Source organism: Silene latifolia, chromosome 11, assembly GCF_048544455.1.
Source record: "Silene latifolia isolate original U9 population chromosome 11, ASM4854445v1, whole genome shotgun sequence".
Lineage (NCBI taxonomy): Eukaryota > Viridiplantae > Streptophyta > Magnoliopsida > Caryophyllales > Caryophyllaceae > Silene > Silene latifolia.
In genome coordinates, this window is record NC_133536.1 from 39406091 (window position 1) to 39478179 (window position 72089).

The 72089-nt window shown below is 38.0% G+C and overlaps 2 protein-coding genes across 6 annotated transcripts; one reads left to right on the plus strand and one right to left on the minus strand.

Moving 5' to 3' along the window:
- Positions 1–1189: 1189 nt before the first annotated feature.
- Positions 1190–3624, plus strand: LOC141611545 (putative F-box/FBD/LRR-repeat protein At4g00315). 5 transcript variants are annotated; one of them, XM_074430114.1, is made up of 5 exons: positions 1194–1382; positions 1572–1595; positions 1719–2567; positions 2668–2829; positions 3004–3624. In XM_074430114.1, the coding sequence occupies exons 1-5, from the start codon at positions 1377–1379 to the stop codon at positions 3415–3417; spliced, it is 1455 nt and encodes a 484-aa protein (XP_074286215.1). In that variant the 5' UTR covers positions 1194–1376; the 3' UTR covers positions 3418–3624. The 5 variants fall into 5 exon arrangements, with proteins under 5 accessions (XP_074286216.1, XP_074286215.1, XP_074286213.1 ...); XM_074430115.1 differs by lacking the exon at positions 1572–1595 and having other exon boundaries at positions 1190–1394; XM_074430112.1 differs by lacking the exon at positions 1572–1595 and having other exon boundaries at positions 1200–1527.
- Positions 3625–31176: 27552 nt separating this feature from the next.
- Positions 31177–32534, minus strand: LOC141613266 (uncharacterized). The gene is made up of 3 exons (XM_074432003.1): positions 32338–32534; positions 32021–32256; positions 31177–31910 (listed from the first exon to the last, which is right to left on the minus strand). Exons 1-3 carry the CDS (start codon positions 32532–32534, stop codon positions 31177–31179), a joined length of 1167 nt encoding a protein of 388 aa, XP_074288104.1.
- Positions 32535–72089: the final 39555 nt, after the last annotated feature.

Below are 72089 nucleotides of genomic sequence, written 5' to 3' on the forward strand. Positions count from 1 at the left end.
GATATTATCACAATTTTTTTTTGATGATTATCTCCTAATACTAAAAATACCATATATTAAATACGGAGTAGATGCTAAAATATAAAATTTTAGTGTCTACAAAGAATATTTCATAAAAATTTTCATATTTTATTTTTTGTTTAATATAGATGAATGTAAAATTATTATTTAAGTGAAAATCCCCCCTACTACTAAGAGAATAAAAATTCTCTTATTTTTCCCTCCAAAAAGCATCTAGCTAAATAACGTAATAAATAAAATTTTCTTTCATTAAATTATTATCTTTTCAATGAATATATTTTTATAAATAAACTCTCATTTTTTAATTAAATTCATAATTATGATTTTTTAATTAAAATAAAATAAAATTGATGTTAAACTATAAAGTATATGTTGCTAAATTTTTCAGCAATGTAATAATTATTGTTGTAGAGAATAACTTGACACATTCTTACTATTAACTTCGTGACAAAAAAAACATTCACTAAAATAAATTCACAACTTAAATAATTTTTTTTATTAGTTTTCCATTTCAATTTTTTGTTTCATATCAAAATACAATGGAGTGAACTGATAAATATTAATGAGGTGCAAATTTAAAAAATATAAATCCTCATATATGCTAAGAGAATACAACTTCTCTAAAGTTTTTCCTCCAAAGTGCTCAAACTTATATATGAAAATAAATTAGATTTTCATTTATTAAGCTAATTTTCCATTTAAAATAATCTATACATAACAACTGTATTCCTATTATTAATTTTGTGACGAACAAAAGAATTTTTTTTAAAAATAATTGGATGTAGTTAAAATATTTTCATAAAAAACACAATTCATGGAATTATTCAATTCTTTTGATTTATTTTAATATTAGTTATTTTTTATAAAAGTTCGCGAGATATAAATCTAAAATTTATAACTAATGCACTAAAAATTAAACGGCTATATTTACCGCGCATTTACGCGGGATCTACACTAGTTTTATTTTATATAAATAAGTAAAGTTAAAATTAGTAATTTTTATGTGATATTAGTTGTATAATATAAATGTAGCCGGATTTTTGTTGAGATTTACGTGAAAATTAAAAATTAGGGTTGAATTTCACTTCTCTCAGAGTTAAGGATTTGATTGTTATAATTGACACCTAAGGGGACACAATTTTAAACGTTAGATTCTATGGAAAAATAAGATTATTATCAAATTTTTATACTTGCTGTTTATGGTGTGGAACTTTGGATCTGGGGATCTGTTTCCATGTCATTTGGAAACAAAATTATTATCCCTTTTTATTGGTAGATAATTAGATATTATATACATTTACTATTTGGAAAATATTGCACGCTGCTTGGTTCATCAGCTCTGAGCTTTTTAATGAATGAAGGTAGAGTTTATGGTGTTCTACTTTTTTGATTTGTTATTGGTAGATATCATATACATCTGCTATTTGGAAAATTTCTTTTTCCAATTTCTCAGAACTCTCTAGTTTGCAGTGTATGATCAAATCGACAACGATTGATCACATAGAGGTAATGCATTCACCTTATTTTCTCTGTTCTTGTCGTTTATGTAGGTTTTCGATGCTATATTTTTGCCGGTAAGTATTGCATGAGACGGTCTCACAGTTAAGATTGAATTAACGATTGATCACATAGAGAAGACTGTCCATTTCATGTTAGTATGGGTAACTGAACAAAATACTTCTCTTTCATTATTCCAGGACAGGATTAGTGAACTGCCAGATGATATACTGGTTGAATGTTTATCTTTACTGGAGATGAAAAATGCAGCCCAAACTAGCATCCTCTCTAAAAGGTGGAGGTATTTGTCGACTTATTTGACTTGTTTGGACTTTGATGCGGATGTGATGTACCCGGAACAGGCTGCTACTTACTGGAAAAATCATGGGTACGAGATTAGTAGATATTTTGGTTGGGTGAATCAAGTAGTTTGCATGCATCAAAGTCCTTCAATTGATAAGTTCAGAGTATATTCAACTTTTGTTTCGGGTTATGGTACTCAGCTAAACAAATGGGTTAAGTTTGCCTTCTCCAAACAAGTAAAGGAGCTAGTGTTGAACTTGGATGGTATCCAGATGAAACGTACTGACTGCCCAAAAGAAGGGTTCCCTTTAGGATTGGATATTTTAAGTCACCCTCCTTGCCTCAGTGGCATTAGGGCTCTTAGGTCGCTTCATCTTTGTTACGTTAATGTTAGCCAAGAATTTATAGAATTTGTTTTGTCGCATTGCCTCCACTTGGAACGCCTGTATTTGCATTCAGCCCCATTGTTGTCTAACTTAAAAGTCAAGACCTCCAAGTTGAAATACTTTACCATCATAACCAGCTTTTGCGATTTCAATCTACTTGAGATTGACGCAGAAAATCTATTGTACTTTGAATATCAAGATAAACGACGTGAAAGCAGTGGTCCTTGTATGGTGTTCAAGACTTTGCCGATGCTTGTTGAGACATGTTTTCATGGTGGGTTATGCGTATATCCGTTTCCAATCTTTCACACACTTTCTCTTTTCTGCAACCAGCTTTGCAAACTTTCCCTTAGGATAGAGGTTAGTATCAGTAATTTCTTTCTCATTTAGAATCTTAGTACAAATTTTCTTACATGTTGATTTTCTGCAAGATGACCATGTTGATTTTCTTACATCCCAGCATGACTACTGCGAGGAGTTGGTTATTCCTGATGGAGTTGTTCCAATTTTTACCCAATTGAAACACTTCACTTGCACGATTGATTGCCGTGATTATACTTGCATCCTTTCAATGAAACGTTTCATAGAGGCGTGTCCAATGTTGGAGGAATTCAAGTTGCAGGTAAACAAATTTTCATGATGATTTCTTAAATGTTCATGTCTGACTCTACTCTAGTCCTGTTGTCTGTTTGGAAACGTAATGCTGTAAATTATCTCGGGCATCATTTATAGTAGTTGTCGCCCAATGACTCTTGAGTTAGTTTTAATGGTATTATCTTACCAAATTTCCCAATAGGTAGCTTTTATGGGGGGGAGACAAAGAAAATTTGAAGAAGCTAATGAATTGCAAGGAATTGTCCTTGAAGATGAGCACGAGAATGGGGAGGCAACCAACTCAGAGATAAGTCAGTTTCGAGAAGCTAAGGTGGAAAACATGAATGAGGAGAAGCAAACTCATAAGAACCTCAAAACTCTCGAAATTGTTGGATTCTTGGGAGCTAGTTGTGATGTTCAGTTAGCACTAGCCATTGTAAGTTATGCAAGCTCTCTTGAGACAATCATATGTGATCCACAGGCCCTCAGGTATTCAGGCACGCCTTATGGCTTTTTTAACGACTCATGGCGGGAGTACGATGTTGCTAAGAGTAAGAGGCGAGCTCTTAAACTTTCCAAAATAGTTGCACCAATGGTTAAGGTAGTCATAATATGATACCTCAACTTCTTATCTCTAAATATTGAACCCTCTTAATATCTCTTTACTCTCTGGTCTGTGAGTTGAGACTTGAGGGAGGAAAATAATTTATAGGACTTTGTTATTTAAGGGGGTCGGATATCTATCTATTATGTACGGACGAGGACCGGTTTACCCTTGTTGGGCTTGACTGTTTACTTTATCTTCTGGAAACGATTATCACGTACCTTTGTGTTTAAATTTTTATCTCTCAAGTCTAAACCCTAAATGAGTCTCAAGATCTTACTCCCTCCATAGATATTTGTTCCTCCCATTTTATTGTTTTAAAGTAACTTTGACCTTAAATAAGTTAAAATATAAAAAGTATTAAGCCATAAAAATAAAATATTTAGATTTGTCATCAAACAATCTTTCACAAAATATATGTTTTTTAACAAAAAAGAAACAATAAACGCATGTCAAAAAATGCGATCAAAGTAGCACATTGGAAACCGTGAAAACTCAAAATGGGAAGAAAAAATACGAGAGTGAAGGGAGAATAATTTATTTTTAAAACTCATTTCGTATTTTATATTATTCCAATCTATCCTAGGCTGATGCTCAGACTCATGAAAAATGCTTATAACAAAATATAGACTCACTAGTCACTACCCTACTCACATCTACAATTCATAAGTTGAGTTTCGGATCTCTAGGATTCAACTTAAGACTTACAAATAATAATGTTCATTTACCCGAAGACATGGCCTCAGACTTTTATGAGTCTTATCCTTATACCCTATTTAGATTTGGAAGAAAGATAATCTAAGACGATATTGAGTTGAAATCATGTCGTTATCGTAGTTCAATTGAAATGTAGCGTAGTTGTATTTCGATGAACATAATATTTAACGTGGGTTTTATATGGGCGTAAAAGCACAAATACTCTCATGGAAAGTCGAATGAAATAATTGTTACAAATTTCAATTATATAATCACAAAAATATTTTCTCATTTGCATTCTTAATATAACGTATGCCTTTAGTCACAAGAATACTTTTTTAGGAATTAAGAAATATGGGTATTTGATAGAGTCGTTTTGTGTCGTGTCAATTGTGTCAATTTAGGATGTTTAACAAGTTGTAAAGCCGATTTTGTGAGCTAATCTTTGATATATGCCGAGGAATTCAATTTGATTGTAATTTGGATATCTTGAACTCTACCTTGGCTTTGCACATCTTAGAAGGCAACTTCAAGTTTTCTTATCAATGAGTCGAGATGGAGAATTCGTTTTGCATTAGCCGAGGCATGAAGTTAAGAAACATAAGCATGATCAAGTAAAGACAGAAGCATGATCAAGTAAAGACGGGGAAGAAAAGGATCAAAGTGAAAGTCGAAGTTTGAAGGACACCCGAGACGGGCGCAACCTGCGCCTCATTGCGCAGCCTGCGCCCAACTCCAAAGCCTGCGCAATTTTTAAGAAATACGGGCCTAATTTTCCGCAATTGGGCTTTGTGAGATGTTTAACCTGGATTCGTGTGAAGCCCTATAAATACCCCAAACTTTTAAAGAATAATTTATCTTATACTTGGCTTTAATCTTGTAATAATCAACAACTTAATCTTTCAATTTCCATGTTAATTCCTCTTAAATTGTTGGGTTGTAATCAAACATATGGCAGGCTAGATCTTTATTACTTGGTGTAATTCATCCAAAGATTCCACATTTATCTATGTAATGACTCTCTAATCTCATGTATTTACTTATTATTTTCCTCTTGTGTTTAATGATTATGTTGAATGAATTGTTGTGAGAATTGATCATCCTTCCATCTATTTCATTTGACTAGTGCAAATTCTACATAGTTGGTCTAACTCTCGTGGTTTTGTTTGAAGCAACTTATAATCTTGTGATTTTTGGTCTAAAGGTCACATCTTTGTAAGAGAGGAATACATGTATTTCATGACTATTATGGATTAATCTTGTCTGTGAAATATCCTAAATTTACTCACTTGGTTATGCTCTTAACACCCTTGTTTACACATCATGCATTGCTTAATATGTGGTGTTGTCTTATAAGGTAGGTTGTCATATATGGGTTCATTGTGACGACCAATTTCTTGTGGGTGAATTAATGGGTAAGTGATTATAAAGGGAGAATAGAGTCTTACTAGAGAAAGGGTGGTTACCAAGAGTTTGTTACATCAAGTTCCCTTCACATAATGTTGTTTTTGCACTTGAATTGTTTGTTGAATTGCCTCCTTGATTAAAGCTTGCATCTTTAGTCATTTTTCTCCATTTTCTCATGTGAAAACCTCTTTTTATGTCAACCATTATTTCTTCATTGTGGATATCATAGTTTGTGATTAGAAGTAGGTTGTGAGTCTTTTGGTCATTAGTTCTTAAGTTGTTATTAGCATCTTAGTTAGTAGTTGTTTAATAATAATAAAAAAAAATTGTCTTTAGCTGACGCAATTGTCTTGTTTAGAAGTTAGTAGAGCCTAGTTGAGCTTATAAATTCTTAGTTTGATAGTGTAATCCTAGGTAATTACGAAACCTAGTTTTATTTCTATCAAATTTTGGCGCCGTTGCCGGAGAAGGGCAACATAGCTAAAGCTTGAATTGTGTATTTTCATGCTTGGTTGTTCTTTATTCAATATTTTATACGAATGCTGAAGCGATTTAAATAAATGAACGATGATAGTAGTGAGGATCGAGCTCGTGACTCGTGAGACCGAGGGACAAGTTTGAATCCGTAGGGATATTTGCTTGGATTAGACCTATAATCCCAACAATGGTGAAATATAGTCAAGACCTATTGACTATAATTCGGGTTATTTCTTGAGACGCTTCAAACAGTGACAAAAGTTGGATCAAAAACTCGTCGAATTCGGGTTACACAAAGCTGCGTTTTTTCTTATGACTTGACTGAATAAAAATAACATACAATTCCTACTTAAATAGCTTCGTCTTCTTAATCGACAAGACTCCTATATAAAGTATAAATATAAAATAAATAAAATACCAAAACTTAATCATAATTTAATAACCAACTAAATCTAATATTTTGATTAGTTTTATTCCGTCCTAACTACTGCGAATTGCATCAACTACTGCTAATTCGAACCCAACTTTCTTGCTCACCCGTGTTCGATCCATGTCCTTGCACTAAATTAATTAATACGCTATCAGAATCGTATCACTTTTGTTGGTAGAAGTAAGTGGTAGTTTTAATTTGTGTTGTTTAGTGTGAAGATTTTATGTCTTGTTCTCAAGGGGAACTAAGTGATCAAGACCTAGACTCAAGTGCAAGGGAAACATACGATTGATTCTTTACAAATCCATTCTATAAAAGACCTCCAAGAGTGGAGTCAAGTGAAGAAGAAAGAGAACCAAGAGTGGAGTCAAGTGATGAAGAAACGGAAACCATTGAGGTTACACCTTTGAATATTTGCCCACCACAAACAGTGGCGAATGACACAAGAACCATAAAAGATATTAGAGCAAGGAATTAGGATGAATAACCTTTGTGTATTGCATACCCACCTATGGGGGATGCTAGTTTTGAGTTAAAAGGGTTTTTTTATTCATAACCTTCCGACGTTCCATGGTCAAGCGGGGAATGATCCAAACCGGCACCTTTTCGAGTTTCACATGATATGCCAAGGAGCCCTTCCAAATGGGCTAACGGAGGATCAATTCAAACTAAGAGCTTTCCCTTTTTCCTTGCATGACGCGGCGAAAGAATGGCTATTTTGTCTTCCGGCAAACTCCATTTCAACTTGGTCGGACATGAAAAAATACTTCCTTAAGAAGTACTACCCGAATTCAAGGCATAATCATGCCAAGAAGCTAATCACCACGATTAAGCAAGAAAGTGATGACCATATTAGAAAAGGTTCAAAAGACTTGTTGCGCAATGCTCTTACCATGGGTTGAATAGAGATGACCTTCTTGTGCACTTTTGTGACGGCTTGGGCCAAATTGATGGAAGATTTGTGAATGCCGCCACCGGAGGAGGGGTGGACAATTGTAATGTTGCGGAAGTAAATACCATAATCGAAAAGTTGACCGCTAGTACAGGGGAGTATGGGAGGAAGAAAGATCGTAGCTCAAGAAATGTTTCCTCCATTGGTGCATCATCATTATTTATTCAAAAGCTTGAAAGTGAAATGAGCCAAATCAAGAAAATGGTGGCTAGCTTGATGAATTTTGTCAAAGGCCTCACCTTATTAAGACATGTCTCATAATGCAAGAGAAGGGAATTAGAGTGGCAAATGTGAGTGTTATCGGTTATGGGAATTATAACTCTAGGAATCCTAATGGAGGAAGCTATTACAACATGGGTAATAGAGATCTTCTTAATTGGGGTGGTGACAAATCCAAGAGTTTTGAGAATGGACAATTCAATAATCTAAGAAACCAAACCTACAATCAACCAAATCGCACCTAAAATTTCCAAAACCAAAACCGGAATCAAAACTTCAACCAAAACCAAAACTCCAATTTTCAAAACCAAGGCCAGGAGGGTTCTTTTTGTTAGACCATATAGATATATGATTGAGTTTTGATAATGACAAGTTTGTGCTTCGTGTTATATATACTCTTGCTCGTAATCGTTCGTTTAGTCTTTAATAGATTGACTTCAGTTTATAAGTTTAGTAAGTAACGTTATAGCAACTTTGGCTATAACATTGAAGATTTGTGAAGCATCGTTCAAGTAATATTATAGCAGCTTGAGCTATAACATTGAAGATTCTTAAAGCGTCATAGTAGCTGTACCAAGTTTCAAGTATGATGATCATTCAAGCAAAAGGCTCGATCAAGTCTATAAAAAGCTCAAGATGAAGAGCTTATGATCAAGATTAAGAGAAGCTCATATCACTGAAGATCTCTAGGAAGATTAGCTAGTATAGGTCTTCATCTAATAATGATATCTTAAGAAGAGATATTGAAAAGGTAAAGTTATAGCTATTTCACCTATAACTTTCCTTGCCAAACTTAAAGTTATAGCTATTTGTACTATAACTTTGGGTTGCATTTGAAGGCACGATTTTAAAAAAATTTAAAATAATTTTTCAAAAGATAATTTTTTTCAAATATGTTTCGAAATCATCTGTATATATGATAGAGACTTAATTTGGTTTGTTTAGAATGAATAATTTTCATTATCCTATTGGTTAGTAAAACGACTTATGAGTCGTCATGCTACCTAGGGTTTGCTAAATTATCTAAACCTAACCCTAATCTACTCCTTGATGTTTTGACCTAGGGTTTCGGCCAAGGTGGGCTTGAGCCGTGTGGTGGCCGACCTTTCTCCTTATTTGAGTAATTCTTGTTAGGTTAAATCTATTCTATATTGCCATAAGATATTCTTATATCTTATCAAATATATTAGATTTACCTTATTTTACTTAGTCAAAATATTTAGTAGATTAAATTAAGGAAAGATAAGATTTGTTTCTTGTAGAACAACTTATCTTGCCTCATGACACTTCTAGGGTTTCGATCAAAACCTTAGTGTCTCTTCTCTACTATATATACTTGTGATATTCATAAATTCAAATAAGCTTTTCGAAATAAAAAAATTCCTTGCAAACAATTTGAGCTTATTTTTAATCAAGTATTTTATTGTTTTGCATTTGAAAATCTTTTACGAAAAGTCGTGCTCTTAATTTGCATATTATTCTTAAGGTTACGTTATAAGATAATAGTACTTAATATTGTTTCTTACTCGTTCAATTGTGTGAACACTTAGAAGAACAATCAAGTGGTTTCTTAGTAAGTTAAGATAGTCAAAATCGAATATCTAGTGATATTAAAATTGAGTTATAACTAGAGTTAGTTATACGAGTTGGGTTGATAATTTTGTAATCCGGAGAATGGTACTAAAATTATTAATCGAGAATAGTGGACGTAGGCTTCGACGTGTGAAGCTGAGCCACTTCAAATATCGTGTGTCTTTGCAGTTTTCTTTTTTGTTCATTTCATTACGTTCATAATCACTTAGTTAATTAGTTAAAGTTTAATCAATAAACTTTAAGTAATTAATTGCATTGATGTAAAATAAAAAGCGGGTATAAGTTTTTAAATACTCAATTCACCCCCCCACCTCTCGAGTATTTCAACTGTGATAGACTCTTCACTTTTCACTTTGGAAACCAATGGAACAACAAGAACTTTCAACAAGGAGGGGGTTCCTCCTCTCAAGGGGATGATGACATGTCCACCAAAGAGATGTTAAAAATCCTTGTAAAGAGGCAAGCCGATACAACTAGAAGGCTTGAGAAGATGGACTCCAATAAGCTTTCTAGTGATGCAAGGGTCTAAAATCTTGAGGTTCAACTTGGTCAATTCTCTCAAGAAATTGCCAAGAATAATCAAAAGAACTCCACCTCAATTCCTTCAACAACATTCCCTCTAAAAGAAAATGCAAGTGCAATGACCTTGAGAAAGGGGAGAATCCTAGATACCCCTCCAAAGAACAAGAGGAAAGCAAAGTCAAGGGAATGGGAGATAGATCAAGTTGGTGAAGAATAAAAGGAGCTAGTGGTAGAGCAAATAAAGGCTTCCTCAACAAGGGTTGATGATAAAGAACAAAGCACCACCCTAAACAAGGACAAGGATGAAGAGACATGTGCACTTCCAAATGACTACATCAAGGAGGTAGTTAGGGGTCACACCACGGAGGTACCTTTCTCTCACGCCCTCACACATTCTAAGAAAATGTAGCATGATGCCGACCTCTATAAGACATTTAGAAAGTGTGAGGTCAATATTCCTCTACTTACTTTGTTGAAAAGTGTTATGAGGTATGCAATGCATGCCTAGGAAAAACTCAAAGCAAGGAACTCAAAAAGTAAGGGTCAATGAGCACCTCTCCGCCATTTTCAAAAATTCACTTCCTAAGAAGTGTGGCAATCCGGGGATGTTCACTATATGTAATACTACGGTTTTATGAGTCTCTGAGTACTCTATCGAGTAGGCCTTACTCTGTCGAGTAAGGGTGAGTTGCGTTTTTAAAATAGTTTCTGACCTGTTGGGTACTCGATCGAGTAACGTTGATACTCGATCGAGTAAGGGGGCACTCGATCGAGTACCTCAGCTACTCGATCGAGTAGCCGGTTTACGGGGGATGATTTCTCGGGTTTTGTTAATAATGCGATTAAGTATATAATTACTTCCGTCACTTTTCTTTAAACACTTTTACAACCTAATTACTTTCAAAAGAGAAATCAAACTACGTTCTTCGCATCAATCGCATTGTTGGCAAATCCCGGAGCGTGGAAGGTCGGATTTTACCTTTCTTTATACCGTTGTGATCCTTGCGTCGAGGGTAAGATCTACGTACCGTTTTTATAGTATTTAGTCAAAGTTGGTTAAACCCTAATATTGGGATTTGGGGGTTTTGTTGTATTTTGTGATTGGCAGTGATTATATGTTTGTATGTTAGGAGGAGGATTCGTAGAAGAAGCCTTTTGATATCAGCTGTGAGACCGTCTGATTGTGTTGCCTTCCAGGTAGGGTTTCCCTACTCAGTATTAGTCCCATAATGTGTTGGTGATAATTTGTGATTGTTGATTATTGTTATACGAGTATTGTGACGGTTGTTGGTTTGATTGCTGTTTAATGGTTGTGATTGTTTGTCTTTGGTTCTCGAGATGCGTTCTCGGCTAAGTGGAGTCACTTGCGGGAGTGGCTTCACGCCCTAGTTTCGCCCTCCGTGGAACCCGCCACGGGAGGGGATGTGCACATTAATGGGACAGGGTTATCGCTCGGTATGATGAGCGGGGCTTAGGTGGGAACGGGCTGCGGTCCCCCACCGCGCGGGTTGGTCCAGTGGACAATCGGTGACGGAGATTGATTGGAGTGGGTGTGATTGTGTGTGTGACCGTTTGAGCCGCTTGTTTGTTCTTGTGTTGTTGGTTATATAAATTGTGTGATTAGTACTGACCCCGTTTAATGTTTTAAAAACTGTGGTGATCCATTCGGGGGTGGTGAGCAGGTATTGAGCAGGTATGATATGACGCGTATGGGATGAGTCATCACGTGGGAGTTAGAAGTCTTCCGCTGTGTCAGTCGATGTTTTATAACTTTGATAGTTTTAGCAGTAGACCGTCTGAGAGTCTTGTATTTCTTTTTATCAGTTTTGGAGTTGGTATGTAATCACTTTAAACATTATTTACTTTTAAGTATGTTTCGTTATTGTCTTATGATTATCATTGCCTCGGAAAACCGAGATGGTAGCACTTCCATGCCTTAAGTGGTCCTGGTAAGGCACTTGGAGTATGGGGGTGTTTCAAAATGGTATCAGAGCGACGATCCTCAAACCTGTAACCAATGAATCCAATGAATATAGGGAGTCAAATAAAATGAACCCGGGGTAGAAGTTGTAGGAGCTAATGCAAAGACTTGGGAGACGTCCTAAAGTCGCGAACTCGCCCTACAATTTTGAACCGGTCACCATGGGATATGAGTCGGGATCGCTATGTGTTTATTTTGTGAATTGTGTACCAATATAGTGATGTGTGGCATGAATAAGTGTGATTTTGTATGTTGTTGGTTGAAAGCATGCTGGATGATAGTTGGTTTACCATGTTGATTGGAATAGTTGGAAAGGTATGTGAGAATGACGAATAATGTGGTGGAAAAAGGAAGTAGTTCATATGTGATAATATGTGATGAATAATGATGTTGCAGGATGAATGGTTTATAATGTGTATATACTAGTAACTTGTGATTAGGGGATTTGATATGATTTTACATAATTCGGTTTGCGTAAAGTTAGATAATAAGTTCATATAATTGTCTACTGTGGTATCATATGCACTTGTAAATGAAGAATGTGGTTGAAATAGATGAACTGATTGGAAAAGATGGAGTGTTAATTGCATGAGAATATGGATTTTGTGAATATGAATATGTTTAGATGACGAAGTGGAGTTGTAATATTGTTGTGTTAGTAACATGGAAATAGGATTTGTAATTGTATGAGTATGTTTTGTTTTACGAAAAGTCATAAAATTAAAGCATGCGGTTAGTACATGATTAATGAGTTAAATCATATATGTGCATGATGGATGTTGAAGATAGTAACATGTGATTAGCAATACTGGTTTTATGAGTACTGAGTTGTTTTCGTCTACCTTGTTGTTGTTTAAGTCGTTTGGAAGTAAAAATCAAGTAGTTGTGTTTTTCGATTATAAAGAGGTCGTCTTTAAACTGTTATAACTTGAGATGTATAAATGATTTTAATGTGATTATAATTGGAGATGATAGCTTGTTGTTTTACGATTCTAACGATAGGTCACACGCCCAAAACGAACAAGAAATGAGTGAGTTATGACCGTTTTACGAAAACTGGACAATGCTGAGAAATGCGTAGGGTACTCGATCGAGTGGCCCTTACTCGATCGAGTGCATCTTGGTACTCGATCGAGTACCCCTTACTCGATCGAGTAACCCTGGTAAAATTTGTTTTACGTGCTTCTGACCTTCACCTACTCGATCGAGTGGCATGTACTCGATCTAGTGACCCCTATTTTGGGTCATATGCTTATCTTTAGACTTTGTTGCATATCATGTTTAATTCAAAAGTGTTAATTTGCTTCTTTATGCATTGTTTTACATGTATGTTGGTCTTGATGCGTAAGTTACCCAATATTGTGATGTAAGGAGTGGCACCTGTGGTGAGTATGGGTTCGGTGGGTGGACATGAGTTATATGTGGTTGTGATAGATAGTGGAAAAAGAAAAGGAGGATCGTTATGGCTTAATTGAGACATAGAGCATGTTCTCTGAGATGAGATGAGTCATATGATTGTGTGTTGAGTAACGTAAAAGCAAGTGAATATGGGCAAGGGATGATGTGAGTCTAAGGAACGTGAGAATGAAAGGATTGAGAGTAAGAATGTGGATAATGGCAACTTGAGATGTGTAAAGAATTATGGAGGAAGATGGTTAGGAGTCGCGTGGGTTAGGAGTATGCATAGTGAAAGTTCGTTTAAAGAGGTTAAGAAGAGTAATATATAGTGAACTTTGTGGAGACATGTCGCGAGGTGGATTTGTAGACAGTGAGTGAGTTTGGGAGATTTGGTTTATTAAGAGATGAAACTACTGTGTGATTTCCTTGGGTAATTAACGGTATGAAATGAGTTTTGATTTCTAGAGAGGTACAAAGGAGATGCAATTGTTTGGACAGTGAACGTTGATTTTATGGATAGATTAGTGGCAAGTGTGAGTGATAGACTAATAAGAGAAGATCCATGGTAATAAAGAGTGAGATGATATCTGTATAAAATAATGGAATTTGAGTTTTGGAGCAACGAAAGGGTAACTAGATTACTAAAGAGTTAGCTAGAAGGAATAAGGAGTTGAACTATTAATTGGTATTGTTGAGTGTAAAGAGAAAAGAAGGATAAAAGTAAGCTGAGAAAAATGTTAACCAGAGTTATGTGATATAGAAGTAAGGAATCGTCGAGATTTATGATATTATCATGAGGATATTAGTTAAGGGTTATATAGGAATTTCAAGACAACATGATTAATCATGAGTTTCGAGGAATTAAGGGAGTATGAAGTTGGTGGGGTATTTGCACGATACGAGATTTTGGTGGAGAGTTAGATGATGATACAATTAAGGATAGTATTGGGAAGAATGTTGAGGTAATTGTGTTGATGGATTCGATGTTCGTTGTTTGGGATGTTAACCAAAGATAGAAAGAAATCGCGATATTTAGAGATGAGTGTAAGAGGTTTGATGTCCGGACAGCGGTAGTGTTATGGTTTGTGACTAGTGGTTAAGGGTGGTGGTATATTAGAAAGGTAGCAATTCTAATGGGGTTGATTTTGTAGAGACCAGATTGATATGTATGGTTGTGAGAAAGTATAAGATGTGGTTATATGAGGCGGTTGTTAGTAGTTGAGTATTAATGGTATGGTTACAATTGGCAGGGGGTGATGGATATGCGAATGGGAGAATATGTTATGAGGGGAATACGAGTTAAGCTCGGGTGAGGGGTAACTTTTATCGGGTGTAACTTACGTGACCAGGATTGACTGGTTGTATGTGATTACGGGTCTGTGATATATATATAAATGTTTGTGTGAGGTTTTGACCTCACAAGACGTGATATGGTGTGGTTATCATAAAGTTGTTATTTGAATGTTCTGTAATGCATGTTGGGTACGCTAATCTAATTGAATGATGATTAAAAAGGAAATAAATTGAGTGATCTGGCATGACTGGTTATACTTGTATGTATTCATGATACATTTCAATCTGTGATATGGTAAGGGGATGATATTCATGAGGTTATTACCTGTTTAATTCATAAAATATGTTGCATTGTGATTTAGTAAAGTGGATTTGAGTAAGTTTTTTTTTCTTGTCTGAAAAGTTATTCTGAGTCAGTGTTTATGGGAATTGTATGCAGTTGTGATGTCTATCGATGTGGTTGTTGTGCATCGGGTGGTGATCCGGGCACGGTACATAGTGTTGTGATGCGGGTATTTTCGCACTGCGGTGTGGCTGTTGGTGGCGGTGTTGCGATGCCATCACCGGTTGTGGTGGAGTAGGCGGGATGATTATGATACGAGTTTTCAAAAGTACATACCAGTCATACATAGATTGTTGTTTTGTTTGATGTTGCTTCCTGTGAGTTTCAGTTTGTACAGATAGATACTTGTTTTGTTATTGATGTTTCTTACCAGTTAAGTTTGGGAATCAGGGTAGAGTATGATATGAAATAGAGTTGTATAAGTTTTCGTTGTTGTCATGGTATAGTGATATTCTGTTGATGAGACACGGTTGTGAGAGGTTGTTACAGTAATTTTGATCTTGTTCTAGATAAGGCTTTAGGGGATATGGTAATGGCAAGTGATTCGTAAAACATGTGTGGTAATGACCTGAAAGATGCAGGTGGTTCATAATCTTTTGTTGAGACAGTGAGTGTAAGGTGTTGGGGGAATTAGTGTCATGTTAAGTTGTGTATGAGTTTTGCGGTAATGAAAGAAAGAACTTGAGGATCTAGTGTGAGTATACGTACCGAGTGTGGATCGTGAGTTATGCTTTTGGGAGATAGGTGCTTTACATAGAGAGGTATGTTGTTTTGCAGTAATAATGGAGAGTTAGTATGGTGATTTTGCTACGAGTTTTATGGTATAGGTTAGGTGGTGTGCCGAATGAGTTGAGGTATGAGAAATGTTTAAGTAAGAGAGCCTTGGATATATGCATGGCGAGTGTTTAGATTATAGGTGGTTATCTTTGACATGCGGTGGTGATGAGGATAATGAGACGATATAGCTCGGATTTAGTATTAGTAAGTTACGAGGACGTAACATTTATCTTAAGAGGAGTAGGATGCGATAAAAGAGATTTTGATGGTTATGCATATGGTGGTATATTCGCAGTAGAGTGTTGGTGTAGCATAAAGAAGGAAGTTGAATATTTTGTGGTTGATGTTGTTAAAAGGCCATGGTCGAGCTTGTAGTAGTGTGATGTTTAGGAGTGTGAGAATATTTCACTAGTGTTGTGATTGGATGATGAGGTTATGAGTGTGAGTAAACTTCGAGGACGAAGTTCCTTTTAAGGGTGGTAGAATGTAACATTCCGTTTGATGTCTATGAGTGTCTTGATATTGGATTTGATAGTGGATGATATTATAGAGCTAGCAGCGTTAGAGGATGGTAGTTGGTTATGTATGGAGTTGTTGTCATGAGAGATATATATGTGGTAGATACGATATCGTGAGTCATGTTGTGGAAGTAAACATAGTCGGTGGAGTAGGTTTTAAGAGTTCATGTTTTATGTTTGGACGAGTTCTTGAGTTCTTAGTATGTTGTTGTGTCTTGGTCGAGTTAGTATGGTTGTTTTTAGGTATGGGTTGAACTTCGGGGACGAAGTTCTTTTTTAGGAGGGAAGACTGTAATACTACGGTTTTATGAGTCTCTGGGTACTCTATCGAGTAGGACTTACTCTGTCGAGTAAGGGTGAGTTGCGGTTTTAAAATAGTTTCTGACCTGTTGGGTAATCGATCGAGTAACGTTGATACTCGATCGAGTAGCCGGTTTACGGGGGATGATTTCTCGGGTTTTGTTAATAATGCGATTAAGTATATAATTACTTCCGTCACTTTTCTTTAAACACTTTTATAACCTAATTACATTCAAAAGAGAAATCAAACTACGTTCTTCGCATCAATCGCATTGTTGGCAAATCCCGGAGCGTGGAAGGTTAGATTTTACCTTTCTTTATACCGTTGTGATCCTTGCGTCGAGGGTAAGATCTACGTACCGTTTTTATAGTATTTAGTCAAAGTTTGTTAAACCCTAATATTGGGATTTGGGAGTTTTGTTGTATTTTGTGATTAGTAGTGATTATATGTTTGTATGTTAGGAGGAGGATTCGTAGAAGAAGCCTTTTGATATCAGCTGTGAGACCGTCTGATTGTGTTGCCTTCCAGGTAGGGTTTCCCTACTCAGTATTAGTCCCATAATGTGTTGGTGATGATTTGTGATTGTTGATTATTGTTATACGAGTATTATGACGGTTGTTGGTTTGATTGTTGTTTAATGGTTGTGATTGTTTGTCTCTGGTTCTCGAGATGCGTTCTCGGCTGAGTGGAGTCACTTGCGGGGGTGGCTTCACGCCCTAGTTTCGCCCTCCGTGGAACCCGCCACGGGAGGGGATGTGCACATTAATGAGACAGGGTTATCGCTCGGTATGATGAGCGGGACTTAGGTGGGAACGCCTGCGGTCCCCCACTGGCAGGGCTGGTCCAGTGGACAGTCGGTAACGGAGATTGATTGGAGTGGGTGTGATTTTGTGTGTGTGACCGTTTGAGCTGCTTGTTTACTGTGTTGTTGGTTATATAAATTGTGTGATTAGTACTAACCCCGTTTAATGTTTTAAAAACTGTGGTGATCCATTCGGGGGTGGTGAGCAGTTATTGAGCAGGTATGATATGACGCGTATGGGATAGCTGGGATGAGTCATCACGTGGCAGTTAGAAGTCTTCCGCTGTGTCAGACGATGTTTTATAGCTTTGATAGTTTTAGTAGTAGACCGTCTGAGAGTCTTGTATTTCTTTTTATCAGTTTTGGAGTTGGTATGTAATCACTTGAAACATTATTTACTTTTAAGTATGTTTTGTTATTGTCTTATGATTATCATTGCCTCGGAAAACCGAGATGGTAGCACTTCCATGCCTTAAGTGGTCCTGGTAAGGCACTTGGAGTATGGGGGTGTTACACTATACCATGCTCTATTTGGGGTAAGTATGATACTACGGTTTTATGGTCCTAGCTTACTCGGTCGAGTAGTTCATACTCGGTGGAGTAAGTTGTTGAGTGCTTTTAAACTGGCTACTATTTTGAGTGCCCTAGGTAGAGTTCCTTAGAACTTGGCCGAGTAGGTCGTACTCGGCCGAGTACCCAAGTACTCGACCGAGTACCCGGTTTAACGGGTTAGTTTTCCATGATTTTGATTAAAATGATTGGAGAATATAAAAGGCGGTCGTCAGTTTTCTAAATCACTTTTTCACTTTATGCCTAAATGACTTACACATTCTCTAATCGTCTTCCTCATCTCCAAGCAAGGGTTGATCGATCGTGAGTCCTTGTATCTCGTTTTCCGTGTCGATTCCTTTGCTAAGTCTCTAGCGTTTTCTTAATCAGTTTATGGTTGTCATTACGGGTTTATGCAAACCCTAGATTAGTTTAATTTGGGGGTTCAGGGTGTTTGGTCATCGTATGTGTTGTTGATTGTTGATTATCATTGTTGTAGGTGTCGATGTGTTACTCGTTGTACATTTGTATGATTGCCCGTGGTATAGCGGATTGCGATAAGGTAAGGTTTTCCTACTCAGTCGATTGCGTAACTAATTTGAGATTGTTGTGATTGTTCGATTAATATGCATCGTTGGATTGAGATTGGTTCAGTAATATGGTGATTGGTATTGTTGTTGTTTTGGGTAGATTTTGCACAAAGCTTAATCAGGCCAGGGTAGACTTTGACGTAGGGTTAACTAGTTTGTCTACCTTGTCTATGACGGTAGGGCATGATGCAATATAAGTAAAATAAAGTAAATAAAATAAACAAGTAAGACAATAGATTTTGTACGTGGAAAACCCTTTAATTGGGAAAAAAACACGGGCACCAAGTCACGAGAGGTTTCACTATGTATATGGAGAATAATAACGTAAGTAGATACAATATGGAGTATTTTTACTAAGTATTGTAATTGAGTTGTTCTAGAGGTGATAACATGTGTGTAGAAATGATCCTTGATGCTTCTTATATAGTAGTCTCGCCAAGCTGCATAATATCTCCTCTTCATAATGTAATATTCTCTTTTAATGGTGTCATTGATTGCTCCTTATGTACTCTTAGTCACCTGGATAAATGTTCGGCCTTTATGATAGAATCTTCTCCTTAATTGCTCCATAATTAGAATAATAATGTATAATTATTCTCCATATTTATTCTAGACTTAGTCAAATATTATCCTTTTACTTGCTCCATAATTAAAAAAACACGGGCACCAAGCCAGCTTCGAGATATCCTGACGCTTCTGCCCTGATCATCAGGCCAGGGTAGGAATTTATCCTGAATGCAGGACGGAAATATCAGACCCAACAATTGCCCCTTATCTTCTCATTATTGCTGGGTCAGGCCAGAAATGAGAAGATAACTATCAACTTAATTAAGTAACTTCTTCAGGACGGTTGAGTTGTAATCATCATAGAAAAAATGGCTAGTTAGTTTAAATGCGCCAAGTGTCCTATTTGCTGCAACCGCTTCAATTACTGCGTGCAAGTTGCAGTAAACCCTAGATATTCACCGCATTATAAATACTCTTTTAACCTCTGCTTTATTATTCATCAAAACCCGATCAATTTATCTGTAAATCTCTTAATTCTTCTTCAATCTTCATCTTCAACCTTCGTCCAAACTCCCAAAAATTTCCATAAATTAACACTATGGTTGTAAAAAGAAAATCAATGAGGGGTGTTGTTGCTCCAGGCACACCTTTTGTCCAAAACCCTGAAACAAGCATGAGCCTTCTGAAAATACTTCCTCTGTTCTTGTTATGGAGAAGATGTCCATATTTCATAAATATTTTGAATTCAAACCATCAAAAGCACTTGACGAACATTCTTCTATTCCCAATCGTCTCAAGCCTGAGTTTGAGAAAATTCTGAAGGAAAAGAGGATTATCCCTGTTGATGTTGAGGTTTGGATTCCTGAAGACTCTCCTATCAAGGCTGACTGGGCTTGTCCTCGTTGGTTCTGTATCCATGATTGGGCTTTCAGGACTGGTTGTAAGTTGTCTTTCTCTCCTCTCATGGTTGAAGTGGTCAAGGAAATTGGTATTCCTCCTTACTAGATCATGCCTACGCTCTGGAAGGTGGTTCATTCTAATGAGTTTTTATGTGACAAGCATAAACTGGTTTTTACTGTTGATGATTTGTAGAGCTGTTATTCCCTAAGGAGACACAGTCCTGGCAGGGTCAATTTCAAGGTTAGGCCTTCGACTAATCCCCTTCTCAGCAATCTAGATAGTGGTGCTGACAAGAATTGGGCTGCTGGTTACATGTTCATCAGGACCAACTCGGTTGGGCCTGATCTGGCGTATCTCAACTTTGATGCCTGTACTGGTGGTAAGTATCCTGCAACTTTTACCTATTCTATACATATTTTGTTAGTTTAAAGTAAAGCAGGAAATATTTAACAGGGTATACCTCTTTTGTAGTGGATGATTGGCTGAGCACTGTTGAATATCCTTCTGAAAGGGTAACTGCTTTTCTGGCTATTCCTCTTGAGGAGAGGTCATGGCCATTCTACTCTGGGTGGAACGTTTTCCTCGCTGTTTGAACAGAGAGGGTCTTTCCAAGGTTTCCAGGCCTATTAAGGCTCTTCATGTCTCAACTTCTGGCAGTAAGACTCATTTCTCTGTGCTTCTCTTTACTTTGGCTAATTTTGTTATAGCTTGTCTTTATTGCTAATGCAGTTCCTCATTTTGTAGCTACCAGGTTATCTACTAGGCGTACAAGGTTTGGTACGGCAGACTTGAATGCCAGGCTTGCTCGGGTTAAGAAAGAAGACTCCAAGGGTAGTGGTTGTCCTGGAACTTAGGCTGATAAACCGATTGACCTGACTGATGTTCCAGCTGCTCCAGTTATTCCTGATGTTCCTACTGAGACTAGTCCTGTTGCTCATAAGAGGAAGCGGGAAGAGGCTGGTATTCGTCTTCCTATCAGGGAAGTGAAGGGTAGGGCAGGTAGTATCGAAGCTGCTAAGGAAAAGATCCAGGAATTTGCTGACTCTAATTCTCCTCAAATGGTGTCAATGGACCCTATTGAATCTAATACCAAGGTGGTTGCTATAGTGGATCATGCTGTTAATATTGTGACTGACGCTCTTGGTTCCTTGGGGAGGTATCCTTAGTTTTCTTTTAGTTTATTTTCTTTGATATTTTCCTATTTATTTTTCTAACATTTCTTTTATTTCCTTGATCGGACGACTATAGCTTATCTTGTCAATGCTTATCAGACTTCTTCATTGGTGGCTAGGACCAATATGCTCAGTTCTGATGTTGATAAGCTGAATTATGAGCTTTCCTTTGCTCAGGCTAACCTGGTTGCTGCCAAGGCCGATTTAAAGAGAGCGCAGGTTGAGCGTGATGCTGCCAAGGTTGAGGGTGGGTCTAGGAAGCAGTTGCTGCATGAGGCTTTGGAAAGTAATGAAGAGCTCAACCTTGAGAAGGATGATTTGGAAGGCAAGCTTGATGATGTTGTCTTCTATTTCTTTGTCAAGGGGAAGATTGCGGCTCTGTCTGAACCAGTGGAGGCCACGGCAAAATGGAATCCTGAAGCTGAAATGGCTCTTGCTTCAAAGAGGTATCCTAAACTACACAACTTTGGTGAAGAGGAGGAAGTGGAGTATCTAGGGGAGAAGGATGCCGAAGAGGCCAAGGAGGCTAAGGATGGTGTTGCTGACGCTGCTTCTCAGGAGAAGCAGTAATTTTTAAATGATAATTTATGTTGGTTTTTGGCCCATCCAGGGGGGATGTCCCTGGAAAAAAATTTTGGTATTTTGGTTCCCCTTGTTAGGGAGGTTATCCCTGACAAGCTAAACATTTGGCTCCCTTTACCCAGGGCTGAGGGCTTTATTAATGATAACAAGTTTGCCTTTTTTGGCTTGCTTTGTTCCAAATCTTTTTTTTATGCTCTTTCCTTAACCTATCAGGATGTTTAAATAAATAATTTTCAGTCTGTTAACCGGTTAACCTGTTAAATATATGATCTTCAACCTATTAACCTGTATTGTGTTTTTAATTCGATGTTAATCTTCAATAATGTGTAGTTTTTCTTCCTGACATGATTGAAGTGGGTGGGATCCGTCCTAACTAGAGGGCTTAAGTGCTGGAGGGCTTTGTATTCAGCCTGTCCAGAGGACATTTGGACGTGTCATTAGGATCTTTCACCTTTTTACCTGTCACAGTGCTGCGTCCATCCATTGTAGAGGTGTGCAGAGGTGTCCCGTATTTGCTGTATCTGGTGTGGGTTACCAACATTCGTTTGGGCACGACGGGGTGCAACAACAAAAAATAAAGAGTACTGAAAATAAAAAAACAAAGTAATGGGATATAATAGAGTAGCCCTCAATCCTGGAGACTTATTCATGTAATAACAGATCATGCATAATTTTTCAAGATTCAAATATTATATCAGGACATGTATTAGGAGGGTAAAACACATAAGTTTTTCATACAAAATACACGTAGAATTTGTATGTTGGACAAATAAGGCAAGCAGTTTTTGACAGGCAAAACATGCAGGGTTTAAATATATCAAATAAGTATAAGTAGAATTGAATTTTTACCTTGTCAGGACAGGGTATAGCTGTATTATTCTGAGAATTTATATATGAAATAGTTTCAAATGAGATACATTCCAGGACCTTGGGATCATCTCTCCCTCTAAGGTTTGTAGCCTGTATGCTCCTTGCCCGACGATTGAGTCCATAAATATGGGCCTTCCCATACAGTGGCTAGATTGTCTGCTGTTTTTTCTTTTTTTTTTTGTTCGGGAATACTTTTAGTAGAACTAAGTCTCATTCCCTGAGAACTCTCATTTTGACATTTTTGTTATAGCTTCTAGCTACTGTTTGTTGATATGATGCTATCCTGATTTTGGCAGCATCTCTCAATTCTTCCGCTAGGAATAGGTTGTCCTGCATCAGGCTGTTGTTTGCTTCTATGTTGTTTAGGCTAAATCTTGAACTTGGCACATGTACTTCTCAAGGAATGACTGCTTCACAACCATACACCAAGGAATAGGGTGTTTAGCCTGTCGAGGTCTTTAGGGTTGTCATGTCTGCCCATAGTACTAATGAAAGCTCTTCTACCCATCTGCCACGTCTACTATTCAGCTTCTTTTTTAGGCCGCTGACGATTACCTTGTCGCTTGATTCAGCCTGGCCGTTTGCTTTTGGGTAGCCAGGGGTTGAAGTTACTAGTTTGATATTTTATTCATCACAGAAAGCCTTAGTTCTTTTTCCAACGAATTGAGTGCCATTGTCACAGACTATCTCTGAAGGGACTTCATACCTGCATATGATATTAGTCCTAATGAATGATTGATACGATCGTCAAGTACCAAAAATAAATACCTAAGTACTACTAATAGAAGCTAGCGGTAAGTAGGGTCGATCTCAACAGGGAGGCAAAAATGAGATTTATCTGTTTTAAATTAGTCTAAGAGTAACGGGGGTTTGAGTATGATTTCTAAACTAAGAGAGGTGGCAAGAGAAATTGAGCGATAACAATAAAGGGATTAACAATAAAGAGAGAGAACTAGGATTGTCGGGTCACCAATGAATGTCAGATAATTGCAGCTAAGGTCACAGATCGGTCACTTGTATCGGTCTAAAGGGCAACAACTATCTTCTTCCGGTCTCAATTCACCCTAAAACACTATTAGCTTAGCTTCCGCCCTCACTAAAGCATCCTAATGTTCACTGTAGGTCTCATCCCTTCCAACCTTCCGGTCTAGGTCAAGGCTTACCAAATCAATTAGCTAGATGCGTCGACTCAAGCAACTAATTGTAATTATATACGATGATTAACAGCATAGACAAGATTTTAGCAATAATGAATTAGCTAAACATAATAATGAATAAAGCAAAAGAGAAGGAAGAATCAAGAACAAACATAATGAAAGATACAAACTAAAGAGAGGAAATATTAAATACAGAGAACAAAAGAAAGATTACAAAGTAGCGAATCCGAAAAAAAGAAGCAAAGCAAAGTTTCCAGCAGTAATTAAGAGTAAGAGCAGTAATTAAGAGTATATGAGATGTTTTAACCTAATCCTACGACTTCCTTAATATAGGGAAGTGATTATTAACATAAAATAAACCTAACACGGGATAAAAATCCCGAGGATATAAGCTAGTCACTCGATCGAGCAACTTTATATCACTCGATCGAACAAATCAAAGCTAAAACCTCTCGATCGAGGACTTAAGGTACTCGATCGAACACTTATCAAAAAGGCACATTTGATCGAGTAGAAAAAGGACTCGATCGAACAAGATAGTACTCGATCGAGTACTTTCCAGCGCACAATTCCTGCTTTGCGCACTGAACTTCAAACGGCCGCCATTTCTTCGTTACTTGGGCAAACTAACACTTATAGCAAAAATGTCAATTGCAAACGAGTTGTAAGATGTTTATAATAAAGCTGAACCGTCGACCTTGCAAGACCTTTAATGATGGACTCTCACGGGTCACTCTTCTCTCATGAAGCAGAGGGTAAGCATATGAGTGTAAGAGAGAAGGAAATATAGTCGCTCACCTAAACTACGGCCCACATAAACATGCATGTAGCTAATATGATAGACAATTCTAACTACAACACATATATTCCAACCAAACAGGGTCCGTCACAGCCGAGGGCTTACAAAAGTTATGGGAAAGTGAGGCTGTGGGTAAGAAAAGGCAAAACAAGTATGTAAAATGTGGAGGTAAAGCGTCAAGCTAGCACCTAAACAATACCATATAACAACATCCAATTCCTAACCAATTATAAAATCAAACTCAAGTACCCTTCATATGGCACAAAAACTCACTCAACCAGACAACAACTCCTCATAAAACCGAAATTAACCAAACTTTTTTTGTTCAATTTTTTCTCTTTCTTTTTCTTCTTTTTCTTTTCTTTTCGGTCTTTTCATTTTTCTGTTTTTTTTTCGAATTCTTTTTTTTTTTCATTTCATCCTCCTTCTTCTTCATAAATTACCAACTCCAAATCAATACAATACAAACCAAACTCGGCACGATAAATTATATACCGCAAAAACATACACTAAACTAGCTTGACAAGGCATGCTAAATTTTGGATGTAGTTAAGGGTCAAAAGGCAAATTTGGCTAAATGTGGAGTTAAATGGGTAAAAATGAAAGAAAAGGGGAATGTAAGCGCCTCCCTTCATGTGACACCAATCACTAACCCTATGTAGGCAATAAGCAATTGAATTTCATATATATGCAAATTAATGAACATGTTATGTAAGGAGTAACTACTCACAATCCTACGTGAAACCGGTCATAAATGACACTAGTTTATAAGGCTCTAAATCTTAAAAATTATAAGTAGGTTGCCAAAATTTCAGGTCAAGTCTATATGTTCATCTGTATTTTTAACATTAACTCGTAGATATACAGAAGACAAAGCTAAAGATAATAATTTATGCAAGGCTTAAGCAAAAGGACAAAAATTAGTGCAAATTCTTCATTGAAATCTACCGTTCCGACTCAACCTATGTGCTAAAATAAACGTGAAATTTTTGAATTTTTCGAATTTTTTTTTGATGAAAATAAACAGCAATACATACAAAAAATAAACGTGATAATAAAAATGCAGTAAAGACAACATGCAGACATAGATATGGATGCATAATCTCCCCTAATCAAACCGTACAATGCCCTCATTGTACCAAATACCAAAAATAGGGAAAGGAAATGCAAACTGAAAAGGAGAGAGTGAAGCTGCGGAAAATTCACAAGAATACGCGAAGAAGGGACCTCCCCAAACCAGCCAGCAACATGGGAGGTCGCAAAACAGCTCCATCAGCGTCACATGAAGCGAATCAAAGGAAGCCAACTCGATCGAGAGAGTAGATTACTCGATCGAGTGAAATGGATTGTGGAAGTGCTCGATCGAGAAAAGGTAAATGCTCGATCGAAATGGTCGTGTCTGTGGATGCTCGATCGAAGATGGAAAGCATTTGATCAAGGGAGTAAGTCACTCGATCGGTTAGAAGATTGCTGGATCGAGAACTCTTTATTGCACAACTCTTAGGCGTCAAGGGAACACCTGCAAAGACGCAAATAGCAACAACAAATACGACCAAAAACCAAGCCTAGATCGCTCAGAGTCTATGGTTGAAAAAACCATTTATTACACACACAAAACTGAAATGCAAATTAATAAAAATTTAAACTCCGGGTTGCCTCCCGGACAGCGCTAGTTTCAGACAGGTCCCAGCTCGACCTATCTTTTCTTCATCCAGCCATTCTAATTGAGCCCAGTCAAAACAGCTCAAAGCACGCAGCAGCCGATCAAATAACTGCGCATGTGCTACACAAAACTATAAGTAGCACCATAATATAATAATAAAATAGGAAATTGAAATGTGCATCCGTTTAAGCCTAACGAATTTCCTATGACAGCTCCCAAATTTATCCACAAAAGAATTCTGCCCTCCAGCTAAGGGCGGAATATAGAAGCTCAAATTAACCGCGAGTGGAAAATAAGAGTGCTCATGAGCATTTGACTCAAAAATAACGCGAGTATAATCCACATGCACTGACGGGTTTGTATTGTGAGGTAGAGGAATCTGGTTTACTAAAGAAGAAGGTGGGTATTCATCCCAAATGCAAGAGACGGTAAAGTCAATTGGGTCCTCAATAATAGGTTCATCCATAATATCATCATAACTATCCTATTTAACCTCAAGGCTGTCAAAACTTTTCTCCTCACTCTCCTTATAGCTAGACTCGTCAGTAGGGGAGTTCTCAAAGAGACCTTCCCAGTCGTCCTCACTATCTCTGCAAGAATCATAGAGGGGTTCTAAATTATCCTTATAAAAGGGATTATCAACCACGCTAATGGTCTCCTCTATTTCTCCGTCAGTATTTCCTAAAACGGTTTCCAAGATCTCACCCACCCCCTCATCTGAGTTAACATGAAGAGAGAAACTGGGTTTAAGAGTTTCAGCAGCAAACCATTCAAAATTCTAATACCTCTTTTATGGGGAATCCTTCGAAATCCCACTTATCATTAGCCTCGAGGTATGCTCGCGTAGGGGCATTAATTCCCCGGATGACAAACATGCATATTTGGAGTCCCGAAAGCATTCCTCGTCTTGGTTCGAGCCACTCCTCCCACCTGTCTATATAAGAACCAAAACTTTCATTCTCTCTCTGCGGAAAGTCAAGAACGAGAGACATGAGAATGGTCTCAAGGAACCGAGGTACCGTGAGACAAGAAATAGACTAAACAAAAACAGATAAAACTACGCTGCCTCCCCGGCAACGGCCGCCAAAATTTGATACGGTCGTCAAGTACCAAAAATAAATACCTAAGTACTACTAACAAAAGCTAGCGGTAAGTAGGGTCGATCTCCACAGGGAGGCAAAAATGAGATTTATTTGTTTTAAATTAGTCTAAGAGTAACGGGAGTTTGAGTATGAATTCTAAAGTAAGAGAGGTGGCAAGAGAAATTGAGCGATAAAAGTAAAGGGATTAACAATAAAGAGAGAAAACTAGGATTGTTGGGTCACCAATGAATGTCATATAATTGCAGCTAAGGTCACAGATCGGTCACTTGTATCGGTCTAAGAGGCAACGAATATCTCCTTCCGGTCTCAATTCACCCAAAAACACTATTAGCTTAGCTTCCGCCCTCACTAAAGCATCCTAATGTTCACTACAGGTCTCACCCCTTCCAACCTTCTGGTCTTGGTCAAGACTTACCAAATCAATTAGCTAGATGTGCCGACTCAAGCAACTAATTGCAATTATATGCAATGATTAACAGCATAGACAAGGTTTTAGCAACAGATCTGCAAACCTAATTAGCAACTAACATCAACTCATTGAATCCCCTAAATCCTAGCAGGAGAATTAGCTAAACATAATAATGAATAAAGCAAAAGAGAAGGAAGAAGCAAGAACAAACATAATGAAAGATACAAACTAAAGAGAGGAGAGATTAAATAGAAAGAGCAAAAGAAAGATTACAAAGTAGCGAATCCGGAAAAAAAAAAGCAAAGCAAAGTTCCCAGTAGTAATTAAGAGTAAGAGCAGTGAATAAGAGTATATGAGATGTTTTAACCTAATCCTCCGACTTCCTTTATATAGGGAAGTGATTATTAACATAAAATAAACCAAACACGGGATAAAAATCCAGAGTATATAAGCTAGTCACTCGATCGAGCAACTTTATATCACTCGATCGAACAAATGAAAGCTAAAACCTTTAGATCGAGGACTTTAGGAACTCGATCAAACACTTATCAAAAAGGCACATTCGATCGAGTAGAAAAAGGACTCGATCGAACAAGATAGTACTCGATCGAGTACTTTCCAGCGCACAATTCCTACTTTGCGCACTGAAATTCAAACGGCCGCTATTTCTTCGTTACTTTGGAAAACAGAGTGTTTCTGGTGGCGTTGGAAAGATAAGAGGACAAGATTTCATCTACAATTGGAATAACCTAAAAATAAGTTGTAGAACTCAAGATATGGCTCTTCAAAACAAGCACTAGTAATTTGAAGTTCTTCCTTTGCTCACCTAGCTATCTTACTTCTTTGCGCATCTCAAAATATTAGTCTCCAAGCCCCGACTCAACTCATGTCATAAATGCATGCTTAGGTACATGTATTAAGCTTGATTTCTCTCCTCTCCGGTTCATACCTGCAAATAATACAAGAGAAACCAAAGTAGACAATTCGGGGGACATTTGTAGCTAAACACTACTAAATATGCATAAAAATTCATGCAAAAATGGTATAAAAAGTCTATATAAAATGCACAAAATCAAGGATATTACTTCTTACTTAGTAACCTGCCTAAAAGAATCTGCTTCAATCCACTTGGAGAAGTAATCAGTCATGGCTAACATAAATACTTTCTGGCCTGGAGCTACTGGGAATTTTCCTACTATGTCCATGCCCCACTTCATGAATGGACAGGGTGCAGAAATTAAATGTAGTAGCTCTGATGGTTGATGGATAATTGGGGCATTTATTTGTCAGGCTTCATATTTTTCAAAATAGTCAAGACAGTCAGCCCTCAGGGTTGGCCAGTAATAGTCAGTCCTGAGTATCTTGCTTGTCAGGCTTCTTCCACCTTTATGGTTGCCACAATATCCGTCGTGAATTTATTGATGTACTTGTTTGGCTTCATGTGGTTCAAGACACCTTAAGTAAGGTCCAACCTTAGAACGTTTAAACAAAGTGTTATTGATGATAGAATAAGTAGAAGCCCTAATTTTAAGTGTTCTGGCATCGTGCCTGCCCTGAGGTAGTATACCTTGCAGGAACCAATCATAATAAGATTTAGTCCAATAGTCATTTTCAGTATTGACAGGGTTTACTTGCTCAGGCTTGCTGATGGCAAGATCAAGTAGATGTACAATAGGTAGTTTATCAAAAATAGTAGGGGTGAAATTTGAACCAAGGCTGGCCAAAGCATTAGCCTGGGTATTCAGGTCTCTTCGTATTGGCTCAATATCAAATGAAATGAATTTATCGCAAAGTTTTTTAGCATATTCCAAATATAAAATAATTTTTTCATCCTTTGCTGTATAAATTCCTTTTATTTGATTTGCAATTAAAAGTGAATCAGTTTTTACCTTTAAACACTGAGGTCTAGACATACCTTGAGTCCAGCTATGAGGGCTTCATACTCAGCCTCATTATTAGTAGGTTTGAACTCACAACTCACAGCCTGGGCTATGGTGTCCCCTTGTGACGATTTTAGCACTAATCCTAATCATGTACCCCTTATATTGGATGCCCCATATGTGAACAGGGTCCACTATTGTTCTGAGGTTTTATTTTCTAACTAGTTAACTTCCTTGGTAAGGTCCGATTCTAGGTTAGGGCTGAAATCAACTACAAAGTCTGCTAAGGCCTGTGATTTGATTGTTGTCCTGGATTCAAAGGTAATATCATAAGTGCTAAGTTGGACTGACCATTTGGCCATCCTGCCTGATAGTTCAGGCTTTCGTAGGACAGATTTTATAGGTAAGTTAGTCTTGACTATTATGAGGTGACTTTCAAAATATGGTCACAACTTAACATATGACATGATCAAAGCAAAACATATTTTTCAAGTAAACCATACCTCATTTCAGCATCTAGTAGACTTTTACTTACACAGTAGACAGGATGTTGCTGACCTTCTAGTTTCTTTACCAAGACTGCACTTACTGCGATGTCAGTAACGGAAAGATATACTAACAGGAGCTCTCCCTTTTCTGGCTTGGCCAGTAAATAAAGGTGGAGAAGAAAGATATAGTTTTAGATCCTGAAAGGCTTCCTTATGTTCAGAGGTCCACTTGAATTGTTTGTTTTTTCTGAGCAGGTTGTAAAATGTTTTACACCTTTCAAATGACCTGGATATGAACCTTTTCAGGGCAGCTACCATGCGTGTTAATTTCTGAATGTCCTTGACAGACTTGGGTGACTGTAGTTCTAGTATAGCTTTGATCTGTTCAGGGCTGGCTTCTATGCCTCTTTTGGTCACTATATAGCCTAAGAACTTTCCTACAGAAACTCCAAAGTGGCATTTGGCAGGGTTAAGTTTCATGTTGTACTTCTCCAAGATTTGAAATGATACTTCCAGGTGCTTCATATGGTCTTGCGCGTCCTTGGATTTTACCACCATGTCATCTATATAAACTTTCATGATGTCCCCAACCTGCTCTTTGAACATCATGTTGACCAGGCGCTGGTATGTTGCCCCTGCATTCTTTAGACCGAATGGCATGGCAGAGTAACAGTATATGCGTCGGTCAGTAATAAATGCAGTACTCTCCTGGTTAGTAGGGTACATCTTTATCTGGTTAAATCCACTAGAAGCTTCCATGAATATGAGCATCTCATGCCCTGCCGTTGCATCTACCATTGCGTCAATATGTGAAAGAGGAAATGGGACTTTAGGGCAGGCCTTGTTCAGGTCAGTATAATCCACAAAACTCTCCATTTGCCACTCTTTTTCTGCACGACCACTACGTTTTCCATCCATTCAGGGTACATCACTTCCCTGATCATGTCCATATCTAAGAGTTTGTCTACCCTTCATTGATAATGGTGTTTCTTTCTGGTGCAAACTTTTGTCTTTTCTGTTATACAGGATGGAAATATGTGTCAAGGTTGAGTTTATGAGTGATAATATCAGCACTAATTCGAGTCATACCAAAATGGGACCAAGCAAGCAGGAAGCTTTATTTTTAAGAAAGCTCACTAACAACATACCTGTCAGGATACTCGGGGTTGAGGATTACCTGATTTGTTTCCATCTTGGATGGTGCTACATATGTGCTCCTGGCAGGGTACAGTAATTTCTATGCGAGGGAATTACCTGCCTTGGATGACTTAAGGGCCTCTGTATAGCATTCCTGGGCTGATTTGTGCTCACCTATAATGGTTGCCACTCCCCAGTCTGTTGGTATCTTGATACAATGATGATAAATAGAGGAGATAGCCTTAACATTGTGAATCTATGGTCTACTCAGAATAACATTGTAGGTGGATGGACAGTCTAGAACTCGAAATCTTTCATAGGATGCAACGCGTTCAACATAGGTATGGAGATAGATCTCTCCTAATATATTCTTTGTCTCACCGCTGAATCCTACCAAGATACTGGATTTCTTGGTAATTTGATCCTCGCTGATCTTCATGGCTTTGAGTAAATCTAATATGATCATGTTCACTGACCTGCCTCCGTCTACCAAGATTCTCCTTACGTTCGCAGTTCCAACTTGCATGGAGATCACCAGGCCATCATGATGCAGGTTAGGGATGCACCCCAAATCACAGTCACTGAACGTGATAGGTGGTATATTACTAGGCTTGCAGGGTGATTTAGTTTGAGGAGTCCTGGCTATCTTCTCTGCTGCTGAACTGGTCAGGCCACAAATCTCTGATCCGTCATTTATGAATTTTACTTCATAGAGTGGAGGTGGTAGAGGGAGATTGCGTTCCTGCTTTTGCTCCGGGTTAACTTTAAGAGGATTTTCATTCCTACCTCTACCTTTGATCAGATCATTGAGGTATCCTGCCTTTAGCAGGTAGGCCACTTCTTTCATGAGAGTAAAGCAATCCTTCGTTGTATGCCCTATATCCATGTGAAATTCATACCACTTGATATGTTCCTTCCTTAGATTTGGGTTGCATGACTTTCTAGGCCACCTGACCACTGGTCCCATTTTATCCAGTCGCTGGATCAAACCTGCAATGTCAACACAGAAGTTATGTTCAGAGATAGGTGGATGAACTTTAGCCTTACCTTGCTGTTCTTGTGCTAGGTTGATTCTAAATGATGAGGCCTAGTATATGGACCACTCCTGTAGTTATTGCCTCTACTGGTGCTTCTCCTGTTCAGCTTCTCGTAATTTTTTGCATAGCAGGGTCCTCCACCCTTGTAACTCTTGTCTTCCTCTAACCTAATATAAGCAAGTGTCTTTGCCTGGACATCTTCGAAGAAATGACAGAGATACTTGGTCAACTCACCATAGAGATCACTATTAGGTAGTAATCCCTGTCTGAATGCTTCCACTACTGTTCCAACGTCACACCTGGGAATTGACACTTTCTCCTTGTTGAATCTAGCAAGGAAGACTCTGAGGGTCTCATCTGGTTTCTGGGTAATCCTGTACAGGTCACTGGGACGTTTCTCCAACTCTCTGCTACTTGTGAACTGCTGGTTGAATGTATTGATCAGGTCAGCAAATGATTTGATACTTCCATTTGGCAGGTTGATATACCAATGTAGTGCAAGACCGATCAGTGTTGTCCCAAATCCTTTGCACATGCAAATCTGCCTAAATTCACTGGGAATAGATGCAGCCAACATTTTTTGCTTATAGAAGGCCACTTGGTTTTGTGGATCCGAGGTCCCATCATAAGTCCTCATGGATGGTGTTTTATCTAGATTCTATGTAGGGCTGAATCAGGTCAGGGTAGAGTGTTAGAAAGGTTAACTAGCTCGTTTATCTTGTATATAGATGCAGGGCAGGCTTAATAAAACGTAAAGAAAAAGAAATAAAGAAAACAGATGAGACAATTGTTTTGTACGTGGAAAACCCTTGAATGGGAAAAAAACACATGCACCAAGCCAGAAGAGGTTTCACTGTAATTTCTGGAGAATAATTTTATATCTAGCTCAATAATGTATTTTATTCCAAGTATTAAAAAAGTATATCTTGTAGTCTTGTCTCGTGTGGTGGGATGTAATAGAATATCTCTTCAAATGGTTTGGAGTCTTCTTTATATAGTAATCTCCATATGGCCGCGTAATCTTCCTCTTAATGGCGTAATATTCTCTCTAAATACGCCATTAATTACTGTCTTGAATGTGCTTAATTACCCGAATAAATGCTTCATAATAATGACCAAATATTCCCCTTGATTGTTGTTTTAATTACTGAATTTATATGATAATTATCCCATATAATACTTATTGACTTTGTCAAATAATATCTTTATATTTTACCGTTTACCTCTCCTGTCTGGTGCCAAGCTCGAGCTGTCTTGAAGTATCTGTCCTGAATGTCAGGCCAGGGCATGATCGTACCCTAAACATAGTGCGAGAATATCAGGCTTAACAATTGCCCCTTATCTTCTCATTATCGCTGCAGGTCAATAATGAGAAGGTAAACATCATTTAATTAACTTGCTTCAGATGGTTGAGTGTAATCATTGTAGAAAAACGGCTAGTTGATTTTAAATGCGCCATGTGTTATTTACTACAACTGCTTTAATAACTGCGTGCAACTTGCAGTAACCCTAGGTATTCACCGCATTATAAATACCTTTTTTACTCTCGCTTCATTCTTCACCAAAAACCCAATTATTCTCTTTGAAATTCCTTTGATCTCTTCTCTTCATCTTCAACCTTCATCCATCTTCCCAAAAGTTATCAGAAGACAAAATATGGTTGTAAAAAGGAAATCAACCAGGGGAGCTCTTGCTTCTAGTACTCCTGATGTTTCAAACCCTGAACAAACCTCTGAAAGTAAACCTAAGTCTTCTGAACTCCAATCTGGTACTCCTGCTATGGAGATGGTGTCAATCTTTCATGGCAATTTTGAATTTAAGCCAACAAAAGCACTCAGCGAGCATCCTAGCCTTCCCAACCGTCTCAAACCCAAGTTTGAGAATATTTTGAAGGATAAGAGTGTTATCTCTGCCAATGCTGAGGTCTGGATTCCTGATGATTCACCGATCAAGGTAGACTGGGCTTGTCCGGGGTGGTTTTGTATTCATGATTGGGCTTTTAGGGCCGGTTGCAAGTTGCCTTTCTCCTCTTTGATGGTGGAAGTGATCAAGGAGATTGGTGTTCCTCCCTACCAGATCATGCCTTTAGTCTGGAAAGTGGTTCACTCAATTGAGTTTCTATGTGTGAAGCATAATCTGTCGTTCTCCTTAGGTGACCTGAAATGCTGCTATCTTTTGGAGACCCATAGCCCTGGTAGGGTTAATTTCAAGGCTAGGCCTTCGACCACTCCTCTTTTCAGCAATTTGGACAGTGGTGTTGATAAGAATTGGGTTGCTGGTTATATGTTTATTAGGACCAACTCTGGCATACCTAAATTATCATGCTTGTGTTGCTGGTAAGTTCCCTGCTACTTTGTATTATCTGCACATAATCTGTTAGTAAAACAAAAAGCAGAAAATATTTAATAGAGTGTTCCTTGCCATGCAGTAGATGACTGGGTGTATAATGTTGATTATCATTCTGACTGGGTAACCGCTTTTTTTGCTCTTCCTTCTATTGAGAGGTCATGTCCATATTGTAGCAGGCCTGTTCATTTTCATCGTTGCTTGAGAATTGATAGCGTTCCTAGGGCTCTCAAGTCTTCCAAGCCTGCTGAGGTTTCTATTTCTGGCGGTAAGGTTTCTTCTCTTTTTCTATTTTTTCCAGGGATGTTTGTTTGGAGCAATTTTATCCTTATTTTTGATATAGTGTCTCATATTACAGCCACCAGGTTATCCTTTAGGTGTAGCAGATTTGGAACGGCTAATTTGAACGCCAGGCTTGCTTAGATCAAAGAAGAGGGTTCTCGAGGCAGTGGTGGTCCTAGCACTGAGGCTGATAGGCCAATTAACCTAAATGATCTCCCAACTATTCCGGTTGCTCCTGTTGCACCTATTGCAACTGTTAAGAAATCATCGGCAGCTCAGAAGAGGAAACAAGATGCGGCTGGTATTCCTCCTCCTATGAGGGAGGTCAAGGACAGGGTGGATAATATAGATGCTGCTAGGGAGAAGATTCAGGAATTTGCTGCCTCTATCTCTCCTCCAGACTTGTCAATGGACCCTGTTGAATCTTCCACCAAGGCAGTTGCCATGGTGGATCATGTTGTTAATCTTAAGACAGACGCCCTTGCATCTCTTGGAGAGGTACCTTGATTCTTCTCTTGGTCTGTTTTTTCTTTTGACACCTTCTTGATTTATATTGTTGATAGTTAGTTTATCTCCATATCCAGGCTGCGATGACATGCCTGATCAATGCTCTGATTTTGATAAGCTGAAGTCTGAGTTTTCCTTTGCTCAGGCTGACTTAGTTGCTGCCAAGGCTGATTTAAATAGAGCGCAGATTGAGTGTCATACCGCCAAGCTGGAGGCTGGGTATGCTTGGTCGGACTATTTCGGATGCTATATTCTATTTTTCGGAACAATTGTCATTGGAAGCACCTAGACCAAAACACAATTTATAACTTCACAAACAACTCTACAATTAGTAAAGAGGTAAGTAAAGGTCGGATCCCAAGGGACGGGAATTGAGATGAGATTTCTATTGAGACTAGTGGTGTCTTAGGGGTGTCACAATTTGGGTTGATGTAGAAGGTCACTAAACTAAATAGCAATGAAAGTAAATAAGCAAGATGAATTGAAAGGATTGTAAACAATTGATAAAAAGCACTAGGTGAAGGAAATGTAGATCTTTATACATACTAACATACTCATATATGTCGAAATTAATTTGTCATAAAATTAAATACGGATTTTATGCATGCAAACAATATAATAAAATAGAGAAGAAATCATATCCTTACATTGAAATTTCGGTTCAAATGGGCACAAAAGAAATCTCCTTTTCTTTTGTTCTTGAGCTTTCCTTTTATGGAAGAACAAGATCAAAGTGTAGGATCTCTCCTTAAGAATAATACCCAAAGCTAACTCTTAATCTAATTAATATTATTTGAGCTAGTATAATATTAATCTAGTGAAAAATTGAACCAAAATTGTTTGGTTTTTGGGTTCTCAAAACCGGTTGAGAGAGAGGGATTTTTGGAGGATTTTATCTTTCTAAAAACTTAATCCTTTTAGAAGTTGGATGAATGAATAATCTTACACACTATTACATGTAGTGTATGGCAAAAATAAAAGACAAAAACATTTGCCCTTTTCTTTTGTCCAACCGTGTAAGAGGGAAGAAGGGGGAAGAAAAAGACCCAATGCATGCCCTTGTTTGCCTTCACAATGCAAACTAGGGTTGCATGGCTACTAAAGCATGTATTATTATGTTTTCCACTTATAATACAAACACAATATTTAGCTCAATTCTCCTCCAAATTTCGGCACATTGGATAACATGGTATCCATTTTATTTTTGTCAATTTTATCTTATGTCACATGTCATGTGTCACACAAATTTGTTATGTATTTTTAACGCATTAAAAATCAACGTATTAATAAAAATATGTCATATACAAAATCGACTTAGTAATTCATAATTACTTGTGCCAAAATATTTTACCAATTTATAAATCATATTTATAATAATTCATTCAAATTTAATTGTTTCCTTAAACAATAATTTCATCCGAGTAACGATACAATTCAATTACTTAGACCGTATCTCATTTAATCACATTTCAATTTGATACGTAAATTTTACTTCCAAAATCGTCCGTCAATTTTTCAAGTAATTTAATTAACTCGTAACATTATACGATTAATTAAATGATCAATTAAGAGTGTTGCCCTATAGGTATGACCTAGGGGGTCAACGATCACCACCGTCACACGACAAGAATGTCAAACTCTAGTCACCAATCATTACCGATATATGTTGACCAGTGACGTATAAATACTTCCCAATTGTATTCTTTAAAATGAGATTTAATAATGATATTTAAATCATGTAATCGCACTATTGTTGAGGACACATTTCCCAACAATCTCCCACTTGTCCTCGACAAGTGTGCGTCACCAATTCTCTTGTCCTATTACTATCTCCCACTCAATGCAAGGTGTCTTTCGGTCGTACTTGCAAGTGATCATATCGAGAGTGGTTTCCTCGATCCGGAGAATAACTGATTGACCGGACTTATCTATCATAGATACTTTCCGAGCGTGGCCATGCATTTCCAGTTCATTACTCCTCGAGTGGCCCTGAGATATTGTTATAACCCTGACTAGGGGTGGACAATTCCTATCGCACTCGTTCCCTTCGACTAGCCACAGCCATCATAACCCAAAATATGCCCATTTGACCCCATTTACGAAGGTCGTAGTAACACAAATCAAAGTTAATCTGAAACTGTGCCATCTTAGGCGAATAGTCTTTAGTCAAAAGAATCGACTCATTTGAATACTATAGTAGCTCTCGCCACGACCAGGCTATATAAATTTGCCAGAACTCTATAAGCGGTCATAAGGCCCGACAAAATGTTCCTAACAGTCTGCCTATGTGATCGACTAGTCATCTCACAAGACTCTATGGCACTTGAACTTGCCATCAATCGCCTCACACTCTAGTCACTTCGAGACGTCACCTCATACAAGTGACTATGGGCAAATACTATGTTAATCCGTGTTCACTTTAACGGGGTTCAATTGTCTCTACAACCCGTTTGGATGTAACAATGTATAAATAAAAGATAAAAGACAAATGTGATTATGAACATGAACAAAAACAACACTTTTATTTCATTTCAAAATCTAACAAAAACTTGGTACACGTTTAAGTCCCATGGACATAACATGTCCATCATGCTTAACCTGCGATAAAGGCTTGGTCAGCGGATCGGCTATGTTGTCATCCGTCCCAACCTTACAAATCGCAATTTCCTTTCTTTCAATGAAATCTCTTATTACATGATACTTTCTAAGTACATGTCTAGATCTATTACTAGACTTTGGCTCCTTAGCTTGAAAGATCGTCCCACTATTATCACAATAGAGAGTGATGGGATCATTGGCGGTAGGTACTACTTTTAGACCTTCCGTGAATTGCCTCGATCCAAACAGCTTCCTTAGCGACTTCGATGTTTGCGATGTACTCACCTCCGTTGTCGAATCCAGCGATTCTGACTTCCTTGAAGCTTCTCCAGCTTACGGCACCACCATTGAGCATAAACACGAAACCAGCTTGTGATTTCAAGTCATCTCTATCTGTTTGAAAACTTGAGTCCGTGTATCCATTTACACGCAACTCAGTGTCTCCTCCAAACACAAGGATAGAATCCTTAGTTCTTCTCAAGTACTTAAGGATGTTCTTGACCGCAATCCAGTGACTCTCACCTGGATTTCCTTGATATCTACTCGTCATGCTCAAGGCATAGGAGACATCAGGACGTGTGCATATCATGGCATACATGATTGATCCAACAGCGGAAGCATAAGGGATCAACTTCATGCGTTCAACATCATGGGGTTCAGAGGGACATTGAGTCTTGCTCAATATCGTCCCGGTTACCATAGGTACCAAACCCCTTTTGGATTTGTCCATGCTGAATCGTTGAAGAATCTTATCAACATAAGACTCTTGACTTAGTGCCAATATCCTCTTAGATCTATCTCTATAGATCCGGATACCTAATATGCGTTGTGCCTCTCCTAAATCCTTCATTTGGAAGTGGTTACCTAACCACTTCTTAACAGAAGACAACATTGGAATATCATTTCCAATGAGTAGTATGTCATCGACATACAAGATTAGGAACACAACATTGCTCCCACTGAATTTCATGTATAAACATGGTTCCTCAACACTTCGAGTGAAACCATTTTCCTTTATAACATGATTGAATCAATGATTCCAACTTCTAGATGCTTGCTTAAGACCATAAATGGATCTCTTAAGTTTGCACACTTAGTTAGGATTTTTAGAATCAACAAAACCTTCGGGTTGTATCATGTACACCTCCTCTTCTAAATGCCCATTTAGAAAAGCGGTTTTGACATCCATTTGCCATATTTCATAATCATGAAATGCGGCGATCGCTAACAAAATCCGTATGGATCTTAGCATGGCTACGGGGGCAAAGGTCTCATCATAATGGAGACCTTGGACTTGGGTAAATCCTTTTGCCACTAGCCTAGCTTTGTAGACATCATCATTTCCTTCTATGCCATTCTTGATTTTGAATATCCATTTGCATTGAAGGGGTCTTGCCCCTTTAGGCAAATCTACCAAGTCCCAAACTTGGTTTTCATGCATAGAATCCATTTCGGACTTCATGGCTTCAAGCCATAAGGAGGAATTTGGACTAGAGATTGCGGCCTTGTAGGTGGCGGGCTCGTCACTTTCCATAAGTAACACATCGAGTGTTCCATCTTCCTCGATAAGTCCCACATATCGATCGGGATGGCGAATAACTCGGCCCGTTCTTCTAAGAGGAGGAGGAACAACCGCGTTAGATGACAAAGGAACTTCTTCGTGCGCCTCTATATCGGTTTGTGGCTCTTGAACTTCATCAAGTTCAAAATTTCTCCCACTCTGTCTCCTAGAAATAAAATCACTTTCTAGGAAGACAGCATCGCGAGACACAAATACTTTGTTCTCTTGAGGCTTATAGAAGTAATAGCCTCGTGAGGCCATGGGATAACCTACAAAAATGCATTTTGCGGATCGTGGTGCCAACTTGTTATCATTTCTAATTTTGACATAAGCATCACAACCCCAAATTTTCATATGTGATAGATTTGGAACCTTTTCTCTCCATATCTCATATGGAGTCTTTTCAGTTGCTTTGGTTGGACTTACGTTCAAAGATTTTATTGCGGTTTGAATTGCAAATCCCCAAAACGAGTTCGGTAACTCGGTTTGACTCATCATGGATCGAACCATATCAAGTAAGGTTCGATTCCTCCTTTCGGCAACACCATTGAGTTGTGGTGTTCCGGGTGGAGTAAGTTGTGATATAATACCACAACCTTTCAAGTGTGAATCAAATTCAAGACTAAGGTATTCTCCACCACGATCGGATCGTAGTGCCTTAATCCTTTTGTTCAATTGGTTCTCTACTTCGTTTTGAAATTCCTTGAATTTCTCAAACGCTTCACTTTTCTGTTTCATTAAATAGATATACCCATATCTACTCAAGTCATCGGTGAAGGTTATAAAGTAGTCATAATTACCACGAGCGGTGATAGTCATTGGTCCACATACATCGGTGTGTATGAGTCCCAATAGCTCACTAGCTCGTGTCCCTTTACCACTAAAAGGATTACGAGTCATTTTGCCAAGTAGGCAATATTCGCATGTACCAAATGATTGATAATCAAATGGTGTAATCACATTAGTTGAAATTAATCTTTTGATGCGATTCTCGTTTATGTGACCTAATCGACAATGCCAAATGAACGCTTCACTTGGGTCACTTGATTTGAGTTTCTTTGATTGAATGTTATAAATATTATTCGTTGGATTTGAGGTCTCTAAAATGTAAATGCCATTAATGGAAGAAGCTTGGCCAATAACCAAATCATTTCTAGAAATAGTACAACGATTGTTCTTAATGACAAAACAAAATCCGTCCATGTCTAGCATGGCGATTGAAATAATGTTTTTAGAGAGCGTAGGCACATAAAAACAATTATGTAAATACAACTCAAATCCATTAGGCAAAGCTAAAACATATGTTCCCTTGGATTCGGCCGCTACCCGAGCTCCATTCCCAAGGCGTAGATCCACATCTCCCTTGCTAAGCCTCTCCACATCTCTTAAACCCTGTAAATGATTACAAAGGTGAGAACCACAACCGGTATCTAGTACCCATGTCGTAGTGGAAGTATAATTTATATCAATAACATAAATTTCTTTAGGAATTGTACCTTTTGGAGTAATGAGTCCTTCCCTTATATTTCGCAAATACATGGGACAATTCCTAAGCCAATGTCCCATGCCATAGCAATAATGGCACTCATCATTAACTTGCTTGAAGTTTTTGATTTTCTTTCCTTTCTTCTTGAACCTCTTGCCCTTTGAAGCAAGAACTTGATTGCTAGAGCTCCCACTAGCTTTGGCATCTTTATCTTCCAGAGACAAAGACCCTATAGATCGTAAGAGGTAGTCTTCCTGGGACGGACTCACACGAGGTCTAGTAGTAGTGGGTGGTTTAGAAGAAGTGATGAAGTTAAGGTTTCCATCCGAACCTATCCCAAAATGAAGTTCTCTAGTTGTATCGAAATCGTTGTTGGAGCATACGTCATCAAGAACATTGTGATATGACTCAATAGTTATTGGTGCGGTAGCATTTGATGGATTCATTGTAAAGAACTACAAATATGGAGGAAAAGGAAATATTAACATTTGTCTTTTAAAATCATACTTGCAAATTAACAAGATATGAACATTTATATAGTGACCTCTACCCAACTATAATAAACGATTCCGAGACCCAAATTCATATCAACTTAGGGCACGGTGTGCCGAATTACCCTTTATTAACATAACTCGGTGGATTAACCTTTTAATTGATTCTACTTTTAGAACTCTTGGTCGATGATGTTTACATTAATATTCATCTCTAGCCCGAAACACATCCGGAAATCGTCGTGAATACTTTCGTTGAGTACAACCCAAATTTCGAATAAATGTGTCCATAATCCAAACCCATATCAATTTAGGGCACGGTGTGCCGAAATACCCCTTATTGACATGAATTCGGTGGATTAACATTCATCACCCACTTCCCCTACGTAACAAGGTTTGTACCCCGGGGTAGCCGAGTGCACTCCCTCGCGAAATAGGTTTTCATGGTTTCTACTATTTGGTAAGGCTATGTCTCAATTGTTTGTTTTAGCGAGAGGTCATGTCAATTTATTATCTATCACGTTTTAAGTGAACTAAAGCGGTGAACTACGATAATTTTAATTGACACGGTCGATAAACTCGATAAAATAAGGATGCATGTTTTAGTTATGGCAATTTAGCGATGCATGTGACATAAAATAAAATGCAAGCATAAAATAAATAAATCCTAGTATGGCCTTTCCTAAAAAAGAAAAACTATTTAACTATTACATATTCGGAAACCAACTCCATTAGTCCCTTGAACTTCGGTTGTGGCACGCATCTCGAGGTAACACCGTCTTTATGTATCGCCATTCTTGGAGAAATCCGTCTTTAGGAACTCCGGAATGAATAAAATTACATAATAAATTACATAATTTCCTATTATACATTTGTAACTAAAATAAAATAAATCTATTAAATTACAAAACGGTGATACGAGATCACAATAAAAATTACAACCGAATCGATATTCCCATACATTTCGGGAAATACCAATTAAAATCTAAGGCCATACTAAGTAAAATTACATAATTCAAAAATTACATAAATTAAAATTATGACAATCATAAAGAAAATGCAGCATTATAATATGTATGAACATGCTCAATTTTATGCTAAATCGCCTTTAATTAGCCAATATCGTATATTACTCGGTTTTTACGGATTTGCGTGATTTCAACATTTTTATAATCACAAAAATACATAAACTCATATTTATGCATAAGTTAATTACCCTAACCTCTTAGGACTCAAAATATAGTCTTCACTAATAATTTGACCATAATTAACCCATATTTTATAAAATTGTTCATAAATGGACCAAAAATTACAAAAATAAGCCATAAACTTCAAATAAATCACAAAATTTCAAATAAATTCAAAATTTGAAATTTAAATTCATGAACATTCTGGAAAAATACCATGACACTCATAATATTCAAAATCTTAGGTTAAAAATTTCGAAATTTTTCCGGAAAAACAATGTTGCGGTTTATCGATTTTTAATAAAATAATCATAAAAACATGGAAAAATTATATTCATTAACTTTTCAATTTTAGATCTGAAAAAGATAATAAAATGCAACATTAGACGTTTTTCCTAAGTCATAGATTATGTTTTATTAATTTTCCACTAATAATGTCACTATTTATGCTATTTTTCTTCGAAAATTCATAAATCATGCAAAAAGATTTCTTTATAGCCAATTATTTTACACACATCTTGTAAAATTGCATGTGACAACATATTAATGTTTTATGACCAGATTCGAAATTTAACTCATATTAACCTATTTTTCACCTAAATCCGAATTTAATAATGAAAGATTCATTTTTCGAGCATAACAAGTCCAAAAATTATGAAAATTTACAGTTTATCTCAAAATAATATATGTGACAACATATCCAAAAATCAATGGAAAATTCGAAGTATAGCAAATTTTAGACCAAAAATGACATTTTTACTCATAAAATCATATTTAAATGCCATTATTGTAAAATATGAACAATAAAAATCCGTAAAATTAACCAAAATATCCTAAAAAATTTTAGGACCAGAAATATTAACATGCATGGATTAATTTCGTGATATTTCATAATAACACAAATTTTACAAGTTTTATTTGTTATTCTTATAACTCGGAAAAACTTTTAACCAATTTGCATGCAAACAACCGTGGCTCTGATACCAATTGAAGGAAATGTAGATCTTTATACATACTAACATACTCATATATGTCGAAATTAATTTGTCATAAAATTAAATACGGATTTTATGCATGCAAACAATATAATAAAATAGAGAAGAAATCATATCCTTACATTGAAATTTCGGTTCAAATGGGCACAAAAGAAATCTCCTTTTCTTTTGTTCTTGAGCTTTCCTTTTATGGAAGAACAAGATCCAAGTGTAGGATCTCTCCTTAGGAATAATACCCAAAGCTAACTCTTAATCTAATTAATATTATTTGAGCTAGTATAATATTAATGTAGTGAAAAATTGAACCAAAATTGTTTGGTTTTTGGGTTCTCAAAACCGGTTGAGAGAGAGGGATTTTTGGAGGATTTTTTCTTTCTAAAAACTTAATCCTTTTAGAAGTTGGATGAATGAATAATCTTACACACTATTACATGTAGTGTATGGCAAAAATAAAAGACAAAAACATTTGCCCTTTTCTTTTGTCCAACCGTGTAAGAGGGAAGAAGGGGGAAGAAAAAGACCCAATGCATGCCCTTGTTTGCCTTCACAATGAAAACTAGGGTTGCATGGCTACTAAAGCATGTAATTATTATGTTTTCCACTTATAATACAAACACAATATTTAGCTCAATTCTCCTCCAAATTTCGGCACATTGGATAACATGGTATCCATTTTATTTTTGTCAATTTTGTCTTATGTCACATATCATGTGTCACACAAATTTGTTATGTATTTTTAACGCATTAAAAATCAACGTATTAATAAAAATACGTCATATACAAAATCGACTTAGTAATTCATAATTACTTGTGCCAAAATATTTTACCAATTTATAAATCATATTTATAATAATTCATTCAAATTTAATTGTTTCCTTAAACAATAATTTCATCCGAGTAACGATACAATTCAATTACTTAGACCGTATCTCATTTAATCACATTTCAATTTGATACGTAAATTTTACTTCCAAAATCGTCCGTCAATTTTTCAAGTAATTTAATTAACTCGTAACATTATACGATTAATTAAATGATCAATTAAGAGTGTTGCCCTATAGGTATGACCTAGGGGGTCAACTGATCACCACCGTCACACGACAGTAATGTCAAACTCTAGTCAGCCAATCATTACCGATATATGTTGACCAGTTGACAGTATAAATACTTCCCAATTGTATTCTTTAAAATGAGATTTAATAATGATATTTAAATCATGTAATCTCACTATTGTTGAGGACACATTTCCCAACACTAGGGTGTCATGGGGTCATAGGGGATTCATGGGAATTGATCATACAAACATGTTCTCAAATTATAAGCAAGTAATTATTGTTGTGATGGATTGAGTTGAGTTATATCTTACAATCCTAGGAAAGTTTGGGTCCCGAACCCGAATCGATTATATTGTACAACACCTACAAGTCGACTTAGTCTTCCCTACTCAACAACATGCATGGTCTTATGAGACTTGAGTTGGTTTATGTCTTACAAGTCTCATTGAAAAGATAGGTGATGGGTAAAAAATGCAAGGATTCATAGGCTCACATTTCATCAAACATAACATGTGCATGAGTTGAGATCAAAACAAGCAAACAAATAAACCATGAAAGCATATTAATTTAAGCATGAATCATTCCCCATGTTGGTTTCCCCTAATTACCCATTAACCCTAGCTATGGAACTACTCACTCATTATCATGTTGAACATGCTAGCGAGGTTGTCAATCATACCAACAAAGTGAAACATGATGAACAAATGAAAGTAATTAGCAATAATTAAAAAGGGATTAAGAGAATTATACCTACTAATGATTCCAATAATAAAGCAAAGAATAATAGAAGTACTTGATGCTTGATTGAGAGGTTGTCAATCTCCCAATAATAACCCAAATAATCTTCAATTACCCAAAATAAAGGATGAACAAGAGAGAGATTAAGGAAATAAAACTTGTATTAAAACTTGATTAATTGTTGATTACAAAACTAAAGAGAGATTTGATTGATATTAACTACTCTAAGAATTGATAAGAAGAACATGCTCTTCTAATTAGACTAATGGGGTATTTATAGTGGAAATTAGGTGGATGCATTAGGGTTAACTAAGGGCTTAAATGACGATTAAGTCCCTACTTAGGGAAACGCCGGTATTTTTTTAAGGAAGGGCATCTTTCTTGAAGCATGAAGAAACGGATTTGCGCTGTCTTGGAATCCGTGCGTCTTAGGCACGGGACGGCCGGATTCCTGAGTCTCTGACCGTCTTCTGGGTGCTGCTGCCCGGGCGTCTTTGATGGAAGATGCACGGATTGTGGTCCTGGGGACGGGCGTCTTCAGGGGAAGACGGGCGGATTGTCATGCAGCGTACTTTCTTCTTCTTTTCTTCCCTTTTCTTCATAAAATCCTTGGGGATTTCCTTTGGGATGCAAGGATCTTTCCTCATCATTGCCCAACTACTATAATATGTACAAAGGCCTTCTAATCTTGTCTCTCCTTGATGCTTGGTCATTGGATTCAATCAATTTAGTCTCATTTTGCCATGAAAATGCAAGGTTTGCACTCCTTTCCTACCAAGGACACAAAACCTCAAAGAATATGCAAAACAAAGAACTAAAGACAATAAATGACCCAAATATGTACGAAAAAGCATTGGAACAAGGCTAATTTAGGGACTAAATGTGCACTAATTATGGTCACATCAATGCTAAACAACTGTTGTAGAAGGCCTTGGAGATGAATAAGGAACTCAACATGGAGAAGGATGATTTGGAAGGCAAGCTTGATGATAATGCTTTCTACTTTTTTTCAGGGGGAAAGTAGCTGCCATGTCTGAACTTGTGGAGGCTAGAGCCAAATTGAATCCTGAGGCTGAGATGCCTCTTGCTGCTAAGAGATATCCTGACCTGCAAAACCTTGGTTAAGAGAAGGAAGTGGATTCTCCAAAGGAGTAGGATGCTGAGGTTGCCAAGAAGGCCGAGGGTGATGTTGCTGATGCTGCTTCTCAAGAGAAGCAGTAGTTTTTATGAAATTTTAGTATTTTGGTTTGGCCCATCCAGGGGGGTTGTCTCTGGATAAATAATTTGGTATTTTGGTTTCTTTTGTCAGGGAAGGTATCCCTGATAAGGTAAACTCTTTGTTGCCTTTGCCCCAAGGGGTGAGGGCTTGTTAATAATAGCAAGTTTGCCTTTCTGGCATGCTTTTTATTTCTGGATTGTCTGATTTCTAAGGTTGTTTCTTCCTAATCTGATAAGTTTTTTTCAACCTGTTAAAAATATTTTTCAACCTGTTAACCTGTCTCATAATTCTTCAACCTGTCTTATGTTTTATTAAATCTTTAATCATATACAGTTTTTCTGTTATAATTGAAGTGGGTGGGATCCGGCCTGACTCGAGTGCTTATGTCCCCTGCCTGGCTGGAGGGCTTGGTATTCAGTCTGTCGGGAGGACATTTGGACGGTCGTCAGGGTCTCTCACCTTCTTACACGTCACATTGATGCGTCCAACTGTTGTAGAGGCGTGCAGTAAATACCTGTGTTAGGCAATTATTTCATGCCTGTATTTACCGTATCTGGTGTGGGTTACCAACCTTCGTTTGGGCACGACGCGGTGCAAAAAAATTTTAAAAGTTACTTCAAAAAGTACAACTATAAGATATAATAGGGTAGCCCTCAATCCTGAAGACTATTCATGTAACAATAATTCATGTATAATTTTTCAAGATTCAAGTATTATATTAAAGTATGTATATATAAGCAAGGTAGAACATATACGTTTTTCATATAGGGTATACATAGAATTTTCATGTTAATCATATAAGGCGGGCAATTTCGTCAGGCAAAAATGAGCAAGAATAGATGTATCAAATAATTACAAGTTGAATTCGAATTTTACCTTGTCAGGACAGGGTGTAGCTGTTTTATTCCAAGAATTGATGTGAACACGGTACGAGAACTTTAACGAAAATTCTACGAGAAAATTACCGTATCAAGGGACGCGAAAAATAAAACAAAAAACAGTCCGAATAAGGCTTGGGGGCCGTGTAAACCGTGAAGAAAGGGATGAAGAACCTCGGGAAAGACCAAGGCCAAGTGCATGGAATTACCTAGTTTTTTTTATACCACCTAGTTTTCTTAATCGCCTAGTTTTCTTCCTAGTCTTTTCTAGTTTTCTTCTAAAGTCTTTCCTAGTTTTTTTACACTAGTCAAAACTAATAACTAGGCACCTAGAACTCATGCAAACATTGAAAGCTTGCCTTGGAGCCCAAGCATCATTCGGCCTATATAAGGCTTGGCTCTCTTCATTTGTAAGCATGATGTTTTGAGTAAAAAGGTTCACCATGTGTGAGAAACTTGTCTCCTTATTTGTGTTGTTACACGAGTAAAAGGCTCAAGAGGTCGAAACGAGTTTTTTGTACCTTGCTTAGACCGAGGACGCGATCCAAAGTTTAAGTCGGATTGTTTGACGCGTATAAAACAATTCACCCATTGGCGTAACTATAGGTCTAGTTAAGGCAAATATCCCATTGTTTTCGAGGTCTTCATTGATCTTGAAACAAATATCCCCTTTATTCAAAAACACAAAAACAACCTTACAAAAATGACTTCCGCTTCCGCAAAATTCACATCAAAAGTGGTATCAGAGCTTCGGCTCTTGATCACCCCAAAAAAATCAAGACGGTCCTAAGGAGGTCCCAATCAGTTAGTGGTTGAATATCCAACGCGATTGGTATTTAAAGGTTAGACTCAACGAGGTAGTTGAGGTTTAATCGATTGGATCTTAAAGGCAAGGATTGAACAAAAAAAAAACAAAAAAAAAATTACTGTTCACGTCGGTACTGTTCACGGTATTGTTCACATCCAGAGTGGTATCAGAGCTTCGGCTCTTGATTTCCATTAATCGAGACGATCCAGGGGTCTTGATTTCTTCACAAAAAAAAAGTTACTGTTCACAGCATGCGGTACTGTTCATCCGCAAAAACACAAAAAAAAAAAATTCATTGGAAGGCACAAGAATCAGGACGACGCATTGGAGAAAAAAGGTAAGACTTGTCAAAGTCAAGACGTTGGTTGAATTTCCAATTGCTATTGGAATTCAAAGGTTAAACTTGAGCGAGGTAGTTCGAGGGTTGATCGGCTTTTGATAATCCATATCTTTGGTCCAAGAATCGGGATGATTCTTTTTAAAGAAGGAGGAATTGATGTGAACACGGTACGAGAACTTTAACGAAAATTCTACGAGAAAATTACCGTATCAAAGGACGCGAAAAATAAAACAAAAAACAATCCGAATAAGGCTTGGGGGCCGTGTAAACCGTGAAGAAAGGGATTAAGAACCTCGGGAAAGACCAAGGCCAAGTGCATGGAATTACCTAGTTTTTTTTATACCACCTAGTTTTCTTAATCGCCTAGTTTTCTTCCTAGTCTTTTCTAGTTTTCTTCTAAAGTCTTTCCTAGTTTTTCTACACTAGTCAAAACTAATAACTAGGCACCTAGAACTCATGCAAACATTGAAAGCTTGCCTTGGAGCCCAAGCATCATTCGGCCTATATAAGGTTCACCATGTGTGAGAAACTTGTCTCCTTATTTGTGTTGTTACACGAGTAAAAGGCTCAAGAGGTCGAAACGAGTTTTTCGTACCTTGCTTAGACCGAGGACGCGATCCAAAGTTTAAGTCGGATTGTTTGACGCGTATAAAACAATTCACCCATTGACGTAACTATAGGTCTAGTTACGGCAAATATCCCATTGTTTTCGAGGTCTTCATTGATCTTGAAACAAATATCCCCTTTATTCAAAAACACAAAAACAACCTTACAAAAATGACTTCCGCTTCCGCAAAATTCACATCAAGAATTATATTTGAAATAGTTTCAAATGAGTTACATTCCAAGACCTTGGGATCATTTCTCCTTCTAAGGTTTGTAGCCTGTATGCTCCATGTTTGACGATTGAGTCTATCAAGTATGGACCGTCCTATACATGGGCTAACTTGCCTGCTGATTTTTCTTTTTTGTTTGGGAATACTTTTCGTAGGACAAGGTCCTCTTCCCTGAAAACTCTGATTTTGACATTCTTGTTATACCTTTTAGCTATTGTTTGCTGATATAAAGTCAACCTGATTCTGGCAGAGTCTCGCAATTCTTCTATCAAGACTAAATTGTCTTACATCAGGTCAGCATTTACCTTGATGTTGTTCAGGCTGTATCTTGAGGTTGGCACATGTACTTCTGCAAGAATGACTGCTTCAGAACCATACACTAGGGAATAAGATGTTTGGCATGTTGATGTCTTTGTAGTTATCCTGTCTGCCCAGAGTACTAGAGGAAGTTCTTCAGCCCATCTGCCTCGTCTACTCTTCAGCTTATTTTTCAGGCAGTTGATGACTACCTTGTTACTTGATTCGGCATGGCCGTTTGCTTTTGGATAGCCAGGAGTTGAAGTCACCAGGTTGATATTTCATTCATCACAGAAAGCCTTGGTTATTTTTCCAATGAACTGAGTGTCATTGTCACAGACTATCTTTGAGGGGACTCCGTACCTGCATATGATATTTATCCTGATGAAGGATATTACTTCCTTCTCGGTAACCTGCCTGAAAGATTCCGCTTCAATCCATTTGGAGAAGTAATCAGTCATCGCTAACATGAACACTTTTTGGCTTGAGGCTACTGGGAGTTTTCCTACTATATCCATGCCCCACTTCATGAATGACCAAGGTGAAGAAATTGAATGTAGTAGTTCTAATGGTTGATGAATAATTGGGGCGTGTATTTGGCAGGCTTCACACTTTGCACAATAGTTTAGACAGTCAGCCCTTAGGGTTAGCCAGTAATAGCCTGTCCTGAGTACCTTACTTGCCAGGCTTCTTCCACCTTTATGGTTGCCGCAATATCCTTCATGAATTTCTTGAAGTACTTGCTTGGCTTCATGTGGGTTGAGGCACCTTAGGTAAGGTCCAGCCTGAGATCTTTTAAACAAAGTGTTATATATTGATGATGGATTAAGAAGAGGCCCTAATTTTTAATGCTCTGGCTTCATGCCTGCCCTGAGGTAGTACACCTTGCAGGAACCAGTAATAGTAGGGTTTAGACTATGAGTCATTGTCAGTGATGACAAGACTAACTTGTTCAGGTTTGCTGATAGCAGGATCAAGTATATGAACGATAGGTATCTTATCAAAAATAGCAGGGGTGAAATTCGAACCAAGGCTGGCCAAAGCATCAAACTGGGTATTCAGGTCTCTTGGTAGTTGCTCAATGTCAAATGAAATGAATTTATCGCAAAGTTTTTTAGCACATTCTAAATATAAAATCATTTTTTCATCATTTGTTGTATAAATTCCTTTTATTTAATTTGCAATTAAAAGTGAATCTGTTTTTACCTTTAAGTTTTGAACACTCAGGTCTAGACATACCTTAAGTCCTACTATGAGGGCTTCATACTAAGCCTTATTGTTAGTAGCTTTGAACTCACAACTCACAAGTGTCCCCTTGTGGCGATTTTAACGCTAATCCTAACCTTGTGCCCCTTACGTTGGATGCGCCATCAGTGAACAGGGTACATTGCTGGTCCGAGGATTTATTTTTAACTGGTTAACTGGTCTGATTCTAGGTTAGGGCTGAAATCAGCCACAAAGTCTGCTAAGGCCTGTTATTTGATTGTTGCCCTGGGTTCAAAGGTGATATCATAGGTGTTAAGCTGGACTGACCATTAGGCCATCCTGCCTGACCGTTCAGGCTTTCATAAGACAGCTTTTATGGGTAGGGTTGTCTTAACCAATATAGGGTAAAACTCAAAATAAGGACGCAACTTGGCACATGACATGATTAAAGCTAAAACATACTTTCAAGTACGTCATACCTCATTTCAGCATCTAATAGGCTTTTACTTACGTAATAGACAGGGTGTTGTTGGCCTTCTAATTCCTTTACCAAGTCTACACTTACTGCGGTTTCAGTGACGAAGAGGTATACTGACAGAGGCTCTCTCTTTTCTGGCTTGGCTAGTAGAGGTGGAGATGAGAGATATAATTTTAAATCTTGAAAGGCTTCTTCATGTTCAGGGGTCCATTGGAACTGCTTATTTTTTCTGAGTAGGTTATAAAATGTTCTACACCTTATTGATGATCTGGATATGAACATGTTCAGGGCAGCAACCCTTCCTGTCAATTTTTGAATGTCTTTGACAGACTTGGGTGACTGTCACTCTAGTATAGCCTTTATATGTTCAGGGCTGGCTTTTATGCCTCTTTTGGTCACCATATAGCCTAAGAACTTTCCTACAGAAACTCCAAAGTGGCATTTTGCAGTGTTGAGCTTCATGTTGTATCTTTCTATGATTTGAAATGCTTGTTCCAAGTGCTTTACATGATCTTGTGCATTTTTGGACTTCACTACCATGTCATCAATGTAGACCTCCATGGTATCCCCAATCTGATCTTTGAACATCATGTTGACCAGACGTTGGTATGTTGCCCCTGCTTTCTTTAGACCGAATAGCATGGGAGTGTAACAGTATATGCCCCGCTCAGTAATGAATGCAGTACTCTCCTGGTCAGTAGGGTATATATTTATCTGATTGAGTCCATTGGAAGCATCCATGAACGTGAGCATTTCGTGTCCTACTGTTGCATTTACCATGGCATCAATATGTTGAAGAGGGAATGGATCTTTTGGGCAGGCTTTGTTTAAGCTAGTGTAATCCACACAGACTCTCCATTTGCCATTCTTTTTCTGCACGACCACTACGTTTGCTAGCCATTCAGGGTACATTACTTCTTTCATCATGCCCATGTTAAGGAGTGTGTCCACTTCTTCATTGATAATGGTGTTTCTTTCTGATGCAAAATTTCGTCTTTTCTGTTGTACAGACATGAAAGATGTGTTAATATTAAGCTTATGAGTGATAATATCAGCACTAATGCCAGTCATATCAAAGTGAGACCAAGCAAAATAGGGAGATTTATTTTTCAGAAAACGTACAAATTTAGGCCTGACTAAATCAGGGGCATCAGAGCTAACTAGAACATATTTGTTAGGGTACTCAGGGTTAAGGATTACCTGATCTGTTTCCATATTGGATGGCGCCACATATCTGCTTCTGACAGGATATGGTAATTGTTATACGAGGGACTTACCTGCCTTAGAAGGCTTTAAGGCCTCAGTATAGCATTCCTGGGGTGACTTATGCTCACCTTTGATAGTTGCCACTCCCCAATCTGTTGGTATATTGATGCACTGATGATAAGTTGAGGGGACAGCCTTGACATTGTGAATCCAAGGTCTTCCTAGGATGACGTTGTAAGAGGATAGAAAGTCCAGGACTCCAAATCTTTCATAGGATGCAACGCCTTCAGCATAAGTAGGAAGATAGATTTCTCCCAACGTGTTCTTTGTCTCGCCACTGAACCCTACCAAGACACTGGACTTCTTAGTGATTTGATCCTCTTTGATCTTCATGGCTTTGAGCACGTCTAGCATGATTTGGTTCACTGAGCTGCCTCCCTCTACTAATATCCTCCTTACATTGGCGATACCAATTTGCATGGAGATTACCAGGCCATCATGGTGAATGTCAGGGATGCCCACTAGATCATAATCACTGAATGTGATGGGTGGTATGTTGTCAGGCTTGCAGAGTGACTTAGTTTGAGGGGTCCTGGCTATTTTCTTTGCTGCTGAACTGGTTAGGCCACAAATATCTGATCCACCATTTATAAATTTTACTTCGTAGAGTGGAGGTGGTGGAGGGAGATTGCGTTCCTGCTGAGATTGAGGTGGTGGATCACAATCATTGATTTTGCCGGGGTCTTCAATTATGCCCCTGGCTTTGATCAGGTCTTTGAGGTATCCAGCTTTCAATAGGTAGACTACTTCCTTTCTAAGGGTAAAGCAATCTTTTGTCGTGTGCCCCATATCCATGTGAAATTCACACCACATGATATGGTCCTTCCTTGGATTCGGGTTCTTTGACTTCCTGGGCCACCTAACTACTGGTCCCATATTGTCCAATCGTTGGATCAAGCCTGCAATATCAACACATAAGTTATGTTTAGAGATGGGTGGATGAACTTTAGCCTTACCTTGATGTTCTTGCGTTAGGTTGACTTCTGATTGATCAGGTGCAGCAGGAGTTGGATCAAGGGTTCACAACCCTGACCAAGCCACAGACCAAAACTAGGCAACACCCAATGCTCCACCCCCAACACAGCCTGCACAGACTGTCAAGAGATTTACGAGGTCTATCTTTCAGCTGCCTATATGGCCAGTTGGAAGGGATTTCAATTACGTCCAAACAAAGGTCCTAAGCATCCAAGCCAATTCAAGGAAATTGCAATAGAATTATGCAATAAACTCAACAAGGAAATCAGTCACATGTTTTTGAAAAAGCATAAAGCATTCTTTCTATTTTTGATGAGGCATTTGTGGGACTATCCAAGAAGGATCACTACTCCTTTTCTCCACCAGAACCTGCCATAGAAAGATTACAAAAATCCTTGACTTTGCTAGCAACCAAAGCAACAGTAACCTATGCACAAGAAGACAAATGACAGGACTGCATTCCATGCTTTATTTTAGACTATTTTACCCATTGTTGTTTATTTTCACCTAGTAACTTTGAATTTCCAGCTTGTAATATATTTAAGGTAGTTTGTACTCATCCTAGATCAAATATTGTCCCTTGGATTGCTAGGTATTCGAGATCTAATTCAAAGATAAGGCCTATATAAGGACATGTGTCTCAGCTGTTTTAGACAGACTGCTTTTGAATGCAAATTAAACCTTGAGACTTCTCTCATTTCTTTTCAAACTTGTGTTAATCTGAAGTTTGGATCCCTGGCCTGATAATTAACCTGTGATCTCTATGGTTAATTGATCAAAGTCAGTTTGGCATCATTAAGTTGAACTTGTGCTTAACCGTGGTTCAGTTTAATTTTGTTGGGCAAAGTTTTAAACTTTAATCCTATGTTCACTGTGGATTTGAGTCTGAAATTTTCTAAGTTAACATCTTGGATTTCCTATGAATTTTCTGTGGAAATTTAGGGCTTGACTATATCATTTCTCTACACAAACAAGTCCTCTAATTCAGTTGAGTTTGTTGTCTACAATTTTGGGATCTTAGGTTGTTTCAATCAATATTAAAAATACTTAGGCTCCCTCAAAAATCATAATATTTAGCACAGTTTTAGTTTAATATTCAAACTAAATTATCACAAAAATTCAGGATTTTTAAAAGCCATTTGGTACTTTTAAGTTGTCCTGCAGACCAGGTAGCATTATTTCCACCCCTTGGTCTTTATACTGCATTTTGGTAATCGGAGCTAAGGTTTAACACAATTCCGCCTTTGTGTTAGTTTTGGGTTGAGAGAAGAGTGAGTTCATTATCCCTAACTACTTTAAAAACACAAAAAATAACCATGAGTGAAGAGAGAATAGCAGGAATGGAAACAAGGATTGAGCAATTAGCAGGAACTGTCAATGTGATGGTCAATGTTATGAATGCTATCATGGGAAGGATCCCAAACAATGATCCAAGAAGAAGACCACCTAGTAGAGGCAGAGGCAGAGCCAGAGTGTTTCATATGGGAACGGAACGAGGACAGCCACACCATGAAGAGGATTATAGCTCAGATTCAGATGATAGCATCAGGACACAAGAGGAGGCTCTTTAGCAAACAGACAAGCATCTAAAGGTAGAAATTCCCGAAATTTCTGGTAGTATTAACCTTGATGACTTTCTAGAATGAATTAGGGATGTTGAAAAGATATTTGAGTATAAAAACTACAATGATGCTAATGTAACACCCCGGCCCAAACCGGGTCAGGAGCGGTTACTTATGATAACTCACCAGGATGTGTACATGGCCCACAGACCAACACAGGTCCTTTATACCGCATTTTGTCCTCACTCATGTGCATCCCGGGAAACTTCCTAGGAGTTCATCCATCCTAAGACTACTCCCAACTAAGCACGCTTAACTGTGGAGTTCTTTTGCATGGATGACCATAAAAGAAAGTGCATTTTGTTGATATGAGTAGTACTTTCAATCCCTTTAAGCACTAGTCATTTAAGCCTATCAATGGAACTCTTCAATTACCGTGGGGGTGTTACAGCTAAGGCTTGTAAAGTTGTTGTGCTAAAATTATAGGGGTATGCCTCACTATGTTATGATAACCTTAAACACCAGAGATTAAGGGAAGGGAAGGAACCTATTAAATCTTGGTCAAAACTTAAAAAGAAACTACTGGATAAGTTTGTCACCAAAGATTACACACGGAATTTATTCATTAAGTTGTCTAAGCTTAGGCAGGATGAGTGACACTTGAGACCTATTTAAGGGAGTTTGAACAACTAACCCTGCAGTGTGAGATTAATGAGAAGCATGAGCAAAGGATTGCTAGGTTCTTAGAAGGGCTTGAAAAAAACATTGCTACTAAGGTTAGAATGCAACCACTATGGTCATATGATGATGTTGTTAACCTAGCACTCAGAGTGGGAAAAATGGGAAAATTTAAGCATGCCACACCTAAACCAAAACCTGTCTATAGACCCTACACTGGTGTTAAGATTGTTGAGACACCAAAACCAGTGTCCCAAGCAGGAAGAGATAAGGGGAAAGCACTCATGTTCCCTAAATTCAACCCACCTCTGACCAAGGAAAAGATTAAGTACTTCCAATGCCAAGGGTATGGTCATTTCAAGAAGGATTGTCCTTCCAAGAGAACACTAACAGCAATGGAAGTAGAGGAATAGGAGAGAGAGGGTTCAGTTGCGTATGAGGAGGAGCCATTAATTGATGAGACAACCCTTGAGGAGGAACCCAGCCAGGAAATGGTCATGGCTCATCCTGATACAGGCCATAGTCTGGTTTTATGGAGGATAATGCACTATCAACAGACATCTTTGGAGGAGGATAAGAGGTCCCTCAATTTCAGGAGTAGATGTACTATTCAGGGCAGGGTTGTTGGAGTAGTGTCCTCCTCAATAGTGCGTTTACATAATAAATCTCGTGAAAGGAATATCAGGGAAATAATATTTTATTTGTCAACTGATTAACATAAATCGGTACCACTCGGCGGACTAGAGTTTGATGTTGCTGTCGTATAACGGCGGTGATCAGTTGATCCCTCTCGGTCACACCTATAGTATGATGCTCAAAATGGAATAATTAATTATTTGTATATGGATACAATTTAATTAATTTATTGTATAATATTGACTTATAATTAGTCAGGTGATTTTGTTATTTAATGACTAGTTACGAACTCGGGCCAAGATTATTTATTATTTAATTATATGATAATTAATTAGTAAATGTTATGCAATAATTTAGTAATTAATAGTTAATTAGTTAAAGTATTACGATATGTGTGTAAAGTTTGAGGCGGAGGTAATTAGCTAATTAAATTTACAAGAGGTTGTAAAGTTAGCTAATAGAGTTTTATGGGACACATTTTATATTGATAAAATGGTCTAATAATACTTAAAAGTTGGGTGGAAATTATTTGGTAATTTATATTATTTAAGTGTTAAATAATTAAATTAATATTTAATATATAAGATAATTAAATATACGACTTATAAGCATTTGTGGGACAAATGTCGAAAGTCAAAATGGACCCGAAAGTCCACATGAATGCCGCCTAAAATACATGATAATGGTCATCATGTGGCTAGGTGAAAATCCACTATCTTTTGTCTCTCAGTTGTTTACATTTTGAGTACTATATAAACCTCACTATTCACACATATTAAGGGTTGATTTTGAAGAAAAAATAAAAAGGCCACTTTAAGAAGAAGAAGAACAACTTCATTCTTCTTCATCATCTTCATCATATTTTTGATCAAAAAGTTGATCAATTTTCATCAAATAAAATCACAAGAAAATAATATTCATCTACTAATATTATCAGTGTAATACTATTATATATATATTATATATATTATACAAGGTTGTCCTAATAATTACTGTTTTGTCCATATTTTACGCAAGGCTAGAAATATGACCAGGGTAGAATAGTATGGGGGTTAACTAGTATTATCCTGTTTCGATATTATCGTGATCATGCCTAGGCAGGGTTGATTGTAATATAAGTAATGCGAATAAAGTAAATAATAATAAGACAAAGGGATTTGTACGTGGAAAACCCTTGAATGGGAAAAAACCACGGGCACCAAGCCAGGAGAGGATTTCACTATGTAATTGGGAGAATATAAGTATGATAATGACAATGTTTGTAATATTTCTCTAAGTGTTGTGTGGCTTGTAATCTTGTAGTGCGTGTTGTATATGTTGGAGTATGTCTCTTCTTCCCAAATGATCTTCAAATGCTCCTTATATAGGTAGGCTGAATGGTTGCCAAATCTTTGTACTTAATGTTGAATAGTTCTCCTTAATTGCAGTCTTTATTGCGCATTAATGCCTATTAATGCTCCTTATTTATGACAGAATCTTCGTCATTAATATACTCTTAATTACCATATTAATGTGGTAATAATCTCATATAATTATCCTTGACTTGGTCAAATGTTGACCTTACACTTGACCGTTGTCCTCTCCGGCCTGGCACCTGTCACCTGATACCCTGATAGCCTGACACCCTGATGGCCTGACGTCCTGATACCCTGATGGCTTGACGTCCTGACACCCTTAAAATGATGTGGGAGTCTAGGCTTATCAACTGGTGCCAAACTTGGACTACCCTGACGGACCTGCCCTGATCGTCAGGCCAGGGTAGAATTATATCCTGTCAGTAGTGCGAAATTCCAGGCCCAACAATTGCCCCTTATCTCCTTATTATCGCTGGGTCATGCCAGAAATAAGGAGATAACCTTCTCTTCTCATCTTTGGACGACTTCTTCAGGACGATTCAGCGTGGTTCATCATTAAGAAAACGGCTAGTTGCAGTAAATCCCAAACTTTACAGTCTATAAATAATTTCTTCACTTCATGCTTTATTATCCACCAAAACTTGATCAATTCCTCTATAATTCTCCCAATCTTTCTTTGATCTTTATCTTCAACCTTCGTCTATTTTCCTTGAAATTACCAGAAAAACTAACCATGGTTGTAAAAAGATAATCAACTAGGGTTGTTGTTGCTCTTGGCACACCTTTCGTCTCAAACTCTGAAAATATTTCTGAAAATAAGACAGAATCTTCTGGAAATCAACCCATCACTTTTGGAGATGCATCCCCTGCTCTAGCTGTTGATAATGTCACCATCTTCTACAAAAATTTGAGCCGATGAAGGTTCTCGATGAATAACACTTGTTCTTCAATCGTCTCAAACCTAATGTGGATCCTTAGAAGCTTTGCTACCTTCTCTGCAGCCTCTGGTCTTCAGCTCAATAAATCCAAATATGAGATTTATTTTAATGGAGTTCCAGCTATCAATATGGCTAATATTTTACAAGTCTCTGGTTTCCATAGAGGGACCCTTCCATTCAAATATTTGGGGGTTCCAATATCTTCTAAGAAACTTACCAAGAATGAAGGGATGAAATTGCTCGACAAGATGGTGGCTAGAATTAGAGGATGGGGCACTAGGCATCTTTCTTATGCAGGGAGACTGACTTTGGTCTCCTCTGTTCTTTCTCATGTTCACTCCTATTGGGCCACTATATTCCTTATTCCAAATGGGATTTTGAATAGAATTAATGCCATCTGTAGAAACTTCCTCTGGTCTGGGAAAGATACTTATCAGAAAGCCCCTGCAATTAGCTGGGATACTTGCTGCACTCCTAAGGCAGAGGGTGGTTTGGGTTTAACTGATATGAAAAAATTGGAACAAGGCTCTTTTGGGTAAGTATGCTTGGTGGATTGCTTCAAAAAAAGATCATCTATGGGTTAAATGGATTCATCATGTCTATATGAAAGACACTGCTTGGATTGACTACTCTCCCCCTTCTGATAGTAGTTGGTCCTGGAGGAAAATTTCACAAATCATGACTCTTTTCTCCCAAGCATACATAGATGATAAATGGTAGAACTCTACCCTTCCCTACAATGTCCAGTCTGGGTACAATTGGCTAAGGCAAGCTAAGCCTCTTGTACCTTGGAGATTTCTTTGTTGGAATAAACTCAATATCCCAAAAATTTCATTTATATTCTGGGCTCTTCAACACCAAAGGCTTCTTACTAAAGATAGGCTTCAAAGAATGGGTATGATGGTGGACTCCTCTTGTGATATTTGCAGACTTGTGCCTGAGACACATCATCATCTTTTTTATGATTGCACTTACAGCATTGAGTGTAGCAGGCTCCTGCAGCAACATTTACATATCAATTTACCTGTGACTGAGCTTACTGACTGGTACTCTACAGCTAGGAGATCAAGGATGTAGAAACGTGTGGTTGCTGCATGTTATGTGGCCCTATTCTACCAAATTTGGAAAGTGAGGAATGAAGCTAGGCTGAAATGCTTTGTCAGGAAACCTGTTATCATTGTTCAACAAGTGATTACAGATATTAAAGCTAGGCTCTACCGTATGAACTTGTCTACTCTTACGACTGGAGATCAATTTTGGTTACAAAACATCTGATTGTTTTTTTTATTCTTTTGAATCTTCTTGGCAAGCTGATGTATCTTTTAGGTTGTAATACTCCCGTTTGATTGATTAATATACTTACCTTTCCCAAAAAAAAAAAAAAAAAAAAAAGTTTGAGAAAATTTTGAAGGATGAAGGGATCATTCCTGCTGATTATGCCGTATGGATTCCTAAAAATTCTACCATTTGGGTGGACTGGTTATATGTATCAGGGCCAACTTGGTTGGGCCTGACCTAACATATCTTAATTTCGATGCATGCGTTGGTGGTAAGTACCCTTCAACTTTTGTTTGTCTTGCACATATTCTGTTAGTACAAGGGAAAACATGAAATAGTTATTATCCCTCTGAAAGGGTAACTTCTTTCAGGGCAGTTTTTCTTGTGGAGAGGTCGAGGCCATTCTGCTACAGAGTAGAATGCTTTCTTCGTTGTTTACAGGCTCAAGGTATTTTCAAGGTTCCTAAGCATGTTAAGGATGTTTGGGCTTCAACTTCTGGCAGTAAGGCTTTCTTTTCTCAGGATTGTGAATTTCAGCATAGCGGACTTAAATGCCATGCTTGCCAAAGTTAGGGATAAGGTTCACAGGCAGTAGGCTTGTATTCAGTACTGGGACTGATCCTGATAAGCTAATTTATTTAATTGATGCCCCTGCCATTACTGCTCGCTATATTTAACATGTTACCCTGTACGTATGACTCAGTCATGTAGCCTACGTACAGTTGACCTGGCTTGTCTTTGCCCCATTATATGAATCAGTAATGTTTTCTTTTCGATCAAGTGCATTCGCAAAGTGTGTGAGTCAATGTTCATTGCTGCGACAAGGTAGGGTAAGACAAGGATTATATTGAAAAAGTATTCTGAGCCGATGAAGGCTAGTATGTTTCTTGAGAAAGAGGAATTATGGCGCTCGGTCAGGCGAGGAATAATTTCTGATCGATGTTAGTATCTAGCCCTGACAAGAGGGATGTCATTCGCAGAAATGTCAATCAATGGTATTTTGCCCAACCAAGGAGAATGTCCTTGGTAGAATCATTAATCATTTTGTACATTTTCCCCGGGGGAATGTCCTTGTAAAGACAATTTTATATTTTGTTGGTCCTAGTCAGGGAGATTATCCCTGATAGGATGGATATACATTTTGCTACCTTTGCCCCAGAGGGTAAGGGTTTTATTAATGATATAAACTTCGTCTTTTAGGCTTGCTTTGTTCAATCATGTCATTCTTTAAACTTGTTAACCTGTCAAACCTGTTAACCTGTTTTCTTCAAACCTGTTAACCTGTTTTTCCAGTCCTGTGGACCTGTCAAAATCTTTACTTTGTTAACCTGTAAGACATTTTTGAACTTGTCCTGTCATTTGAGCTATCGTGAGTAATTCAACCATGTATGGTTTTTGCCATAATGGTTGAAGGGGTGGGAAAACCGGCCTGTCAGGAGGGCTTATGTCCCCTGCCTGGCTGGAGGGCTTGGTATTCGACCTGTCGAGAGGGCATTTAGACTGATGGTCGGGATAAAACACCCTTGCACTGTCTTCTTGCTGCGTCCGGTTTGTTGTAATCCCCGGCGAAGAAACCTAGTCAGGTCAGGCAAATATTTCATGCCTGATTGGTCCTGACTTTTTACTGTATCTGGTGGCGGTTACCAACTCGTCAGGCACAGTCAAGTGCATAATTTTTGTTTCAGAAATATATAGTAGAGTAGCCCTCAATCCTGAATATTTATGCATATAAAAATTTATCATGTATAATTGTTCAGGATTCAAGTAAAACAGATTTGGTTAGAACATCCAGCATGTGAAACGCAAACACGTAGGCAGGAAGAGAATGCACATTATCACGTAACATGTTCAGGAAAGGCACGACATAACACACATTCAGATGAATAAGTTTGGAATTTTTACCTAGAACATGTAGGGCAGAAGTTACCACAAGTATGATTGTGCTTTTAGGTGGATGACATTCCAAGATATTGAAATCATGTCTCCTTGCAGTGTTTGTGGCATGTAAGGTTTTTCAATCTGTTGGGTTCAGGCTGATTGGCCATGCTGGCAAATTTTTTTTTTTTTTTTTTTGACGACCACCTTTTCATTTAATTCAGCTTGACCATTTGCTTTAGGTTAGCCATGCCCCACTTCACAAATGACTAGGGTGTAGGGATTGGATGTAATAACTTAGACGGTTGATGAATAGTCGGAGCATGCTTATGGCAGGCTTCGCGTTTTGAAGAGTATTCCGAGCGATCGGCCCTCGGTGTAGGCCATGTGCTTTGTCCTGAGAACTTTGCTTGTCAGGCTCTTTCCTCCTTTGTGGTTTCCACAGTGTCCATCGTGTTTTTCTTGAAGTACTAGTTTGGCTTCGTCAGGCTCCAAGCATCTCAGGTAGGGTCCAGCCTTGAGTCCTGCTCATTTCAGCATCTAGTAGACTTTTACTTACATTGTAGACATGATGTTGTTGACCTTCCTGTACTTTAACTAGGCACGACAAGTATTGTCAATGAGAGAGGATAAACCGACAGGAGTTTTCCTTCGCTGGCTTGGCGATAAAAATGGAGACGATGATAAATATAGCTTCTAATCCTTGGATAATGTTGCCTCGTCGTGAGCTTTTTGACTTCCTCGTAGATGTTTATATTTTTTTTTTCAGGGGCGGATTTGTCTTTGTTTCACGTCGCACAGACTTCATAGATGTGTCAATATTGAGCCTATAGGTGATGAGATTAGCATATACTTCAATTGTATAAAAATGAGATCAAGCAAAGCTATATAATTTTTTTTTTTTTTGAAACTTGCTAATTCAGGCCTGACAGAATCAGGGGAGTGAGATCTTATTAATATATGCATGTCAGGGTACTCATACCTGATCTATTTTCATGCAGGGTGATGCTACACATGTGCCTCTGACTGGATACTGTAATTGCTAGGTGAGGAACTTACCTGACTCGGAAGGCTTTAAGGTTTCAAAATAACAGTCCAGGGCTGATTTTTGTTCAGGTCGGAATCCAGCCTATCAGTTTGGATGTCCCTGACTGGTTTTGGTAATTGGAACTCTAGTATTGCTTTAGTCCGTTCAGGACTGACTGTTACGTCTCCTTTGGTCACCATGTAACTCATAAACTTACCACATGTCACATAAAGTTGTACTTGGCAGGACCGGAATATCTTACAAGGATATCACAGGTAGGTTATAAATGATACACATGACTTACAAATCACAACAATGTTAACTAGCAGGCCAGGATAGATTATGTATCCAAACGTTCATGTTGTATATTGTGTGTAACATGTTAATATTAAAAATTCTATTGATCAAAGGTTCTAATCTCATGTTAGACATGCTTGATATATAATAATGAAAAGCTAATGAGTAATCACGTAAGGATTCATAATAGTAGCGTGATAAAAGATCTAAGCATATCAGGTCAGGCTAGTCATGACAGGTTAATTCATCCTTCAAAAAGACAATCAGGTCAAGCTTGGTCGATTTATTTTTCCATGATCCGCCAGGTCAGGATAGGCTTGACTGACCCTGGCATATCAGGACTGCCCAAAAACTATCATATGTAATATGGTCACTAAAAAATAATTAATTCATATCTACCTTGGAGTATGTACTATGATGACATATTTATTTACAAGTTATGCAAAGAATAACAACGTACCATTGCAGGAATACTTGAATACCTTTATGATTCATTTTTGCGCTATGGCGGTAGAAAGACTGGCCTGTCCTGATCAGATCTTAAGAATAATCAGGCTTTGGTATAACCGTTCAGGGTTGTACTGGATGTTCAGGCTTGAAATGATGATCAGGCCTACACTGATACTATTCATAACTGACTTTGAAGCCTGTTCTGGTCAGGACATATTTTTCCAGCCAGGCTCGAATTCTTTTAAGTTTAAGGTTACATTTCCTAAAAACATCAAATTATTATAATTAGGAAAATTCACCGTAGAATAAAAGCAAGTGCCAAAATTTTAAGATATATTTCTTATACTTTGTAAAAAAATGTATTAGGTATAGGAAAAACTTATCTTTGAATTTTTTTGGTGACAAATATGCCCTTGAATTCTCCTTAGGCGACACCGGAGATTGTAACACTTATGAGTGTTGGAAGGACTTTTGATTTATTTTAGTAATATTTCCCTCGGATCTAGCATTTCTTCGTTCCAGACGAGAGTTATAAAAAACCATTGTACCAATTTTTCTCAAGGCTCTCAAACTCGTGACAAGAAAAAATCTTGCGAACATTTTTGTAGGATTAATAAACTAGTTTCCCCACAGACGGCGCCAATTGTTTTGTCCATATTTTACGTAAGGCTAGAAATATGACCAGGGTAGAATAGTATGGGGGTTAACTAGTATTATCCTGTTTCGATATTATCGTGATCATGCCTAGGCAGGGTTGATTGTAATATAAGTAATGCGAATAAAGTAAATAATAATAAGACAAAGGGATTTGTACGTGGAAAACCCTTGAATGGGAAAAAACCACGGGCACCAAGCCAGGAGAGGATTTCACTATGTAATTGGGAGAATATAAGTATGATAATTACAATGTTTGTAATATTTCTCTAAGTGTTGTGTGGCTTGTAATCTTGTAGTGCGTGTTGTATATGTTGGAGTATGTCTCTTCTTCCCAAATGATCTTCAAATGCTCCTTATATAGGCAGGCTGAATGGCTGCCAAATCTTTGTACTTAATGCTGAATATTTCTTCTTAATTGCAGTCTTTATTGCGCATTAATGCCTATTAATGCTCCTTATTTATGACAGAATCTTCGTCATTAATATACTCTTAATTACCATATTAATGTGGTAATAATCTCATATAATTATCTTTGACTTGGTCAAATGTTGACCTTACACTTGACAGTTGTCCTCTCCGGCCTGGCGCCTGTCTCCTGATACCCTGATAGCCTGACACACTGATGGCCTGACGTCCTGATACCCTGATGGCTTGACGTCCTGACACCCTGAAGATGATGTGGGAGTCTAGGCTTATCAACTGGTGCCAAACTTGGACTACCCTGACGGTCCTGCCCTGATCGTCAGGCCAGGGTAGAATTCTATCCTGTCAGTAGTGCGAAATTCCAGGCCCAACAATTACCTATTTAGTAATTTTAGGATCTTTTGAGCTAATCTTGGGTGCACACCAAGAGGAGATCACCTACTTTGGTGATTGAAGATTGGAGGATCATCCTTTGGTATTTAGCTCAAGATCAACAAGAGGAAGGAGTCCTTCTTGTTGTGCCCATTTTTCTTAATATTATTGTTGGGCCCAGAATTATCCTGCCTAACCTGACAAAGACCAGGAAACGTTTAAAGCCAAGCCTTGAGCAGGAAGTACTTCAAGTCAGGCACTAAGAGTATATAGACAGGCACCAAGAAGGAGAGAAGCACAGGACATGCAACTACCAGGCCTGACCTGAAAGAAAACCATGTCAGGCATAAGGATAACACCATCAAAGCTAGACAGGTGACATGGAAGGCACGATCAGGCCATATAAGTAAAGCCCTTATAAATAAAGAAGACTTATTCAAAAGGAGATAATGGAAGAAAAGGTGAAGAGCAACGGTTGAAATGCTGAAGAGGTCAATCAACTACTTTCGGGTAAATAGCGCACGAGTCCTATTTACCAGGAAACCCTAAACAAGCTTGGAAAAACCGCTCCTAAGGCTATTATAAATACAAGAGAAGAAAAAACAAGAAAGACACACTGGCATGCTCGTACTATCACTCTCATTCCTTTATTCAAAACATAATTTAGCAATATCTTTATTCTGTCACGCCTGATATACAAATACTCTGTCAGGCTACTCAAAATCATAGTAATAATCTCTCCTGGCTTGGTACCCGTGGTTTTTTCCCTTATTCCCAGGGTTTTTCCACGTATAAAATCTTTGTGTCTTTACTTTTTACTTATTTATTTACTTAGCAATATTAATCAGGCAAACTACTTGAGTTAGATCACCCCTTCTTAATTCCCCCGGCAGGATGTTTCTGTTCAGTAAAATCTTTGCCAAAACAATTGGCGCCCACCGTGGGGCATCTAGCTCAAAAATAATCAAAGCCCAAAAAACCAAATAACACAAAACTTGAGAAATTACAGGAGATAGCATTGAACAATAACTGGCTGCCGCCCAACAACAATTGTTGGAAATGGAACAGCTAAAACAGAAAATGGCTCAGGCTGAAGCTGAAGTTGCAAAATTAAAGGAATCAGAATCCAGCCTGAAACTAAGGCTAGGAGAGAAAACTTCAGGATCAAAGTTGAAAGTTCAACCTGGCACACCACTCTCCTCAATCATCAGGAATATTGATTTCTCCAACTTTGGCACTCCTACTCCACCAAAGTCCAAAGTAGGAGAAGAGACAGACTCAGAGGAAATCCAAAATGAAGAAACCCCACCAGATCAAACCAATACAGCAATCATGATGGTCATGCTCCAGGAAATCCAAAAACTCCATGAAATATTTGAAAAGATCCCTAGAGTCCCTACCCCAATGAGGAAGCAAATCCAGAAAGTTATGCTGATTCACCCTTTGTGGATGAAATAGCAAGAATAGACCTACCAAAGAAATTTGCGGTTCCCTCAATGAGAATCTATGATGGGACCACAGATCCATAAACTCATGTAGCCTATTACAAGCAAAGGATGTTGGCAGCATCTATTCCCAGTGAACTACGACAAGTCTGCATATGCAAGGGGTTTGGGACAACCCTGAATGGGCCTGCCCTGCAATGGTACATAAACCTGCCAAACGGAAGCATCAAGTCCTTTGCCGACCTGATCAACTCCTTCAACCATCAGTTTGCCAGCAGCAGGGAACTTGAGAAGAGATTCAGTGACTTATACAGGATCAAGTAAAAGCCTGGTAAATAAATTAGATCCTACATGACAAGATTCAACAAGGAAAAGGTGTCAATCCCCAGATGTGATGTTGGAACAGCCGTGGAAGCTTTCAGGCAAGGGCTACCCCTGGATAGTGACTTCTACGATGCAATGACCAAGAAGCCCTGTCATACCTTTGAAGATGTCCAGGCATTAGCCATAGGCTATATTCGGCTGGAAGAAGATAAAGGCTACAAGGCAGATAACACTGACAATAATTCAGGATATGACAAAGTCAACAGGAAAAGTTCCATTCACAGAGGGAGCAGTTCCAGGCCATCCCCTTACACAAGACCTGACACATCAGAAGTCAACTACATACATGAACAACGAGGTAACTCCTATACTTATCCCCTATCCAAGAATATAACTTCTCAGTTGATATTGCAGGACTAATCAAGAGACTTGACAATATGGGAGACGTTGTCAAATGGCCAAAGAAGTCAGATAACCCCAACTCAAGGAAGGATACTACAAGATGGTGCGAATTCCACATGCATATAGGGCACACAACAGAAGAATGCCTGGGATTGCGCAGACAAGTGGCCTACCTACTAAAGAAGGGATATCTGAAAGACCTGATGCCAACAAAGAACATGGAAGATGATGGAACAAGAAAGAACCCAGAAAGGCAACAACGTGGCCTGCCCCCAGCACCACCCATCTATGAGGTCAAATTCATCAATGGAGGATCTGAGATTTGTGGCCTGACCAGTTCAGCTACAAAGAAAATTGACAGGGAGTCAAAAATGAAATCTCCTTTTAAACCTAGAAATTTACCTTAAATTACTTTTGACAATACTGATATGCAGGGTATTCCTGATCTACACCATGATAGCCTGGTTATCACCATGCAAATAGGAACTACACTTGTCCTAAGAATCCTGGTGGATGGAGGCAGCTCAGTAAACCTGATCATGCTTGATGTCCTTAAAGCAATGAAGATTGATGAAAGTCAAATCATAAAGAAGTCTAATGTCCTAGTAGGATTCAATGGAGAAACAAGGAATACACTGGGAGAAATACACCTGCCAACATATGTGGAAGGAGTCTCCTCATACGAAAGATTTGGAGTCCTGGACTGTCTGTCCTCCAACAACGCTATCCTAGGAAGGCCATTGATCCACAATGTGAGGGCCATACCCTCCACCTACCACCAATGCATCAAGATACGAACAGAATGGGGAGTAGCAACCATAAAAGGTGAACAAAACTCTGCCCAGGAATGTTATACTGAGTCATTGAAACCCTCCAAGGCAGGTAAGTCTCTCGCCTAGCAATTACAATACCCTGTCAGGACAACTTATGTGGCAAAAACCAAAATGGAGACAGATCAAGTAATTTTAGACCCTGAGTATCCTGACATGCATGTACTGGTAGGATCTGATGTCCCTAACAACATCAGACCAGAATTAGTAAGCTTTCTTAAAAATAAATCTTCATGTTTTACCTGGTCTCATTTTGATATGACTGGTATAGATGCAAATATCATTACACATAAACTAAATATTGACAAATCTTATAAGCCTGTGCAACAGAAAAGAAGAAAGTTTGCCTCTGAACGTAATGCTATTATTAATGAAGAAGTGGACAAACTACTGGATATGGGGATGATAAGAGAAGTCATGTACCCTGACTGGCTAGCCAATGTAGTAGTAGTACAAAAATAGAACGGTAAATGGAGAGTTTGTGTAGACTACATAGACCTAAACAAGGCCTGCCCAAAAGACCCATTTCCACTCCCTCACATAGATGCAATGGTAGATGCTACATCAAGACATGAACTCCTAACATTTATGGATGCCTCAAGTGGATTCAACGACATTAAGATGCACCCATCTGACCAGGAACACACTGCATTCATCACAGAAAGAGGCATATACTGCTACACAGCAATGCCCTTTGGCCTAAAGAATACAGGGGCAACATACCAACGCATGGTCAAATAGGGGATACAATGGAAGTTTATATTGATGACATGGTGGTCAAATAAAAAAGGCTGAAGACCATGTCAGGGATCTGGAAACAGCTTTCAAGATCATGGAAAAGTTCAACATGAAGCTCAATCCTTCCAAATGCCATTTTGGAGTTTCTTCAGGCAAATTTCTGGGATACATGGTAACCAAAAGAGGAATAGAAGATAGCCTAGAACAAATACAAGCTATACTGGAACTAGAATCTCCCAAGTCAGTCAAAGACATTCAAAAGCTGACAGGACGAGTTGCAGCCCTGAACAGATTCATATCCAGATCATCAGAAAGATACAAGTCTTTCTATGACCTCCTCAGGAAAAACAAATCATTCAAATGGTTGCCTGAACATGAAGCAGCCTTCCAAGATCTTAAAGCATACATGACTACACCTCCACTACTTGCCAAACCAGACAAAGGAGAACCCCTGACGCTCTACCTATCTGTCACAGAGACAGCAGTAAGTAGAGTCCTGACCAAGGAGATTGACGGCCAACAGCATACAGTCTATTATGTAAGTAAGAGTCTCCTAGATGCAGAAACAAGGTATGGTCTACTTGAAAAATACGTCCTTGCTTTAGTCATGTCTTGCACCAAACTTGGACCTTATTTTGAAAGTCACTCAATCATTGTCAGAACCAACCTGCCTATCAAATCTGTCCTAAGAAAGCTTGAATTATCAGGCAGAATGGCAAAATGGTCAGTACAAATCAGTACCTATGACATAACCTTTGAACCCAGGACATCAATTAAGTCTCGGGCATTAGCAGACTTCGTAGCTGTATTCAGTCCTACCCTATAACCAGACCTCATAAAAGAGGTCAACCACCTAGACACCCATAAATCAGACCGGGAATGGACCCTATATGTAGATGGAGCAACAAATATGAGAGGGACTGGCCTGGGACTAGTATTAAAATCACCACAGGGAGACCTAATTGCACAGGCTAATAGTTGTGAATTCAAAGCTACAAACAATGAAGCTGAGTATGAAGCCCTAATAGCTGGACTTAAGGTATGCATAGAACTTGGTGTAGCAAACCTCAAGGTAAAAACCGACTCTCTCTTAATTTCCAATCAAGTCAAAGGAACATATGCAGCAAAGGATTCAAAAATAGTACTTTATTTAGAGTATGTCAAAAACCTTTGCAAAAAATTCAATTCCTTTGACATTGACCATGTGACACCCTTAACTAACGCGATAATTTAACACCTAAAATCTACGGAAAAACTGGTAGGATATGTTTGTAATTGGTCAAACTATATAAAAACCTGTAATTTCAAAAAAATTTCTAAACCAATCACAACATTTCCAACATTCCCAAGAGGCGGGTGCCAAAACCTGCAATGCTAACGAACTAATTTACATACATAGCTAACGATAAGAAAATGTAATGATACAAACCCAAAATAGAAAAGGGAGACATATGTCCCTTCAAATTATATACAAAACCAAAAGTTAAAAGGTTTACTATAAGAATAGCCAAACTAGGTCCAAGGTTCCTTATGCTCACTAGCTCGTCTGTGACCCCAACAAAGCATCAACAACCCACAATCGCATTTTATACAAACACGAAAGCCACAATTCGGTGGGGAGTAACTTCGAGTCCTCCCGACCACGAATCGTCATAATTAATGTAACATGTAATGAAACATGTAAACCATATGAAAATTTAATCTAATTTCCAAGTATCCTAACATATGAATGCTAAATTGACTGATTTAAACTATCATGTGAAAAATATAACAGGTAGTAATCCAAACTCTATCAACCATAGCCGGCTTGCATCTCACCTTTGATGATTCATAGAATCACCAAACAAGAAAGGGCAATATACCAAAGACAGGCATAAGTTCTTAGTACCGTCAATAGTCACTCTGTAACTCGAGTCTATACCACGAGGTAGGGAAGGTAATCGAACCGGTATCTTGGCTCAGCGGTTAATATTAATAAAACATGGCCAAGACACAACACAACCCTAGCCTAAAATCTGCGCAGACCTAGACATGCGGATACACACCACCGCACCCAAGACCCACAATTTTTCTAAAACAAAGTGAGTACCCTAAGGAGTCCACCAAAGGGTTGGCTAGTACTTAAGCTGACCACTTACTATCAAAATAAGTAACGAGGTCATGCCCCAACTTGGATATAAATCCACTAGTCAGGAACACAAAGGCTATCAAGCAGTGAACATATACTCGTCAAAGACTATAAAGACCTATCTATGATGAAGGCCGGAATACTCACCTAGGACCTAGTCCCAGCTTGAATACTTTAGCCCACACCACACAAGACAAGTAAGACACCCACTTAACCATAAGAGGACAAAAAGTCCAACTTACCAACCTAAATGCTAACATTCTATCATGTGAAAGGCTATATAAATGTCTATTCAGCAAATAATCCAACAATATCCTCAATAAGTATTCAATACTAATTTCCAATTCTAACAATATTAACCATGTTAAAGGCTTCAGGGAATCTAGGGCCGTTTCTACAATATAAGAAGCTACTTAAATCAACTAATTACACATGTGAAATAAAAATATAATAAATGGCCTAAAACAAGAAAAAGGCCGATTATCTAATTCATTCAACCGAATTTTTACCCGCAACCCCACCTGCGACAGTGCGGGTTAAATTGCGGCTGACCAATCACTCAATTAACTGACATCGCATCAGTCAAAGGGACTAAGGCTCAGTTTTCGGCACAATCAACAAAACATTACAATTATCGCTATATAATTCACTCTGAGCCTAATCTTTACAATTTCATTTTCTAACCTATACTAACATGTGCAACTACCAAAATAAATATAATTTTTACCTTTAACATAATTTTTATTACTAATTTGATTTAATTCAAAAGTTTAACCATACATTACTTATTCTAATTATCTCATTAATGAACCTAAAATGACGAACAATGCATGGAAAACCGCGAAACAAGCAACGGGCCGACACGGGCCAGCCATGGGCCAGCCGTGGGCTTGCTTGGGCTTGCTTCTTGGGCCCCGCCCCCCTATTACTCCTCTTTTTTTCCGTTTTTGTTCAATTTAACATCATCTGAACATTAATTAATCGTTCCCATACTAATATCCTAACTTAAACTAACCAAAAGACAAGAATTAACCATGCATGCATCAAATTTAAACATGTGAAAATTTCTACTCAATTAAAAATCACCCAAACATACAAAAATCAAAGCATGTGACGATCTTTCGTCGAGTAACTCGAAATATGTTACCTTAAGCTAGAAAAAGAGCAA

Bases quoted from the DNA above. Each gene is read 5' to 3' on its own strand.
- LOC141613266 (XM_074432003.1), bottom strand. From the start codon at position 32,534: ATGTTGGCTGCATCTATTCCCAGTGAATTTAGGCAGATTTGCATGTGC. The intron at 32,257-32,337 runs GTACAGGATTAC...GTCAATTCCCAG, and splicing joins GAGAAACGTCCCAGTGACCT to GTGTGACGTTGGAACAGTAG. The intron at 31,911-32,020 runs GTCCATATACTA...TTGACATTGCAG, and splicing joins AGGCAATAACTACAGGAGTG to GTTTGATCCAGCGACTGGAT.
- LOC141611545 (XM_074430111.1), top strand. From the start codon at position 1,671: ATGTTAGTATGGGTAACTGAACAAAATACTTCTCTTTCATTATTCCAG. The intron at 2,568-2,667 runs GTTAGTATCAGT...CTTACATCCCAG, and splicing joins AACTTTCCCTTAGGATAGAG to CATGACTACTGCGAGGAGTT. The intron at 2,830-3,003 runs GTAAACAAATTT...ATTTCCCAATAG, and splicing joins TGGAGGAATTCAAGTTGCAG to GTAGCTTTTATGGGGGGGAG.